Source organism: Arachis stenosperma, chromosome 2 (genome assembly GCF_014773155.1).
Source record: "Arachis stenosperma cultivar V10309 chromosome 2, arast.V10309.gnm1.PFL2, whole genome shotgun sequence".
In the NCBI taxonomy this organism is placed as follows: Eukaryota; Viridiplantae; Streptophyta; class Magnoliopsida; order Fabales; family Fabaceae; genus Arachis; species Arachis stenosperma.
In genome coordinates, this window is record NC_080378.1 from 84,106,111 (window position 1) to 84,178,199 (window position 72,089).

Consider the following 72,089-nt stretch of genomic DNA (forward strand, 5'->3'; position numbering starts at 1 on the left):
CATATATCCCGGAAACAAACAAAGGAAATCGAAACAACCACTTGACTAAAAACACACGTAAGTCAAACACTATCTTCCAGCCGTTACTAACAATAACGGAACTCATCATCCACCACTAATACCGGAACAACCAAGTAGTATACAACACCCCATTCATCTATAAAAACAGGCCACACAACCCATAATGACTCAAGGTTACATAATCCACTCTAGTTTATTATTCTTTATCTTTTCATAAACTCACACACTTACTTGAGCGTCGGAGTGCTTTGTGCAGGTGCTCCCGCCGTCGTGTTTCAGAGGACCAAGGTTTACTCTTGGCTTCGCCCCTGGACGACGTATAGCTCGACCAAAGACGAGTAATCTCTCAGAGGCCATACATCTCGGTTCACTCAGAACGGAACATTTGGCGCCCACCGTGGGGCCCGACAATTGATCTAACCCCACCTTTTCTACTTCGTATTACACTTGGTATTTTCTTTGTGCAGGGTTTCTTAACTCTCCAACATGGCCGATAATGGAGTTCATCAAATCACTCAGGCCGAACTCTTGGCCCAGATAGCAGAACTACAAGCTGAAGTCTGAAGACTCGCCGAGTTGTCCAACACCGGCAAACGCGAGGAGAATGGCCCCAAAGGCCCAGTCAAAGACAACACAGACCTACTGAGCGTCAACCCACCAAAGAAGAGTTAACCTTGGACAATCCGTTCTCCGAGAAAATTACCAACTATCAGATGCCGAAGAATTTTACACTGCCCTCTTCCCTTGAGCCGTATAAGGGGATTGGTGACCCCCCGGCTCATATTAAGAAGTTCCAATCTATGATGTTCTTTAATGACCCTAACAATGAACATGTGCTTTGCAGGGCTTTTCCCACATACCTTGATGGAGCCGCATTGCTTTGGTTTTCAAAATTACCTGAAGGATCAATCTCTTCATTTGAGGAGTTGGCGAAGTCCTTTATCGAGTACTTCACGGCGGTGCGGATATATGTACATGGATCAGACTACCTAGGAACCATCCGCCAAGATCCACAAGAAAGCCTAAAAGACTATATGACGAGATTCGCAGAGGCCACCATGGAGATACCAGACCTGGACCCTGCTGTCCACCTACACGCCCTCAAGGCCGGTCTCAAACCCGAAAAGTTCAGAGAAACGATCGCGGTAACAAAACCGAAAACATTGGAAGAATTTCGAGAAAGGGCGGCCAGACAAATGGAGATCGAGGAACTCCGTGAAGCCAAAAAAGTAGAAAGAAGGCAACCCAGAAGGGAGGAAAGCCGAACAATAAGGTCGGCCGACAACAAAGACTCCAGGAAACCATTTAAGCTCACCCCAAAGTTTGAAAATTACACCAGGTTCAACACGAAGAGGGAGAAGATAATTAAAGAAGTACTCAATGCCAAAATAATAAAACCTCCGACAAGAGCAGGAAACTATCAAGACCAACGATTCGTCGACAGAAGTAAACACTGCGCTTTCCATCAGAAGTACGGCCATACAACCGACAAGTGCGTCATAGCAAAAGATCTGCTAGAAAGATTAGCTCGACAAGGCCTTCTGAACAAATATATTGAAGGAAGAAAACATAAAAAAAATAGTCGAGACCGAGAAGAATGCCAACAGACCTCAGGAAGCAAGGAGGACAATAAATGGTCAAATAATACACCACCAAAAGGCATTATAAATTACATTTCCGGAGGGTTTGCCAGCGGAGGTGCAACAACCTCGGCAAGAAAAAGAAGCTACCGCGCAATGTTGGCAATCGAAGGAACAACGCCACAAAACAAAGACAAGTCCGACCTTCAAATCACCTTCAGTCAGACAGACATATGCTCGTTAGCACCAAACCTAGACGACCCAATGGTAATCTCTATCCAAACAGGCGAGTTATTGGTAAGAAAAGTCCTTTTGGACCCAGGTAGCAGTGCAGATGTACTTTTTTATTCCACTTTTCTAAAAATGAAATTATCTGAAAAACTTATACAACCCTCATCCGGAGAACTAGTAGGTTTCTCTAGAGAAAGGGTCCCCATCAAGGGATACATATGGCTAAAAACAATGATAGGAGAAGACTCATTATCAAAAACTATTGATTTACAATACCTGATAGTTGATTGCTCCAGTCCTTATAATATTATTCTCGGAAGACCTGCTCTGAACATGTTCAGGACAGTAGTGTCCACTTTTCATCTATGTGTTAAATTTCAGGCACAGGACTGAAGGATAGCAACGCTCCACTTGGATCACCAACAAGCTCGGCAGTGCTACAACGCAAGCCTAAAGAAGTCAGAGACAAAAGAAAAGCATCAGCAAGAAGTCAAAGCGATCCTCAGTCAAAACGAAGTCCTAACCCTGGCCAAGCTTGATCCCCGAGCAGACACTGAAGAAAGACCTCAACCAACGGATGAACTTCAGAAAGTTCCATTGACTGCCAAGCCAAAACAAGTAACATACATCGGTCAAGCTTTACAGGAACAAGAAAGGTCAGACCTCATCGAAGTGTTACAAGCCAACGCCGAAAAGCTCAAAAGAAAAGGAACCTCGGAGCAGAAAAATCAAAGGCAACCCTAGAAGAGACCGGAAAACTCCTTAAATCTAACTTCATCAAAGAAATTCGATTCACCACATGGCTATCAAACGTGGTAATGGTAAGGAAAAACTCAGGTAAATGGCGCATGTGCGTCGACTTTACAGATTTAAATAAGGCATGTCCTAAAGATGCTTATCCCTTACTATGCATTGATAAGCTTGTAGACAATGCATCAGGTTTCAAAAGCTTAAGCTTCATGGATGCATACTCTGGTTACAACCAGATCCTCATGCATCTGGAAGACCAAAGCAAGATAGCATTTATAATTGAACATGGAAATTTTTGTTATAGAGTGATGCCATTTGGCCTAAAGAATGCAGGTGCAACCTACCAACGACTGATGGACAAAGTATTCTGTCATCAAATAGGTCGAAACATGGAAATCTATGTGGATGATATGGTCGCCAAGACCACTCAAAAGAGGTCACACTGTGACGACCTCAAGGAGATATTCGGTCAGATCCAAGCATACAACATGAGACTCAACCCGGAGAAATGTGCCTTCAGAGTGCAAGGAGGCAAATTCCTTGGATTTATGCTAATCTCACGAGGGATTGAAGCAAACCCTGAAAAACGTGAGGCAATACTTAATATGGCAAGCCCTAAAACGATGAAAGAGGTACAACAACTAGCGGGAAGGGTAGCTGCACTATCTCGGTTCCTACCATCATCATCAAACCGATCATACCACTTTTTCCAAGCAATAAAAAAGAATAAAAAGTTTCAATGGACAGAGGAATGCAAAAAAGCGTTCGCCGAGCTCAAAACAATTTTGTCATCACCACCAGTGCTGCAGAGACCAGAAGTCGGTAAACCTTTATATTTGTATTTATCTATTTCTAACCATTCTATAAGCTCGGCTTTAGTTATTGAGATAGGAACAACACAACAGGAACAACACAACAACCGGTATACTTCGTCAGTAGAGTCATGCAATCGGTAGAACAAAGATATCCGAAAATAGAACAACTAGCTCTAACACTTGTGACAACACCAAGAAGACTCAGACACTACTTCCAGAGGCACACTTGTGACAACACCAAGAAGACTCAGCCCAAGCACACATCAAGTGGGCCTAGAAGTGGATTTTTATGTCATTTACTCATCTTTGTAAACCCTAAGCTACTAGTTCTCTACAAATAGGACCTTTTTGCTATTGTATTAGGGAATCTTTTGATCATGTTTTTATGATTGAACCCTCTTTGGGAGGCTAGCCATTCGGCCATGCCTAGACCTTGTTCTTATGTATTTTCAACGGTGGAGTTTCTACACACCATAGATTAAGCTGTGGAGCTCTGCTGTACCTCGAGTATTAATGCAATTACTATTGTTCTTCTATTCAATTCAGCTTATTCTTGTTCTAAAATATCCATTCGTACCCAAGAACATGATGAATGTGATGATTATGTGACGCTCATCATCATTCTCACTTATGAACGTGTGCTAGATAACCACTTCCGTTCTACAAGCAAACAAGGCTTGAATGTTTATCTCTTGGATTCCTTAATCAGAATCTTCGTGGTATAAGCTAGAATTGATGGCAGCATTCAAGAGAATTCGGAAGGTCTAAACCTTGTCTGTGGTATTCTGAGTAGGATTCAAGGATTGAATGACTGTGACGAACTTTAAACTCGCGATTGTGGGGCGTTAGTGACAGACGCAAAAGAATCACTGGATTCTATTCCGACATGATCGAGAACCGACAGATGAATAGCCGTGCTGTGACAGAGCGCGTTGAACATTTTCACTGAGAGGACGGGATTGTAGCCATTGACAATGGTTATGCCCAACATCCAGCTTGCCATGGAAAGGAGTAAGAAGGATTGGATGAAGACAGTAGTAAAGTAGAGAGACGGAAGGGACAAAGCATCTCCATAAGCTTATCTGAAGTTCTCACCAATGAATTACATAAGTATCTTTATCCTTATTTTATGTTTTATTTATCTTTTAATCATTAATCCTCCATAACCATTTGAATCCGCCTGACTGAGATTTACAAGATGACCATAGCTTGCTTCATACCAACAATCTCCGTGGGATCGACACTTACTCGCGTAAGGTTTATTACTTGGACGACCCAGTGCACTTGCTGGTTAGTTGTGTGAAGTTGTGATAAAGAGTTGAGATTGCAATTGAGCGTACCATGTTGATGGCGCCATTGATGATCACAATTTCGTGCACCAAGTTTTTGGCGCCGTAGCCGGGGATTGTTCGAGTTTGGACAACTGACGGTTCATCTTGTTGCTTAGATTAGGTATTTTTCTTCAGAATTTTTAAGAATGAATTCTAGAGTTTCAAGGTGATGTTTTTATCATCACCAATGCTGATTGATTCTCATCAATTTAGCTCCTGAATGTAATGTCCTGCTGAAACTTGGCTAGCCGTGTCTAATTTCTTTAGACTAAAGCTTTAGACTAACATTGCATGATTTCTGGAATTCTTATTACAAATTTTGAATCTCTTTATTTTCTTTTCCATATAATTTTCGAAAAAAATCCAAAAAAAAATTATAAAATCTTAAAACCAAAAAAATAATTTTATGTTTCTTGTTTGAGTCTAGTGTCTAATTTTAAGTTTGGTGTCAATTGCATGTCTTTATTCCTCTAATTTTCGAAAATTACATGCATTGTGTCTTCATTAATCTTCAAGTTGTTCTTGATTATTTCCTTGCTCTGATCTTTACATTTCTTATATTGAGTGTTTTGTTGTTTCTCATATGCATTCTCAAATTGTTAGTGTCAATAGTATACAAACTTCTAAGTTTGGTGTCTTGCATGCATTGTTTATTTGATTTTAGTTGCACTTTGATTATTCCTCATTATTAAAAATTCAAAATTTTTTTTAATTTGTGTCTTTTCAAGTCAATAATACAGAGAATTGAAGATTCAGAACATATAGCAGAGGAATTACACAGAAAAAGCTGGGCGTTCAAAACGCCCAGTGAAGAAGGAAAACTGGCGTTTAAACGCCAGCCAGGGTACCTGGATGGGCGTTTAACGCCCAAAAGGGTAGCATTTTGGGCGTTAAACGCCAGAATGTATACCATTCTGGGCGTTTAACGCCAGGATGGCACAAGAGGGAAGATTTTGTTTTTAATTCAAATTTTTTTTAAGTTTCCATAATTTTTCAAAATCAAATCTTTTTCAAATCATATCTTTTCAATCATATATTTTCAAAATCAATTTCTTTCCACTTTTCAAAAATACTTGCTAACAATTAATGAATTGATTCAATATTTCAAGTATGTTGCCTTTTCTGTTGAGAAAGGTTTAATGTCTGAATCATATCTTTTAAATTTCTTGTTAGCCAAGTCATTAATCTTAAAAAATCAAATATTTTTAAATTGTTTTTCCATCATATCTTTTCAATCATATCTTTTCAATCACATCTTTTTCAAAATTAATTTTTCAATCATATCTTTTTTATTTCTACTTTCAAAAAAATCTTTTTCAAAAATCACTTTATTTCTTTTCCAACTTTAGTTTTCGAAAATCATCAATCAAATTTTCAAAATTTCTTTTAATTATTTTAAATTCTTTTACTTTATTTTCGAAAATTCTTCCCCTCTTCTCACATCCTTCTATTTATGGACTAACACTCCTCCTCAATGCACAATTCGAACCCTATCTCTCTTGATAAGTTCGAATTCTTCTACCTCCTCCTTCTATTCTTCTTTTCCTCTGACATCTCAAGGAATCTCTATACTGTGACATAGAGGATTCCATATTTTCTTGTTCTCTTCTCTTTCATATGAGCAGGAGCAAAGACAAAAGCATTCTTGTTGAGGCTGACCCTGAACCTGAAAGCACCTTGAAGCGAAAGCTAAGAGAAGCTAAAGCACTACTTTCTGTAGAGGACCTAACAGAAATCTTCAAACAAGAAGAAGGCATGGCAGCCGATAACAACAACAATGCCAACAATGCAAGGAAGGTGTTGGGTGACTTTACTGCACCTACTCCCAACTTCTATGGGAGAAGCATATCTATCCTTGCCATTGGAGCAAACAACTTTGAGCTTAAGCCTCAATTAGTTTCTCTAATACAACAGAATTGCAAGTTTCATGGACTTCCATTGGAAGATCCTCATCAGTTTTTAGTTGAATTCTTGTAAATCTGTGACACTGTCAAGTCCAATGGGGTTGACCCTGAGGTCTATAGACTTATGCTATTCCCTTTTGCTGTAAGAGACAGAGCTAGGATATGGTTGGACTCACAACCTAAAAAAAGCCTGAACTCTTGGGAAAAGCTAGTCAATGCCTTCTTGGCAAAGTTCTTTCCACCTCAAAAATTGAGTAAGCTTAGAGTGGAAGTCCAAATCTTCAGACAGAAGGAAGGTGAATCCCTCTATGAAGCTTGGAAAAGATACAAACAATTGATCAAAAAGTGTCCTTCTGACATGCTTTCTGAATGGAGCATCATAGGTATCTTCTATGATGGTCTGTCTGAACTGTCCAAGATGTCATTGGACAGCTCTGCTAGAGGATCTCTTCATCTGAAGAAGACGCCTGCAGTAGCTCAAGAACTCATTGAAATGGTTGCAAATAACTAATTCATGTACACTTCTGAAAGGAATCCTGTGAACAATGGGAAGAATCAGAAGAAAGGAGTTCTTGAGATTGATACTCTGAATGCCATATTGGCTCAGAACAAAATATTGACTTAGCAAGTCAATATGATTTCTCAAAGTCTGTCTGGAATGCAAGCTGCATCAAGCAGTACTAAGGACGCTTCATCTTAAGAAGAAGCTTATGATCCTGAGAACCCATCAATGGAAGAGATGAATTACATGGGAGAACCCTATGGAAACACCTATAATCCTTCATGGAGAAATCATCCAAATCTCTCATGGAAGGATCAACAGAGACCTCAATAAGGTTTCAACAATAATAATGGTGGAAGAAACAGGTTTGGCAATGATAAGCCTTTTCCATCATCTTCTCAGCAACAGACAGAGAATTCTAAGTAGAGCCACTCTGACTTAGCAACCATGGTCTCTGATCTAATCAAAACCACTCAAAGTTTTATGACTGAAACAAGGTCCTCCATTAGAAACTTGAAGGCACAAGTGGGTCAGCTGAGTAAGAAAGTTACTGAACTCCCTCCTAGTACTCTTCCAAGCAATACAGAAGAGAATCCAAAAGGAGAGTGTAAGGCCATCAACATGGCCGAATTTGAAGAGGAGGAAGAGGCAGTGATCGCCACTGAGGAAGACCTCAATGGACGTCTACTGGCCTCCAATGAGTTCCCTAATAAGGAACCATGGGAATCTGAGGCTCACACTGAGACCATAGAGATTCCATTGGCTTTACTTCTGCCATTCATGAGCTCTGATGAGTATTCTTCCTCTGAAAAGGATGAAGATGTCACTAAAGAGCAATCATGAAGCTAAATGACAAGTTATTTGGTAATGAGACTTGGGAGGATGAACCCCCTTTACTCACCAAAGACTTGGATGACTTGACTAGGCAGAGATTACCTCAAAAGAGACAGGACCCTGGGAAGTTCTCAATACCTTGTACCATAGGCACCATGATCTTTGAGAAGGCTCTGTGTGACCTAGGGTCAAGCATAAACCTCATGCCTCTCTCTGTAATGGAGAAGCTAGGGATCTTTAAAGTACAAGCTGCAAGAATCTCACTAGAGATGGCAGACAATTCAAGAAAACAAGCTTATGGACTTGTAGAGGATGTTTTGGTAAAGATTGAAGACCATTACATCCCTGCTGATTTCATAGTCCTAGAGACTGGGAAGTGCATGGATGAATCCATCATCCTTGGCAGACCCTTCCTAGCCACAGCAAAGGCTGTGATTGATGTTGACAGAGGAGAATTGATCATTCAAGTGAATGAGGACTCCCTTGTGTTTAAGGCTCAAGGATATCTCCCTGTAACCATGGAGAGGAAGCATGAACAGCTTCTCTCAAAACAGAGTCAAACAGAGCCCCCACAGTCAAACTCTAAGTTTGGTGTTGGGAGGCCACAACCAAATTCTAAGTTTGGTGTTGAACCCCCACATTCAAACTCTAAGTTTGGTGTTGGGAGGTTCCCACATTGCTCTGAACATCTGTGAGGCTCCATGAGGGCCCACTGTCAAGCTACTGACATTAAAGAAGCGCTTGTTGGGAGGCAACCCAATGTTATATTTATCTATTTTCCATTGTTATTTTATGCTTTCTATAAGTTGATGATCATGTGAAGTCACAAAATCAATTGAAAAAGCAAAAAGCAGAATGAAAAACAAAAAGAAAAAAATAGCACACCCTAGAGGAAAATCTGCTGGCATTTAAACGCCAGTGAAGATAGCAAAATGGGCGTTTAACGCCTAGTCTAGCATCATTCTGGGCGTTTAATGCCAAAAAGGGGCACCAGACTGGCGTTTAACGCCAGTAATGGGCACCAAGCTGGCGTTAAACGCCAGAAATGGGCACCAGCTCGGCGTTTAACGCCAGGATTGGCAGAATGAGCATTTTTGCTCACCACTTGGTGCAGGGATGAATTATCCTTGACACCTCAGGATCTGTGGACCCCACAGAATCCCCACCTACCCTACCACTCTCTCTCTTCTTCACCCATTCACCAATCACCTCAACACCTCTTCCCCAAAAATTCCTCACCTATCAAATCCTACCATTCTCTTCACCACTCACATCCATCCTTCATAAAACCCCACCTACCTCACCATTCCACTTTCCCTCCCAAACCCACCCATAATGGCCGAACCTTACCCCTCTCTCCACCCCTATATAAGCCCATCTTCACTCCTTCATTTTCACACAACCTACACACTACTTCTCCCCCTTGGCCGAAAAACAAAGCCACCTCCATCTCCTCTATTTCTTCTTCTTCTACTCTCTTCTTTCTTCTTTTGCTCGAGGACGAGCAAACCTTCTAAGTTTGGTGTGGTAAAAGCATTGCTTTTTGTTTTTCCATAACCATTATGGCATCTAAGGCTGGAGAAACCTCTAGAAAGAGGAAAGGAAAGAAAAAAGCTTCCACTTCCGAGTCATGGGAGATGGAGAGATTCATCTCAAGGGTGCATCAAGACCACTTTCATGAAGTTGTGGCCATGAAGAAGGTGATCCCCGAGGTCCCTTTCAAACTCAAAAAGAGTGAATATCCGGAGATCTGACATGAGATCCAAAGAAGAGGTTGGGAAGTTCTTACCAACCCCATTCAACAAGTCAGAATCTTAATGGTTCAAGAGTTCTATGCCAATGTATGGATCACCAAGAACCATGATCAAAGTGTGAACCCAGACCCAAAGAATTGGCTTACAATGGTTTGGGGGAAATGCTTAGATTTTAGTCTGGAAAATGTAAGGTTGGCATTCAACTTGCCCATGATGCAAGGAGATGAACACCCTTACACTAGAAGGGTCAACTTTGATCAAAGGTTGGACCAAGTCCTCATAGACATTTGTGAAGAGGGCGCTCAATGGAAGAGAGATTCAAGAGGGAAGCCGGTTCAACTGAGAAGGCATGACCTCAAGCCCGTGGCTAGGGGATGGTTGGAGTTTATCCAACGCTCAATCATTCCCACTAGCAACCGGTCCGAAGTCACTATAGACCGGGCTATCATGATTCAGAGCATCATGATTGGAGAGGAAGTAGAAGTTCATGATGTTATATCCCAAGAACTTTATAAGGTGGCGGACAAGTCCTCTACCTTGGCAAGGTTAGCCTTCCCTCATCTCATTTGTCACCTCTGTAATTCAGTTGGAATTAACATAGAGGGAGACATCCTCATTGATGAGGACAAGCCCATCACTAAGAAAAGGATGGAGCAAACAAGAGATCCCACTCATGGACATGAGGAAATTCCTCATCATGAAATCCTGGAGATGCCTCAAGGGATGCACTTTCCTCCACAAAACTATTGGGAGCAAATCAACACTTCCCTAGGAGAATTGAGTTCCAACATGGGACAACTAAGGGTGGAGCACCAAGAACATTCCATCCTCCTCCATGAAATTAGAGAAGATCAAAGAATCATGAGAGATGAGCAACAAAGGCAAGGAAGAGACATTGAGAAGCTCAAGCACTCCATAAGATCTTCAAGAGGAATAACAAGCCACCATCACTAAGGTGGACCCGTTCTTTAATCTCCTTGTTCTTTGTTTTTCTGTTTTTTCGAATTTTTATGCTTATGTTTATCTATGTTTGTGTCTTATGATCATTAGTGTCTTAGTGTCTATGCCTTAAAGTTATGAATGTCCTATGAATCCATCACCTTTCTTAAATGAAAAATGTTCTTAACTAAAAAAGAGAAGAATTGCATGAATTTTGAATTTTATAACAGATTAATTATTTTGATGTGGTGGCAATACTTTGACTTCTGAATGTATGCTTGAACAGTGCATATGTCTTTTGAATTTGTTGTTCATGAATGTTGGCTCTTGAAAGAATGATGAAAAAAAGGAAACATGTTACTGAGGATCTGAAAAATCATAAAAATGATTCTTGAAGCAAGAAAAAGCAGTAAATACAAAAAAAAAGAGAAAGCAAGCAGAAAAAGCCAACAGCCCTTTAAACCAAAAGGCAAGGGTAAAAATAAAGTCGTGATCCAAGGCAAAAAAAGAGTGTGCTTAAGAACCCTGGACACCTCTAATTGGGGACTCTAGCAAAGCTGAGTCACAATCTGAAAAGGTTTATCCAGTTATGTGTCTGTGGCATGTATGTATCCGGTGGTAATACTGGAAGACAGAGTGCTTTGGGCCACGGCCAAGACTCATAAAGTAGCTGTGTTCAAGAATCATCATACTTAACTAGGAGAATCAATAACACTATCTGGATTCTGAGTTCCTATAGAAGCCAATCATTCTGAATTTCAAAGGATAGAGTGAGATGCCAAAACTGTTCAGAGGCAAAAAGCTAAAAGCCCCGCTCATCTAATTAAAACTGATCTTCATAGATATTTTTGGAATCATTGCATATTCTCTTCTTTTTATCTTATTTGATCTTCAGTTGTATATACGCTTTTTGGCATTGTTTTTAGTATGTTTTTAGTATGTTTTAGTTAGTTTTTATTATATTTTTATTAGTTTTTAGTTAAAATTCATTTTTCTGGACTTTACTATGAGTTTGTGTGTTTTTCTGTGATTTCAGGTATTTTCTGGCTGAAATTGAGAGACCTGAGCAAAAATCTGATTCAGAGGCTGAAAAGGACTGCAGATGCTGTTGGATTCTGACCTCCCTAAACTCGAAGTAGATTTTCTGGAGTTATAGAAGCCCAATTGGCACGCTCTTAATTAAGTTGGAAAGTAGACATCCTGGGCTTTCCAGCAATGTATAATAGTCCATACTTTGCCCGAGATTTGATGGCCCAAACAGGCGTTCCAAGTCAGCTCAAGAATTCTGGCGTTAAACGCCGGAACTGGCACAAGAATGGGAGTTAAACGCCCAAACTGGCACAAAAGCTGGCGTTTAACTCCAAGAAAAGTCTCTACACATGAAAGCTTCAATGCTCAGCCCAAGCACACACCAAGTGGGCCTGGAAATGGATTTTTATGTCATTTACTCATCTTTGTAAACCCTAAGCTACTAGTTCTCTACAAATAGGACCTTTTTGCTATTGTATTAGGGAATCTTTTGATCATGTTTTTATGATTGAACCCTCTTTGGGAGGCTGGCCATTCGGCCATGCCTAGACCTTGTTCTTATGTATTTTCAACGGTGGAGTTTCTACACACCAGAGATTAAGGTGTGGAGCTATGCTGTACCTCGAGTATTAATGCAATTACTATTGTTCTTCTATTCAATTCAGCTTATTCTTGTTCTAAGATATCCATTCGTACCCAAGAACATGATGAATGTGATGATTATGTGACGCTCATCATCATTCTCACTTATGAACGTGTGCCTGACAACCACTTCCGTTCTACAAGCAAACAAGGCTTGAATGTTTATCTCTTGGATTCCTTAATCAGAATCTTCGTGGTATAAGCTAGAATTGATGGCGGCATTCAAGAGAATCCGGAAGGTCTAAACCTTGTCTGTGGTATTCTGAGTAGGATTCAAGGATTGAATGACTGTGACGAACTTCAAACTCGCGATTGTGGGGCGTTAGTGACAGACGCAAAAGAATCACTGGATTCTATTCCGACATAATCGAGAACCGACAGATGAATAGCCGTGCTGTGACAGAGCGCGTTGAATATTTTCACTGAGAGGACGGGATTGTAGCCATTGACAACGGTGATGCCCAACATACAGCTTGCTATGGAAAGGAGTAAGAAGGATTGGATGAAGACAGTAGGAAAGCAGAGAGACGGAAGGGACAAAGCATCTCCATACGCTTATCTGAAGTTCTCACCAATGAATTTCATAAGTATCTCTATCCTTATTTTATGTTTTATTTATCTTTTAATCATTAATCCTCCATAACCATTTGAATCCGCCTGACTGAGATTTACAAGATGACCATAGCTTGCTTCATACCAACAATCTCCGTGGGATCGACACTTACTCGCGTAAGGTTTATTACTTGGACGACCCAGTGCACTTGCTGGTTAGTTGTACGAAGTTGTGATAAAGAGTTGAGATTGCAATTGAGCGTACCATGTTGATGGCGCCATTGATGATCACAATTTCGTGCACCAAGTTTTTGACGCCGTAGCCGGGGATTGTTCGAGTTTGGACAACTGACGGTTCATCTTGTTGCTTAGATTAGATATTTTTCTTCAGAATTTTTAAGAATGAATTCTAGAGTTTCAAGGTGATGTTTTTATCATCACCAAAGCTGATTGATTCTCATAAATTTAGCTCCTGAATGTAATGTCCTGCTGAAACTTGGCAAGCCATGTCTAATTTCTTTAGACTAAAGCTTTAGACTAACATTGCATGATTTCTGGAATTCTTATTACAAATTTTGAATCTCTTTATTTTCTTTTCCATATAATTTTCGAAAAAAAATCCAAAAAAAAATTATAAAATCTTAAAACCAAAAAAATAATTTTATATTTCTTGTTTGAGTTTAGTGTCTAATTTTAAGTTTGGTGTCAATTGCATGTCTTTATTCCTCTAATTTTCGAAAATTACATGCATTGTGTCTTCATTAATCTTCAAGTTGTTCTTGATGATTTCCTTGCTCTGATCTTTACATTCTCTTGTATTGAGTGTTTTGTTGTTTCTCATATGCATTCTCAAATTGTTAGTGTCAATAGTATACAAACTTCTAAGTTTGGTGTCTTGCATGCATTGTTTATTTGATTTTAGTTGCATTTTGATTATTCATTATTATTAAAAATTCAAAATTTTTTTTAATTTGTGTCTTTTCAAGTCAATAATAAAGAGAATTGAAGATTCAGAACATATAGCAGAGGAATTACACAGAAAAAGCTGGGCGTTCAAAACGCCCAGTGAAGAAGGAAAACTGGCGTTTAAACGCCAGCCAGGGTACATGGATGGGCGTTTAACGCCCAAAAGGGTAGCATTTTGGGCGTTAAACGCCAGAATGTATACCATTCTGGGCGTTTAACGCCAGGATGGCACAAGAGGGAAGATTTTGTTTTTAATTCAAATTTTTTTAAGTTTCCATAATTTTTCAAAATCAAATCTTTTTCAAATCATATATTTTCAATCATATATTTTCAAAATCAATTTCTTTCCACTTTTCAAAAATACTTGCTAACAATTAATGATTTGATTCAACATTTCAAGTATGTTGCCTTTTCTGTTGAGAAAGGTTTAATGTCTGAATCATATCTTTTAAATTTCTTGTTAGCCAAGTCATTAATCTTAAAAAATCAAATATTTTTAAATTTTTTTTCCATCATATCTTTACAATCATATCTTTTCAATCACATCTTTTTCAAAATTAATTTTCAATCATATCTTTTTGATTTCTACTTTCAAAAAAATCTTTTTCAAAAATCACTTTATTTCTTTTCCAACTTTAGTTTTCGAAAATCATCAATCAAATTTTCAAAATTTCTTTTAATTATTTTAAAATCTTTTACTTTATTTTCGAAAATTCTTCCCCTCTTCTCACATCCTTCTATTTATGGACTAACACTCCTCCTCAATGCACAATTCGAACCCTATCTCTCTTGATAAGTTCGAATTCTTCTACCTCCTCCTTCTATTCTTCTTTTCCTCTGACATCTCAAGGAATCTCTATACTGTGACATAGAGGATTCCATATTTTCTTGTTCTCTTCTCTTTCATATGAGCAGGAGCAAAGACAAAAGCATTCTTGTTGAGGCTGACCCTGAACCTGAAAGGACCTTGAAGCAAAAGCTAAGAGAAGCTAAAGCACTACTCTCTGTAGAGGACCTAACAGAAATCTTCAAAAAGAAAGAAGACATGGCAGCCGATAACAACAACAATGCCAACAATGCAAGGAAGGTGCTGAGTGACTTTACTGCACCTACTCCCGACTTCTATGGGAGAAGCATCTCTATCCCTGCCATTGGAGCAAACAACTTTGAGCTTAAGCCTCAATTAGTTTCTCTAATGCAACAGAATTGCAAGTTCCATGGACTTCCATTGGAAGATCCTCATCAGTTTTTAGCTGAATTTTTGCAAATCTGTGACACTATCAAGACCAATGGAGTTGACCCTGAGGTCTACAGATTTATGCTATTCCCTTTTGCTGTAAGAGACAGAGCTAGGATATGGTTGGACTCACAACCTAAAGAAAGCCTGAACTCTTGGGAAAAGCTAGTCAATGCCTTCTTGGCAAAGTTCTTTCCACCTCAAAAATTGAGTAAGCTTAGAGTAGAAGTCCAAACCTTCAGACAGAAGGAAGGTGAATCCCTCTATGAAGCTTGGAAAAGATACAAACAATTGATCAGAAAGTGTCCTTCTGACATGCTTTCTGAATGGAGCATCATAGGTATCTTCTATGATGGTCTGTCTGAACTGTCCAAGATGTCATTGGACAGTTCTGCTAGAGGATCTCTTCATCTGAAGAAGACGCCTGCAGTAGCTCAAGAACTCATTGAAATGGTTGCAAATAACCAATTCATGTACACTTCTGAAAGGAATCCTGTGAACAATGGGAAGAATCAGAAGAAATGAGTTCTTGAGATTGATACTCTGAATGCCATATTGACTCAGAACAAAATATTGACTTAGCAAGTCAATATGATTTCTCAAAGTCTGTCTGGAATGCAAGCTGCATCAGGCAGTACTAAGGACGCTTCATCTGAAGAAGAAGCTTATGATCCTGAGAACCCATCAATGGAAGAGGTGAATTACATGGGAGAACCCTATGGAAACACCTATAATCCTTCATGGAGAAATCATCCAAATCTCTCATGGAAGGATTAACAGAGACCTCAACAAGGTTTCAACAATAATAATGGTGGAAGAAACAGGTTTGGCAATGATAAGCTTTTCCATCATCTTCTCAGCAACAGACAGAGAATTCTAAGCAGAGCCACTCTGACTTAGCAACCATGGTCTCTGATCTAATCAAAACCACTCAAAGTTTCATGACTGAAACAAGGTCCTCCATTAGAAACTTGGAGGCACAAGTAGGTCAGCTGAGTAAGAAAGTTACTGAACTCCCTCCTAGTACTCTTCCAAGCAATACAGAAGAGAATCCAAAAGGAGAGTGTAAGGCCATCAACATGGCCGAAGTTGAAGAGGAGGAAGAGGCAGTGATTGCCACTGAGGAAGACCTCAATGGACGTCCACTGGCCTCCAATGAGTTCCATAATGAGGAACCATGGGAATCTGAGGCTCACACTGATACCATAGAGATTTCATTGGCTTTACTTCTGCCATTCATGTGCTCTGATGAGTATTCTTCCTCTGAAGAAGACGAAGATGTCACTGAAGAGCAAGTTGCTAAGTACCTTGGAGCAATCATGAAGCTAAATGACAAGTTATTTGGTAATGAGACTTGGGAGGATGAACCCCCTTTACTCACCAAAGACTTGGATGACTTGACTAGGCAGAGATTACCTCAAAAGAGACAGGACCCTGGGAAGTTCTCAATACCTTGTACCATAGGCACCATGATCTTTGAGAAGGCTCTGTGTGACCTAGGGTCAAGCATAAACCTCATGCCTCTCTCTGTAATGGAGAAGCTAGGGATCTTTAAAGTACAAGCTGCAAGAATCTCACTAGAGATGGCAGACAATTCAAGAAAACAAGCTTATGGACTTGTAGAGGATGTTCTGGTAAAGATTGAAGACCATTACATCCCTGCTGATTTCATAGTCCTAGAGACTGGGAAGTGCATGGATGAATCCATCATCCTTGGCAGACCCTTCCTAGCCACAGCAAAGGCTGTGATTGATGTTGACAGAGGAGAATTGATCATTCAAGTGAATGAGGACTCCCTTGTGTTTAAGGCTCAAGGATATCTCCCTGTAACCATGGAGAGGAAGCATGAACAGCTTCTCTCAAAACAGAGTCAAACAGAGCCCCCACAGTCAAACTCTAAGTTTGGTGTTGGGAGGCCACAACCAAATTCTAAGTTTGGTGTTGAAGCCCCACATTCAAACTCTAAGTTTGGTGTTGGGAGGTTCCCACATTGCTCTGAACATCTGTGAGGCTCCATGAGGGCCCACTGTCAAGCTACTGACATTAAAGAAGCGCTTGTTGGGAGGCAACCCAATGTTTTATTTATCTATTTTCCATTGTTATTTTATGCTTTCTATAGGTTGATGATCATGTAAAGTCACAAAATCAATTGAAAAAACAAAAACAGAATGAAAAACAGAAAGAAAAAAATAGCACACCCTGGAGGAAAATCTGCTGGCATTTAAACGCCAGTGAAGATAGCAAAATGGGCGTTTAACGCCCAGTCTAGCATTATTCTGGGCGTTTAACGCCAAAAGGGACACCAGATTGGCGTTTAACGCCAGGAATGGGCACCAAGCTGGCGTTAAACGCCAGAAATGGGCACCAGCTCGGCGTTTAACGCCAGGATTGGCAGAAGGAGCATTTTTGCTCGCCACTTGGTGCAGGGATGAATTATCCTTGACACCTCAGGATCTGTGGACCCCACAGAATCCCCACCTACCCCACCACTCTCTCTCTTCTTCACCCATTCACCAATCACCTCAACACCTCTTCCCCAAAAACCCCTTACCTATCAAATCCTACCATTCTCTTCACCACTCACATCCATCCTTCATAAAACCCCACCTACCTCACCATTCAAATTCAAACCACTTTCCCTCCCAAACCCACCCATAATGGCCGAACCTTACCCCTCTCTCCACCCCTATATAAACCCATCTTCACTCCTTCATTTTCACACAACCTACACACTACTTCTCCCCCTTGGCCGAAAAACAAAGCTACCTCCATCTCCTCTATTTCATCTTCTTCTACTCTCTTCTTTCTTCTTTTGCTCGAGGACGAGCAAACCTTCTAAGTTTGGTGTGGTAAAAGCATTGCTTTTTGTTTTTCCATAACCATTATGGCATCTAAGGCTGGAGAAACCTCTAGAAAGAGGAAAGGAAAGGCAAAAGCTTCCACTTCCGAGTCATGGGAGATGGAGAGATTCATCTCAAGGGTGCATCAAGACCACTTTCATGAAGTTGTGGCCATGAAGAAGGTGATCCCCGAGGTCCCTTTCAAACTCAAAAAGAGTGAATATCCGGAGATCTGACATGAGATCCGAAGAAGAGGTTGGGAAGTTCTTACCAACCCCATTCAACAAGTCAGAATCTTAATGGTTCAAGAGTTCTATGCCAATGCATGGATCACCAAGAACCATGATCAAAGTGTGAACCCAGACCCAAAGAATTGGCTTACAATGGTTCGGGGGAAATGCTTAGATTTTAGTCCAGAAAATGTAAGGTTGGCATTCAACTTGCCCATGATGCAAGGAGCTGAACACCCTTACACTAGAAGGGTCAACTTTGATCAAAGGTTGGACCAAGTCCTCATAGACATTTGTGAAGAGGGCGCTCAATGGAAGAGAGATTCAAGAGGGAAGCCAGTTCAACTGAGAATGCATGACCTCAAGCCCGTGGCTAGGGGATGGTTGGAGTTTATCCAACGCTCAATCATTCCCACTAACAACCGGTCCGAAGTCACTATAGACCGGGCTATCATGATTCAGAGCATCATGATTGGAGAGGAAGTAGAAGTTCATGATGTTATATCCCAAGAACTTTATAAGGTGGCGGACAAGTCCTCTACCTTGGCAAGGTTAGCCTTCCCTCATCTCATTTGTCACCTCTGTAATTCAGTTGGAATTAACATAGAGGGAGACATCCTCATTGATGAGGACAAGCCCATCACTAAGAAAAGGATGGAGCAAACAAGAGATCCCACTCATGGACATGAGGAAATTCCTCATCATGAAATCCCGGAGATGCCTCAAGGGATGCACTTTCCTCCACAAAACTATTGGGAGCAAATCAACACCTCCCTAGGAGAATTGAGTTCCAACATGGGACAACTAAGGGTGGAGCACCAAGAACATTCCATCCTCCTCCATGAAATTAGAGAAGATCAAAGAATCATGAGAGAGGAGCAACAAAGGCAAGGAAGAGACATTGAGAAGCTCAAGCACTCCATAAGATCTTCAAGAGGAAGAACAAGCCGCCATCACTAAGGTGGACCCGTTCTTTAATCTCCTTGTTCTTTGTTTTTCTGTTTTTTCGAATTTTTATGCTTATGTTTATCTATGTTTGTGTCTTATGATCATTAGTGTCTTAGTGTCTATGCCTTAAAGTTATGAATGTCCTATGAATCCATCACCTTTCTTAAATGAAAAATGTTCTTAATTAAAAAAGAGAAGAATTGCATGAATTTTGAATTTTATAACAGATTAATTATTTTGATGTGGTGGCAATACTTTGACTTCTGAATGAATGCTTGAACAGTGCATATGTCTTTTGAATTTGTTGTTCATGAATGTTGGCTCTTGAAAGAATGATGAAAAAAAGGAGACATGTTACTGAGGATCTGAAAAATCATAAAAATGATTCTTGAAGCAAGAAAAAGCAGTAAATACAAAAAAAAAAAGAGAAAGCAAGCAGAAAAAGCCAACAGCCCTTTAAACCAAAAGGCAAGGGTAAAAATAAAGTCGTGATCCAAGGCAAAAAAAGAGTGTGCTTAAGAACCCTGGACACCTCTAATTGGGGACTCTAGCAAAGCTGAGTCACAATCTGAAAAGGTTTATCCAGTTATGTGTCTGTGGCATGTATGTATCAGGTGGTAATACTGGAAGACAAAGTGCTTTGGGCCACGGCCAAGACTCATAAAGTAGCTGTGTTCAAGAATCATCATACTTAACTAGGAGAATCAATAACACTATCTGGATTCTGAGTTCCTATAGAAGCCAATCATTCTGAATTTCAAAGGATAGAGTGAGATGCCAAAACTGTTCAGAGGCAAAAAGCTAAAAGCCCCGCTCATCTAATTAAAACTGATCTTCATAGATGTTTTTGGAATCATTGCATATTCTCTTCTTTTTATCTTATTTGATCTTCAGTTGTATATACGCTTTTTGGCATTGTTTTTAGTATGTTTTTAGTATGTTTTAGTTAGTTTTTATTATATTTTTATTAGTTTTTAGTTAAAATTCATTTTTCTGGACTTTACTATGAGTTTGTGTGTTTTTCTATGATTTCAAGTATTTTCTGGCTGAAATTGAGGGACCTGAGCAAAAATCTGATTCAGAGGCTGAAAAGGACTGCAGATGCTGTTGGATTCTGACCTCCCTAAACTCGAAGTAGATTTTCTGGAGTTATAGAAGCCCAATTGGCACGCTCTTAATTAAGTTGGAAAGTAGACATCCTGGGCTTTCCAGCAATGTATAATAGTCCATACTTTGCCCGAGATTTGATGGCCCAAACAGGCGTTCCAAGTCAGCTCAAGAATTCTGGCGTTAAACGCCGGAACTGGCACAAGAATGGGAGTTAAACGCCCAAACTGGCACAAAAGCTGGCGTTTAACTCCAAGAAAAGTCTCTACACATGAAAGCTTCAATGCTCAGCCCAAGCACACACCAAGTGGGCCTGGAAATGGATTTTTATGTCATTTACTCATCTTTGTAAACCCTAAGCTACTAGTTCTCTACAAATAGGACCTTTTTGCTATTGTATTAGGGAATCTTTTGATCATGTTTTTATGATTGAACCCTCTTTGGGAGGCTGGCCATTCGGCCATGCCTAGACCTTGTTCTTATGTATTTTCAACGGTGGAGTTTCTACACACCAGAGATTAAGGTGTGGAGCTCTGCTGTACCTCGAGTATTAATGCAATTACTATTGTTCTTCTATTCAATTCAGCTTATTCTTGTTCTAAGATATCCATTCGTACCCAAGAACATGATGAATGTGATGATTATGTGACGCTCATCATCATTCTCACTTATGAACGTGTGCCTGACAACCACTTCCGTTCTACAAGCAAACAAGGCTTGAATGTTTATCTCTTGAATTCCTTAATTAGAATCTTCGTGGTATAAGCTAGAATTGATGGCGGCATTCAAGAGAATCCGGAAGGTCTAAACCTTGTCTGTGGTATTCTGAGTAGGATTCAAGGATTGAATGACTGTGACGAACTTCAAACTCGCGATTGTGGGGCGTTAGTGACAGACGCAAAAGAATCACTGGATTCTATTCCGACATGATCGAGAACCGACAGATGAATAGCCGTGCTGTGACAGAGCGCGTTGAACATTTTCACTGAGAGGACGGGATTGTAGCCATTGACAACGGTGATGCCCAACATACAGCTTGCCATGGAAAGGAGTAAGAAGGATTGGATGAAGACAGTAGGAAAGCAGAGAGACGGAAGGGACAAAGCATCTCCATACGCTTATCTGAAGTTCTCACAAATGAATTACATAAGTATCTCTATCCTTATTTTATGTTTTATTTATCTTTTAATCATTAATCCTCCATAACCATTTGAATCTGCCTGACTGAGATTTACAAGATGACCATAGCTTGCTTCATACCAACAATCTCCGTGGGATCGACCCTTACTCGCGTAAGGTTTATTACTTGGACGACCCAGTGCACTTGCTGGTTAGTTGTGCGAAGTTGTGATAAAGAGTTGAGATTGCAATTGAGCATACCATGTTGATGGCACCATTGATGATCACAATTTCGTGCACCAAACACAACAAATGCTGGGAACTACACGTCGACGGGGCGTCCAGCCGAAGAGGAAGCAGAGTTGGGATAATTCTGAAAGAAGGGGACAACGTAGTGGCTGAGCAATCCCTCCAGTTCCACTTCCCAGCAAGCAACAATCAGGCCAGTATGAGGCCCTCATAGCCAAACTCAAGCTCGCCCTCAACTTCCAGGTACAAAGCCTGACAGCACACTGTGATTCCCTCTTGGTGGTTCAGCAAGTCCGAGGAGAATATCAGGTAAAAGATCCCTTGCTAGAGCGATACTGGCTCATAGAAAAGGATCTCATTTCAAAGTTCAGTTCATTCATCATTCCACATGTACATAGAGAAAAGAATATTAGAGCCGACATATTGTCTAAACTTGTCGCCAGTAGGGCGGACACACAAACGTCGGCATTATTACAACTCACACTTAAAAAGCCCAGCATTGAATTACTATCTGTAACAAGCATTAACCACCTCCATGATTGGAGAACACCTTTCCTTGAATACATCAATACAGGTACTATACCCAAAGACGAACTCAACCCACAACACTTCAGACGAAAAGCAAGTCTCTATACAAACATAGCAGGAGAACTTTATAGACATGGCATCTCTCAACCATTGCTAAAATGCCTAAACAATGATGAGGCAAGGGAGGTAATGGATGAAGTACATGAGAGCGTATGTGAAAACCACATCGGAGGATGAGCCCTGGCCGCAAAAATTGTCCGAACAGGATATTTTTGGCCGACCATGAAAAGAGATTGCATAGCGAAAGTCAAGACATGTGACAAATGCCAAAAGCACGAAGCCGTCTCTACAAAGCCGGCCGAGGTATTACACAGCATGGAGGTAAGCTGGCCTTTCCACAGATGGGGACTTGATATCCTCGGCCCATTTCCAATAGCACCAAGTCAGGTAAAGTTCCTTTTAGTGTCAATAGACTACTTCTCAAAATGGATAGAAGCGCAACCTTTAGCAAAGATAACAGCCAAAAAGGTAAGATCTTTCATATGGAAAAACATAATATGTCAATTTGGAATACTAAAGGAAATAATATCAGACAATGGTAGGCAATTTACAGATAATAAGCTCGGCTCATTTCTAAAAAGTTTTAACATACAGCACCACTTTAGCTCGGTCCAACACCCACAAACCAATAGGCAGGCCGAAGCTGCTAACCGAGTTATATTGCAGGCAATAAGGAGAAAGCTCGACAATGCAAAAGGTGAATGGGCCGAGCTAATCCCAGAAATATTGTGGAGCTACAATATAATAATACAAACAACCACGGGAGAAACACCCTTCAAACTAGTATACGGGTCAGAAGCACTAATTCCAGTAGAGGTCGGGACTCCCACAATCAGAACCAAGCTATATGACAAACAACACAACACACATATAAGAAATTTCGAGCTTGACCTCGTAGAAGAAGGTAGAGACATCGCGGCAATCAAACAGAGAGCCATGAAGCAATTGACAGCAAGGAAACACAATAGAAAAGTCGTTCCAAGAACTTTCACTAAGGACGATTTAGTCCTCAGACGAACCGAAGACGCGAGACGACCTCCTTCGCACGGCAAGCTCGCCGCAAACTGGGAAGGACCCTTCCGAATAGCAAAAGTACTCAGAATGGGGGCTTATCAACTCCAAACATTACAAGGCAACCCAGTGTCAGGGAATTGGAATGTTTCATCATTGAAAATGTATAGATCGTAAGTTGTACAATTAGCAGATGAAAGTACTCTTTTTCCCCCTTTAGAGATTTTTTCCAAAAAGGGTTTTGCCTAATGAAGGGTTTTAATGAGGCCGGACACCCAATATATTCAAACCAACGCAAGTGATTTTATCAAACAAATCCAACTCTAACAAACAGAATGCGAAAAGCAAAAAAGCGCACGCTACAAAAATCACAACAAAGTGATACCATCAACTTGGCCTAGCCTCGGCCAAAACAAACACTATCCAAGTTCAAAATATCAACAAAACAAAGTAACCGAACTCCGGTTAATAAAACTAAACAGTCAAACAAAAGAGTTATCACTACATAAGTAAAAGCAAACTAAGAGGGGGGAGCATTCTCATCATGCTCCTCCACTGTGCCCTTTACAACCAATTTTCCATCAACCACTATTTTAGTCATATCCAGCCGATCACTGTCAAACTCTGGAGCCAATACAGCAATCTGACTCACAGCACGTTCAAAACCATAAGAAAACATCTCCATGCCATTTTTCTCCAACTCATGAACACGAGAAGTAAGCCGACCCTTAACCACATCATTCTCTTTAACCTCAGCCTGCAGCAGACGTATCTGATCTCTCAAGCGAGTCATTCCTCTTCAAACTCCTTTGCCTTAGCCTCAGCACTAACAACAGCATAATCTTTATCCTTAGCAGCCTTCTCCAATTCAGCAATCCTCACATTATACGACTTCTCCAAAACAGCGATTTTGTTCACAGCCTCCTGCTGTTCCGCGCCGATGAGCTCGGTGGTACAACCAACACACATTAGCCGAGAGACAACAATCTACACAAATTTCAAGTTGAAATAAAGACCAAAAAGAAAACAAAAACGTTTAAAGAGATCGGACTACAACAAAAATTACCTGAACAAATTTACCAAGAGCTTCCACACCAACCCGTCGAGTCATAAGCATATCACCAGGGTACCGAAACACCTTATCAGAAAGATCAGCAAAGTCAAATTGATCGCTCCATAGGAAATGCGAACCAAACCTTGGGATAAAACCATGGAGTTTCTTCTGCCGATCAAAAGCAAGTCCGCCACCTCCAGCAACCTCCCTAATTTCCTCAGAAATCACCTCCACAGACCTCTTGACATCATCCCTTTTTCCTCTTAAAAGAGGACACTGGCTGGGCAATAGATTGGGCAGCATCACCACCCCCTCATTCACGGCCACAGAAGCATCAGTAAGCTTTTCCTTTTTTTTTTTAAGAAAAGACTGAAGACGTAAAGGATCAAGGAGAGGAACCTTTCCGCCTGCATAAAAGAAAAAATTCAGGATACACAAAGTAAAGGAGAAATAAACACACAAACAATCAACAAATACCTAAATATGTTTTCAAACCATCCATATCCCCAGAATCATGATAGCAAAGAAGGTCAGGGATAGATAAACATTCCCCTCCAGCAAAACTCTCAACCAAAACGTCTATTAATCGCTCCTCCTCCTCACTACGTTCAACAGCTTCAAGAATTTGACAAGGTTCTGAACACCAATACAGGGAAAACCGTTCTATTAACTCGTCATCGAGGTAGAAGGGGTACTCGGACTCCACCGACCTCACTTTCACAAATAGAGACTTGAAGTTTTTGAAAGAAGACTTATAAAGAAGGAAAAGAGAACGACCAGGATAACTGCTCAAACACACCCATAACCCATTTCGAACCCCTTTTGCTTGAAACAAAGAAAAAAACATAGCAAGAGAACAAGGAACAGACAGAAAGCTCATTAAACACTGGAAGGCATGCAGAAACGCCCACGAATTAGGGTGTAACTATGAGGGCGCGCAATTTAGCTGAGTTAGAACATCACACTCAAATGAAGAAAACGGGAACCTAACATGAAGCTCAACAAGACAAGGCGTATAAAAGTAGAAATACTGCCAATCCCCCCTCCTCTCGCAAACCCTATCCTCACTAGAATAGGGAAGGAACTCAACAACAGCACCAGAACCCTCCTTCACAACATGCAAACCCCGAAGCTCACTCATGGAGTCAACACTAACAAACGAGGAAGAGCGAGTCATCACATCATCATGGACCCAGTAGTATGGATTAGCTTTATCCTCTTCTACAACTTTATCTTTTTCTTTATCTTTCGCCATCTCAGAAGAAAGAACAGAAAAACAAAAAAAAACTACAGAAAAAAGGACAAACCTTTAGAAGTCATGGCAAGGGTCAGCTAGTAGGAAGAATTTGAAATAGCAATGAAATTCTCAAAACAAAGAAAAATTATTACTAGCCCACTAACTTAATGGGTATCTTAACTCGCAACCGCTAACCAAGCATGGAAAACCCAAACGACAAATGAGCGCATTAAAAGCAGGCACGTTTTGCAAGAGAAGAAACAACAAAGCCATTTGAAATACCTTTGAACATTTTAGAAAAGCCCAAGACCAGAAAATACAACGAAAGTAAACTAATAAGCTCGTCTACCATTCAGAAACAATGCCAGCCGAACTTGGGGGCTGTGACGTGTACCCCGCTAAGCTCGGGATTAACATCAACACCAACAAACCGACCATATATTCCGGAAACAAACAAAGGAAATCGAAACAACCACTTGACCAAAAACACACGTAAGTCAAACACTATCTCCCAGCCGTTACTAACAATAACGGAACTCATCATCCACTCCACTAATACCAGAACAATCAAGTAGTATACAGCACCCCATTCATCTATAAAAACAGGCCACACAACCCATAATGACTCAGGTTACAGAATCCACTCTAGTTTATTATTTTTTATCTTTTCATAAACTCACACACTTACTTGAGCATCGGAGTGTTTTGTGCAGGTGTTCCGCCGCCGTGTTTCAGAGGACCAAGGTTTACTCTTGGCTTCGCCCCTGGACGACGTATAGCTCGACCAAAGACGAGTAATCTCTCAGAGGCCATACATCTCGGTTCACTCAGAACGGAACACGTTAGAAATAAGTAAGGTGAATAATGATGCTTTGAAATCTAACTTAAAATATTTTTTTTAATACAAATATTTTTTAAAATAGGATATTTTTTTATTATATTAAATATAAAAATATCAAATGATTTCAACTTTAAATTTCTTGTAGAATAATTTTTAATAATTTTATTATTATTATTATTATTATTATTATTATTATTATTATTATTATTATTGAGTGAATATATATATATAAGAATTTAATGAATAAATTTATCATTATTTTTGTCAAAAAATACAAAAATTTATAGTACAGTATTATTATACAATTAATAATAATTATTATTTTATTTTATTTTTTTTGAACGAAAAATTGTTATGTCTGTTAAAAAAAATATTAAAAATTAATTTATATATTAATCTTTTTAAAGATAAATGTCTATTTTTTAAAATTTTGGGACTGATGTGAGTAATTAGGCAAATAAAATCTTATTTAAGCGTAGTTTTTGTGGAGTTTATTATCTTGGTCGGTCTCATCAGTCATTCTTAAATCTCAAGTATATAGATGTTTTATTTTATTTTTGATATTCTTCATCAAACTATAACGAAAGAAACGTATGCTCCATTAAGAGACGGAGCTGCAAACGTACAAGACAGGGAAGAGGAAATTACCACCCCTACAATTTTTCCAATGAAATAAAAAATTGGTTACTTTTATGAGACATCTTTATGTAGAGATGATATTGTAAATGGTTAGATAATTTAGTTATACATATTGAACCAAATATATTAAATTTTCTAACAGTTTATAATATTATATTTGTACAAAGATGTTTTTGTAGAAGTAAATCACAAAAATATAAATAAAAAAAGTAATTATGGTTCATATTATTTACATTAATATGTATTTTTTATTTGTGTTTTTAAATTATATTATATAGTTATTAATAATAAAATGTTTTTGTTCTAAATTATAAAAAGAGTAATATAGCCAGAGACGGTTCTATGTGTAAGGGTGTGGGGTAAGTGCTTTCACTACAATTTAAAATTTTTTTGAGTAATATATGATAATAATATTTATTTGTCCCTATTAAATTATTAATTTTGATCCCACAATAATATTTTACTCAACTTTTGAAACTTGGTATTCAATTTGAGAATTTTATATTAGATGTGTTATAATAATCAATTCTCAAATTTAAATGAAATTAGCATTTTTTAAAAAAATCGACTTGAAATAATATTATTTATTCTTTGATATTTCTTTTTTTGAAGTTAGTTTTATTTTTTCCTGTGACAACTGTATTAACTAAAAGAATTTTTCAAACTATGAATATTATTAAGACCTAATTGTATGGAATGTGAATTTTTAAATAATCATTTAATGATATATGTAAAAAAATATTTTAATTGTATTATTTTAAAAAATATTATTCAATATTTTTAAAATATAAAACTTAAAAAAAATAAAATTTTAAATTATATGTTATTATTTAAAATAGTATTTTAATATTTTAATTTAACAATTAGACATTTTAAAGATTAATCATATTTTATAATAATAAAATATAATTAAAATAATAATAATAATAATAATAATAATAATAATAATAATAGTTATGCCACGTGCAGTGTATATAAAAAATAACTATTCGTAAGAATATATATTTAAATATAAAATATATATTAAAAATAAATTAAATAATACGTGTATTTATATATAAATATATAATAAATAATTTAGTAACTAATTTTTTATATATATATAATATTTTTTATAAAAATTATTATTATATTATATATATTCTGTCTTACTATCAAAATTTTTTGGATCCATCATTAAACATAGCCACAAAAATAACCTTTTAATCTTTTTAAAATTAATTCTTAAAGTGGTATTTAATCTTTTCAAAATTAATATTTGAGGGAAATTTTAGTTTTAGAATTAAGTAAAAGTGTAATTTAATCATTTTAAAATTAAATTTTTTATTTATAATATAATTAAATAAAATTAATTTTAAAAGTTATTATAGTCCTTTAAAAATTAGTTAAAAGGATAACTTTGTATTTTTAAAAATAAATAAAAAAGTTATCTTTTGAAAATTAAAACAGATATTTTAGTCATTTTAATAAATTTAGTCAAAAATGTATTTTAGTAATTTATAATTGATAATTGATGATAAGGGAATTTTAGTATAAATTATTATATAATATATTTTAGAAAAATAATGATACCGACATCATCTTAGGTACGCATTAATTAATGATCTTAGGCATGCATCAAATCAGCCAGTCAGCCACCAGCAGTTTTATAGAGCAATGCTAGCAATTCCTTCATAATCTTTCTCTATAGCTTGCATAGCTTGAACATGGCTTCCTCAACCTTAATGTTATTTCTTCTAGTCTTGTACTTTTCATTTCAATTCTCATCATCTTTAGATGCACTGAACAAAGGCTACTCCTCTCTCTCAGTGGAGAAAGCCGAACAAGATATCATTGTTTCAGAAAATGGCATGTTCTCTGCGGGCTTCTTTGAAGTTGGTGATAATGCCTTCTCCTTTGCAATATGGTTCACTACAAGGCCTGATTCCCAAAACATTACAACTCCTACTGTTGTTTGGATGGCAAATCGTGACCAACCTGTGAATGGAAAGCGCTCAAAGCTTTCTCTCTTGCACACCGGCAATCTTGCTTTGGTAGATGCAGGTCAGTTCCAAATATGGTCTTCTGAGACGGAGTCATATCTTCCAACAGAATTACGACTCGGAGATGATGGCAATCTTGTTCTACGAGAGTTGCAAGGAGGACGTATTCTGTGGCAGAGTTTTGATTTCCCAACGGACACTCTTCTTCCCGGACAACATCTCACCAGAAGTACACAGTTAGTTTCTTCAAGAACAGAGAGTAACCATTCCTCTGGTTTCTATAAGTTGTCCTTTGACAATAGAAACGTTCTTACCCTTCTTTACGATGGCCCTGACGTGTCGAGCACTTATTGGCCCGATCTTGTGCTCACAGTTTGGGAAGCTGGTAGGTTTACTTACAATAGTAGCAGAATTGCGGTGCTAAATCCTCTTGGACATTTCGATTCGTCAGATAATTATAGTGTAAGAACATCTGATTACGGTGTGATGCTGCCTAGAAGGTTGACAATCGATCATGATGGAAATCTTCGAGTGTACAGTCAAGATCTATCACAAAAATGGTACGTCTCAATGCAAGCCATTTCTAACAGTTGCAGCATTCATGGGATTTGTGGTGCAAATAGTGTTTGCAGATTTGATCCTAAAAAGGGAAGGAAATGTTCATGTGTTCCTGGGTACAAAGTAAAGAATCAAAGTGATTGGTCTTATGGGTGTGAATCCATTTTTTCTGCTACGTCTAATGAAAGTGACTTTACTTTCTTAGGATTGGACCGAGTTGAGTTCTATGGCTATGACTACAAATTCGAACCCAATTGTACCTACACTGATTGTGAAAGCCGGTGCTTGAAAAGTTCTCGGTGCAAAGGGTTTCAGTATTCATATGACAACGTTAAGGGCATCTTCAAGTGCTATAGAAAAAGAGAATTGCTCAACGGACATTTGCCAGGAGCTGCGAGAACTATAACCTACTTGAAAGTGCCCAAAGGGAACAGATTTCCCACCAGTTATAAAGACTCTGTCATCAGAAACAGTGATTGTTCTGTGAAAATTCATAGAGAATATTTGAAAAAACATGTAAGCCATTTTGTGAGCTTCCTTTTGTGGTTTGCCGCTGCAATTGGTGTTCTTGAAATGACTTGCATTTTTGTTGTTTTGTTCTTAATCAAGTGCCAGCACAATTCTAGCATGGATCCACATGGCCATCATCTTGCAGCGGTGGGATTCAGAAAATTTACCTATTCTGAGCTAAAAAAGGCGACAAAAGGATTCAGCCAAGAGATTGGAAGGGGTGCAGGAGGCACTGTATACAAAGCTCTATTGTTGGATCAAAGAATTGCTGCAGTAAAGAAACTCAATGATGCTAAGCAAGGAGAAGGTGAATTCCTTGCTGAAGCGAGCATCATTGGAAGGCTCAACCACATGAACTTGATTGAAATGTGGGGTTATTGCGCCGAGGGAAAGCATCGGCTATTGGTGTACGAGTACATGGAAAATGGTTCTTTGGCAGATAACCTCTCATCCAATACACTTGATTGGAGCAAGAGGTATAACATCGCTCTCGGAACAGCAAGAGGTTTGGCATATTTACATGAAGAATGCTTGGAATGGATTTTGCACTGTGATATAAAACCTCAAAATATTCTCTTGGATTCAAATTATCAACCCAAGGTTGCAGATTTCGGATTGTCCAAGTTATTGAACAGAGATGTTCTCACCAACAATCCAAATTTCTCAATGATAAGAGGAACCAGAGGGTATATGGCGCCTGAGTGGGTTTTCAACCTAGCAGTTACTTCCAAAGTGGATGTTTATAGCTATGGAATTGTTCTCTTGGAGATGATAACTGGAAAGAATCCGGCAGCAGATATTCAAGCAATTAATGGAGAAGAACCATACAATGGGAGGCTAGTAACATGGGTGAGAGAGAAAAGGAGAGAATGTGCATCTTGGGTGGAGCAAATCTTGGATTCTGCATTAGGGTCAAATTATGATGACAATAAGATGGAAATTCTGGCTAGAGTGGCTTTGGGTTGCATAGAAGAGGACAAAGAAGAGAGGCCTACCATGAGCCAAGTCGTTGAAATGCTTCAAAACCAAGATTGTGATCCTAATGGTGGAGTATACTATTAATCAAATTATGCTTTCAAACACTAGAAGTGGTACTTTCTGAGAGAACAAAGAAAATGAAATAACGCATTTCTTGCCGCTGGTTTTGTCTTGCAACTTGGATTATTATATGTAATATAGCATGTGCTATATTAATTATGTTATCAGTAGTTATGCATGTAAGTTTTTAATAAATTGGTTATAAATGTAGTTTTCAATTATCTATGTTAATAAAGATGTGGGGAAAAAATAGAACTGAAACTACTTCTCCAAATCTATGTTAAGATTTTGTCTATTAATGTGTTGGCGAGAAGTTATGTGCTTCATGAAATAAATCGTGTTGTTTGATTTGTGCAAAGGTTTATTTAGTTTGACAAGGTTCAATGTTTTATCATCTTGGATTGGGTCAGTCAGATTTGAGCTCATGGAATTCTGTTATGTGTTGCTTGTCTGACTTTTATCATCTTTATTCCAAATCGATCAGCTCAAGATTCTTGAAGTTTTTATCTTCTTTTTTTGGTGTTTGTTTATGCGGAAACTAAATATTAATATCCCAATATGCTTTTCTTTGTGAATATCTATAATCTGTAATATACCCATACGGTGTTGTATAGTTTGTGAGTTTTAAATGAAATATTGGTTTCATAACACAAACACAGCTTTGTTCTTAAAGCTTTAACTCAGCTTTTTCAGTTAGCATATCAAATTATGTACTCTGGGGCAATGTGAGAATTGAGGTGAACTGAGTTAAGACTAAGCATTAACTATATAATCTTGCCTTACTTTATTCAGGTGTATAAGAGCATATGGAACACCTTAATGATGTTCCCAACAGAGAGAAAGAAGAACATCTTAATCACCATGTGAGAAATTATTCCTTGCCTTTGCCCTTATCAGCAATAGCCACATGAAAACAATCTGAATCTTCAAGAACCTGCGGAAGTGAGAAGAAATCAAACTAACTCTGGCAAGGTAATGAATTTAAGTACTTCCTTCTTTCATTCCTTTTTTCTTTCTGCAACTTCATAGCTATAAAAGCATTTTTAATCTCACTCATGCCGAACTCGCTAAGTAAAAGAAATGACTGAGCGTTAAATAGTTAGAATGGTAGGCACCAAGCTGTCTCAATTTTTATTTGTGGTTCATAAAAATTTGATAGGAGGTTTGTTTTTTGGTGTACACTTTCTTTGAATGACGCATTGAATCTGAAGAGTAATTAGAGAGACTACAGGCTTAGTTCAGAGTGCATATTAAAATTGCAATGTCAATGTCTGAACAATACGTTTAATTTTTTTTTATCACATTTTTTGTACTAATATAAGCATCCATCGGTAATTCTTGTACTACCCAATACATCATCAAAAGGCCTGTTCTCTGCAATCAGTAAAGAAAGGTACTTTCTATATCAACTATATGTATCCAGCATGCTAATATTGATGATCTGTTGGGAAAAGTTCTCTAGAAGATAGAACTTCTGTGGAAAGCGGATGGAATGCTCCTCATTGTCAAATGCATCTTGCTGTTATGACTGCATCCTGTTATTCAGGTTTGGCATCTAAACTAAATTTAATTGTGTATAGAGGAATGAGATCATGCTTGGAAATCATTGTCCAGAAAAAATCCCATTTGTGATGAATAAAATAATTGTTTTTTAATTCAACTTGACAAAATAGCTTTCCTTTTCTTGTTTTATTTCAATATTTGATACGCGGACACCGGACACGATACGACACAGGACACGCTAACACGCGAATTTTAAAATCTTATAAGATATGGAGACATGCATACATATAAAATATAGTATCTTTTAGATAAATCCTAATGATATTTTGATATTTTATTGATATTAAAATATAAATTATTTTTTTAATTATTTTTAATGTCTTATTTTAATATAATCAAATATTTAAAATATTTTTTGTTTTAATAAATAATAATATATACTATATCTAAATTTATTTCAAGAATATATGTTAAGAATAAAACTGGATACGCTGACACGTAATGGTATTTAAGTGTGTCCAAGCGTGTCTGAAAAAGAATTTTTTATTTTTTATTGAGACACGGTTGGACACAACAGACACGCGTGTCGAACGAGTGTCTGTGAGTGTCGTGTCCAAAATGTGTGACACAATAACTCAGCAAAATTTCAATTAATGTTATGAATGCTTTATTTTCTTTGGATATTGTTGGTTTATATTTCTTGACGTTAGTTTTACGTTTATTGCAACTTTGGTAATCTTAGCTTTAAATTTTCGTTATTTGTAAGTTTATGTTTTATAATTGCACATTAAATGTTTGATGAATTGTGTAGTTTAGAAATAGAATAGTTTAGTTATTTGGCTTGGGAATATATATTGGATCGTCTTGAGTTGCTATCAACTACTAACTCCTAAATTAAACTCTTACAAAAATACTAAAGTCCAATGCATTAAATAGAAAATTCATTAACAAACAAGTAATGATAATTAACAAATATACTAAAATCTCTTAATACAAACCCTAAACCCAAATTTTATAGAATTTTTGTGTTGTTTTAGTAGAATTTTTATGTAACATTTAAAGAATTTCTATTTTGTTTTTAAAATCTTTTTTTTTTTCTCCACAGTACAAACTTTTTGTTTTGTTTTCATTGAGATTAGTTTAAGATTCTTAAAAAGAGGATAGAGGAGCGTCGCATAGAATCAAAATGAGAATTGTTAGAGCATGATTTATTATTTTTGCCTATTATTTTTAGTTATCAATATAATTTTTTTAGTTTAATAATCTAAATATCTTTTAGTCTATATTTTTAAATATTGATAGCTAATTAATGGTAAAAAATAATAAAAATTCTGATGATCCTATAACATTTCTCAATTAGAATAAATAATAACTTATTCATGATACATTTAGAATAAATCACTACGTCTAAACAAAATACTTAACCAAGTCTAACCAAGTTGTTATAACTGCTTTTTAAATCACACGACTTCTTCTTTGTTTCCTTCTCCTTCTCCTTCTCCATTTCCTCCTCCTCCTCCTCCTCCTCCCCCTCCTCCTTTTTCTTTCAAATTCGCGCACGCATATTCATCTGTCTTCTCCTCTTTCGTTATCGTCATCACCAACAACACAAACATTTTGCTAGTATCATTATTAGTTCTGATTTTTTTTGTGCTATCATTAAATAATTCTGGTTCACTTTTTAGTTTATTTCGATTCATTTATGTGTTAATTGAAGTTCACTTGATACTACTGATAAGTACTGACCTGATTTTTTATTCCTTAAGTAATTTCGGTTCATTTCTTAGTTTAATTGAGGTTCATTTGGATCCAGAAAAAAATTCGATGTGTGTTTTGTTGGTGATTGAGTCTTTTTTATTAATTGTTCAAAAATGAACCAATTTATGTTCGTTTTTGTATTAATTGAGGTCCATTTGATGCTGCTGATAAGTATTGACTAAATTTTTTAGCAAAGAATAATGAAATTATTAATTATCACTTTATTCAATTGCATTAGATTCCACTTCATTCCATTCAATTAGTTCAGTGACAAAAAGACTCAATCATCAACAAAAAACACATCGAATTCATTTCTGAATCCAAACGAACCTCAAATAAATTAAGAAATAAATCAAAATTACTCAAGGAATAAAAAAATTGGTCAATACTTAAAAGCAGCATCAAGTGAACCTCAATTAACACACAAATGAACTGAAACTAGTTCAGTTTTGAACAAATAGTAAAAAAGTCTAAATCATCAACAAAAACACATCCAATCTATTTCTAGATCCAAATGAACCTCAATTGAACTAAGAAATGAACCGAAATTACTTAAAGAATAAAAAATTTGGTTAATACTTTGCATTAGGTGAATTTCAATTAATATACAAATGAATCGAAATTAGTTCAGTTTTGAATAAGCAGTCAAAAAGACTCAATCATCAACAAAAACATATTGACTTCATTTCTGAATCCATATAAACCTCAATTAAACTAAGGAGGAGAAGAAAAAACGCAGCAAGAACAGCAGCAATAAAGAACAACGATTGAGAGGAAATATGCAAATAAGAAGAAGGAACGCGACGAAGAAGAAGGAGGAATGCGAAGAAGAAGAAGAAGGAGGAATAACACGAAGAAGAAGAAGGAGCGCGAAGACGAAGAATGATATGTTTGCGTTAGTGAAGCGCGTATGTACACGCTAGTGTAATGAAAGCGTGATTTTTGTTGAATTTTAACCTTGGTTGGACGTCAAAAAGACTTAGATGTATAATTAGACTGATATATTTATATTTTATTTTGTCACTAAAAATAGAATTGATTTAATTTCAAATTTAAAACTATATATTTAGATTCACTAAATAAGTAAGATATAAATTGAACTTTTTAAGTTCAATTTAAGTTTTTATTTAAATAAATATAAATTTATAAAATTAAAATTATAAAAAATGCTTAATCAATAAAAATTAAAGGTAAATTGACAAATATAACAGATAACATACATAAATAAAAGGGAGAAAACACAAACGAAAAGAATCGTATAGAATTTAATTTTGAGAGAGAAATTTATTAACTTTTAGGATTGATATTTTGTATGGTAAGTTGCTGCTAGTGAATTGATTATTGCACAATTCAAACTCCAAATTGGTTCCACTATTGTTAGAATAAAATACTTTAATTAAATTATCATTGAGAAAATAACCTAGCTAAAATTTTTCATTAAAAAATTATATAAATATTTTATTTTGTACTAATAAATAAATATATAATAATAGTTATACTTGCTTTTTTTAAAAAATACATTGTTATGTAAAATAATTTTTTTTACTTATGTCTATAATCATGTTCAAATGGGTTAATTGCTTTTTATTTAATAAAAATTACTTTTATAAATATTTTTAAATAAAAAATAGTTTTCTATTTCTATTTTTATTTCTTCTTTTAAAAATATCTCTTTTAACGGTACAAAGTACAAACGAACAAAAAAATATTTCTAGAGGCATTTGATGAGAGGATGAAGACCATAAAGAGTTTACTTTGACGAGTGGCTTAGGAGGACTGAAGTACGTCATTGCCTTTTATAGCTAGACAAGGTACTGAAGGTAGGAGTATAGACATAAATCAAAATTCACATATTCCACCAAAATTAAAATATTATTTAAGCGTAGTTTCTGTGCAGTTTACTATCTTCGATTCTTCGTCGTTCTCATCATCATTCTCCAATATATATAGATAATTTATTTCTGAGATTTCATTTCAAACAATAATGACAGAAACCATTGCTCTAATAAGAGGCAGGTGCAAACGTGCAAAACAGGGAAGAGGAAAATACCATAGTATCTTCAATTTTCGAATGAAATCAAAATATCTTCAATATTTCAGTGTGAATACTTCAGTCCGGTGGCTATAATCAGGGACCCAGTAGCAATAATGAGGGCCACTTGCCCGGTTGCCCCACTGTTTTTATTTTTTATTTTTTTTAATTTAGTTATATATAATATATTTTCACTTTAAATTTTAAATGTCTTTATTATAAATAAATTAAATTCAATTAAATAAAATTTTAAATTTATTTTTTTATTTTTTTATTATTTTAATTATTATTTAACCTAATTAAATTTAACTTTTGTGCTATCATTCCTTTATTTCCTTAAATCCTCTTCTTATTTTTGTATTTTCAATTTTTTTCTATTCATTGTCTAGTGGTTATTTCTTTATCAAAAAATAAATTTTAAATTTTTTATTTTTTTATATAGCTCTCTATAATTCTATATATATTCCAATTTTATTGTTTCTTTTTTTGATATTTATAATTACAAATTTTAATTCAAACAATTATAATTTAGATATTAATCTAATATTTTATTTTCTTCGTAACTTTATATATTTTATTTTATTCTCAATTTATTTATCTTTATTACTTATTTTTTATCTTTTGTTTTATTATATATACCTATATTGCATATAAAATTTTAAAATAAATTAATTAATTTACTAATTTAGCATATATTTTTTATTTTTAGAAATAATAATAAAAAATATTTTAATTATAATACCTAATTAAACATATACATAAAATCTTTTATCTAACATTATATCAAAATTAAATTAAAAAATATATAATAAATTTAATTATTTTAAAAAAAAAAGAAAGAAAAAATTGTAAATTATGTTTCTATTATTTTATATAAACATACTTTTCATATACAGATTTAATTTTTTTAGTATTTATATATAATTTTAGTTTCAAATTATAAGTACTAGTGTATCATTAGGCGCTAATGTATCAATTGATTTAGTCTTTTATTATTAAATGTGTATAAAAAAATTAGTTAGGATAGTAAGTTATCTATAATTTAATTAAAATATTTTTAAGTTCAAGTTTTAGAAATAAAAAAAAATATTTTTCTATAAATTATATATAATGAATAATATTTTAAAAATAAAAGTGTTCACTAACTCTTTTTAATTTTTATATCTTCATATAATTAATAATGTTTAACAAAATTTTATTTTAGTATATATATTTACTCCACTCCTAAAATTTTTTGGGTCACTGGCTATAATAATACCTATTAGTATTACAAAAAAATAAGAAAATAGAATATTTATTTATAATTTATTTTTTAAAATTATATTATATAGTAATTAATAATAAAATATAATTGTTTTTAATTATAAAATGATTAAAATAGCCATTTGATTCATTTTTAAATAAACAAATGTTTTTTAATTATTTCACAAAAAATTCTTTTAATCTATTTCATAAAACTTTAAAAATATTCTTTATCTACAGGTACGCATTAATTATAATTAGCCACCTTCACAAAACAAGCACCTATTTGACTATATATACACCACTAAATCATCCAGAGTCAGCAACCAATAGTTTTATTTATAGATGATATATCACCCGTCACTTATTAGCAAAGCAATTCCTTCATAAGCTTTCTCTATAGCTTACGCTTACACAGCAATGACATGGCTTCCTCAGCCTTAATGTTATTTATTCTAGTCTTGTATTTTTCATTTCAATTCTCATCTTCTTTAGATGCACTGAACAAAGGCTACTCCTCTCTCTCAGTGGAGAAAGCTGAACAAGATATCATTGTTTCAGAAAATGGCATGTTCTCCGCCGGCTTCTTTGAAGTGGGTGGTAATGCCTTCTCCTTCGCAATATGGTTCACTACAAGGCCTGATTCCCAAAACATTACAACTCCTACCGTTGTTTGGATGGCAAATCGCGACCAACCTGTGAATGGAAAGCGCTCAAAGCTTTCTCTCTTGCACACCGGCAATCTTGCTTTGGTAGATGCAGGTCAGTTCCAAGTATGGTCTACTGAGACGGAGTCAAATGTTCCAACCGAGTTACGTCTCGGAAATGATGGCAATCTTGTTCTACGAGAGCTGCCAGCAGGACATATTCTGTGGCAAAGTTTTGATTTCCCAACGGACACTCTTCTTCCCGGACAACATCTCACCAGAAGTACACAATTAGTTTCTTCAAGAACAGAGAGTAACCATTCCTCTGGTTTCTATAAGTTCTCCTTTGATGATGGAAACGTTCTCACCCTTGTTTATGATGGCCCTGATGTGTCAAGCACTTATTGGCCCTCTCCTGCGATCACAGTTTGGCAAGCTGGAAGGTTTACTTACAATAGTAGCAGAATTGCGGTGCTAAATCCTCTTGGAGGTTTTGATTCATCGGATAATTATAATAAAAGAACATCTGATTATGGCGCGGTGCTGCCTAGAAGGTTGACAATCGATCATGATGGAAATCTTCGAGTGTATAGCCAAGATCAATCACAAAAATGGTACGTCTCATTGCAAGCCATTTCTGACAGTTGCACCATTCATGGGATTTGTGGTGCTAATAGTGTTTGCAGATTTGATCTCAAAAAGGGAAGGAAGTGCTCATGTGTTCCTGGATACAAAGTAAAGAATCAAAGTGATTGGTCTTATGGGTGTGAATCCATATTTGCTGCTACATTTAATGAAAGTAAGGTAACTTTCTTGGAACTGGGCCAAGTTGAGTTCTATGGCTATGACGCCTCTTTCTTGCCCAATTCTACCTACGCTCGTTGTGAAAGTTTGTGCTTCAATAATTCTGATTGCAAAGGATTTCAGTATTCATACGACAACGGTGCGGGCGTGTTCAAGTGCTATACAAAAACACAATTGCTCAACGGACATTTTCCAGGAGGCGCAGGAACTATAACCTACTTGAAAGTGCCCAAAGGGAAGAGCTTTCCCCCCAGCTATGAAGACTCTGTCATCAGAAACACTGATTGTTCTGTGAAAATTCATAGAGAGTATTCAAAAAAGCATGTAAGCCGTTTTGTGAGCTTCCTTTTGTGGTTTGCCACAGCAATTGGAGTTCTTGAAATGGCTTGCGTCTTGGTTGTTTTGTTCTTAATCAAGAGCCAGCACAATTCTAGCATAGATCCACATGGCCATCATCTTGCAACAGTGGGATTTAGAAAATTTAGCTATTCTGAGCTAAAAAAGGCGACAAAAGGATTCAGCCAAGAGATTGGAAGGGGTGCAGGAGGCATTGTATACAAAGCTATTTTGTCGGATCAAAGAATTGCTGCTGTAAAGAAACTCAATGATGCTATGCAAGGAGAAGGTGAATTCCTTGCTGAAGTGAGCATCATTGGAAGGCTCAACCACATGAACTTGATTGAAATGTGGGGTTATTGTGCTGAGGGAAAGCATCGGCTTTTGGTGTACGAGTACATGGAAAATGGTTCTTTGGCAGATAACCTCTCATCCAATACACTTGATTGGAGCAAGAGGTATAACATCGCTCTCGGAACAGCAAGAGGTTTGGCATATTTACATGAAGAATGCTTGGAATGGATTTTGCATTGTGATATAAAACCTCAAAATATTCTCCTAGATTCAAATTATCAACCCAAGGTTGCAGATTTTGGATTGTCCAAGTTATTGAACAGAGATGTTCTCAACAACGATCGCAATTTCTCAATGATAAGAGGAACCAGAGGGTATATGGCGCCTGAGTGGGTTTTCAACCTAGCAGTTACTTCCAAAGTGGATGTTTATAGCTATGGAATTGTTCTCTTGGAGATGATAACCGGAAAGAATCCAGCAGCAGATATTCAAGCAATTAATGGAGACGAACCATACAATGGGAGGCTAGTAACATGGGTGAGAGAGAAAAAGAGAGAATGTGCATCTTGGGTGGAGCAAATCATGGATTCTGCATTAGGGTCAAATTATGATGAGAATAAGATGGAAATTTTGGCTAGAGTGGCATTGGATTGCATAGAAGAGGACAATGAACAAAGGCCTACCATGAGCCAAGTCGTTGAAATGCTTCAAAGCCAAGATTGTGATCCTAATGGTGAAGCATAATATTAATCAAATTATGCTCATCAAACACTAAAAGTTGGACTTTCTGAGAGGACAAAGAAAACGTAATAATTCGTTATTATATGTAATCTAGCATGTGTTATATTAATTATATTATCAGTAGTTGTGTATGTTATGTTTTTAATAAATAAGTTATAAAAGTGTAATCTAATAGTTCGTCGTTCCTTATTATTTTTTTTTTTTCCAATTATCTATCTTAATAAAGATGCGGGGAAAGATAGAATTGAAGCTGTTTCCCCAAAGCTACATAAAGATTCTTGACTACTAAGGTTATGCCTTCAAAAGCACATCAAAACTATAAAACTAACTAAAATTTGAATAATACTAATTTTGCCTTCAGCTCTAGCAAACCTCATCCAAACTACATGCCTTTAACTAAAACTCAATCGAAAATCATTATACTCAAACAACCTTTGTTCTTAAAGAGCTCTACTTCGCAACTTTTCTGTAGGATTTAACAATTTCAACAATGGGTTATACATTAACAACCAGCAACTACATGGAGATGTTTAATATGTAGTGTGTGTGTAATGTATAAAATGCATTTAAACCAAAAGTTTGTCTAATGGCTTGCCCTTAAAATAAAAACTGAAAAGAAAGGTGTTTTCTCTACTTCTCTCTGGCATTGAAAACAACGTATCGGAATGGTAGTTCCTCTTGTAGCAGTGATTTGTCCCACAAGGGAGATAAAAAAAGAGGAGGGAGGAAGGGCCGGGGGGGTGGGGGTCATGGCAATTTGGCATGAGAGTCCAAAAGAAAGGGAAGGGCAAATGAAAAGGTTGCACATGGGGCGTGCTTTAGAATATGGGGCCATGTAATTAATTTGAGGTGGTTTAATGGTTAACTTACCATTTTTTTTTTTTGTGACTAACTTACCATTTGGTTTAAATAAGTGTCAGCAATTTACTAGCTAATGATAAATCTTTTAATAGAGTTCAAATTTATGAAGGACAGAAGGAATAATCAGATTAATTTTAATATCCTTTTTTATCTCTCCTGTTGCCATCAAATTAAAAAGTTTTGAGAGCATTTAGAATTTGTATTGAGGAATAACACAATTGAAAATATGTTTGATGAAACATTCGTTTTTTTGTAGCACGCTCGGGGACCTTTAAGCAACAAATAAAGGTCATGTGTAGTGACTTACACAAGGCTTCACATGAGTGGTGGGGACATGGAGCTATAAAACTATCAAATAGCAATTCTTTAATTTTATTTATTAATTAATATTTCATATATTATTTAATTTTAAAATCTATCTTTATTTTATAGATTATTATTTTATTATTCATCATCTATGTTATCTTTATAACTCTATCACTAATAATTTAATGTTCTATCAGTATTTATCTTTAATTACTTTCTCAATTTTACTTTGAGTTTAAAACTCTAATCTTACCTTTTTTTAATTCTAAGATTAATAATTTCATAATCTATCATCAATATCTTTTTCAATTGTCCAATTCTATAATTATAATTGTTTTTGACTCATTGTGATTATCGATTTATTGCAAAGACCCTGATCATTGTTTATCAATTACTAGGTATGCGTTCTTAATAGTAAGAGAAATCGCAATTTGCGAAAACACAATCAATTTTTCCATTCAAGTAATCGATTGGTTAGAGAATATAATGGAAATTCTTTCTCTGTTACAACTTGCAAAAAATAATTGATTTTTCCAATTAAGTAATCAATCGGCTAGTGAATGAAAATATTTCCTTTTACATCAATCGATTGTTTACAAACTGTTCTTGAGCTCGTTGAACCGGTTGATGAGGGGTCGTTAGGAGTGAAGTCCGGGACCTGAATGCGAGTCCTGAGGTGGGCGACTATTCGAGCGAGTCGTCGGATGGTTAGCGGGTAGAGCCACCTGCAAGGATACTCCGATACGTAAGTTAGCGTCCATATGACTAGGCGGCTAGGTTAGGGTATGGTGACGTACTTGGGGAGAGGGGTAAGTCCCTCTCGTTTATCCCTATCCGTTCGGGTGGGCCTTCCTGCTCAGGCTCAGCTCCTTAGAAGCTTTCACCAGCTATTCAAATCTCCTTTGATGAGATCGTGTCACGTGATGCACATCTTGTCGTACGACCCGGTCATGGGTCTGTTTGATGGACCTCCGGTTCTCGTTGGGTTGGGCCAGAACAGTACCTCCAATGCGTCAAGGTGCGAAACTCACGACTAGCGCATTAGCTTGGCCCGTGTTCTCGTGAGAAGCAGTCTTAGCCCAACACAGTCTCGTCGTTGGGGCTCACGCCTCCAGCGCTTTCCTCGCATGTGGAAGTTGCCGCCAACCGTTACCCTAAGGTGTCGATTCGATTACCATGGCCAAAGCATTAAATGCACTTTAAGCGATTGGAAAGATCACGAAAAATTCCATTATACCTATGTCTTTCTGCGCTTCATCTTCCTTAGTAGCAGTTACCACCCCTACTTCATATCATCAATTTCATTTTCTTCTTTCCTTATTCCTGTAACTGCTTACCATCCTTCATTTTCCAAAACTGCCGTCACCGTTTGCGTCCTTGTCTTTTTCTGCGATTATCCTCTCTATCCTCTCTCGTGGATTTCTCTTTACACCCGCAATCACCACTGTCTGCTTCCTGCAACCTTTTGCATTCATCTTTGCTGGTCAATGGCCACTTGTTTGTATTATTTTGCTTTATTTTCTGCCATTATCATGTTAGTCCGTTGGAGTCCAGGGGAAGAGGTTTCCGTTAGCTCAGATGGCTTTGATCAGAGGTCCTTTCAGTTCATAGGGTAGGTTGCGATTCACAAATATGAATTTGTCTTTTGTCTCCCTTACCCAGAATTTTTCTAGGTCATCCTAGGGTTCGGGCCTTGGGTGCTCGTTGATCCTTGCATCCAAGTTTGCCAAGAACATGCCAGCTACTTCCTTGGACCTCTTTCATAGGGACAAGCTGGCGTTACACAAGCGACGACCATCTCCATATCTCCTCGGATCATCCCTACTGACCTATCGTCCGCGACACACTTCATTGTTAAGAATTTCGTGCAAATGACCGCTAGCAGGTCGATGATGGTTCTTCTCCCAAGGATGACGTTGTACGCCGTGGAATCCTTTAGGACTACGAACTCAACCATTGCAGACTTCCTACTTGCATTGAAACCAATGCAGATCGGCAGGACGACGGAGCCGTCCGGCTTGATGTAGTTATCGCCTAACCCCACGATGCTGTGGCGGTGGTCCTTGAGGTCGCTTTCCTTTAATCCCAAGACGTCAAACACGTTTCGGAACATGATGTTCGAGTTTGCCCCTGCGTCAACAAAGATTCACTTGACCAAACCCGTCCCAATTCTCGCCGTAACCACCAATGGCGGATCCTCCATGAGGTCATTGCACCACTGGTCTCCGAAGCCAAATGAAATTTCGGCGAGCTCTTTGGGGGAAAGACTCTCCCTCATTGCAACGGCAAGTATCTTGGCATATTTTCTTGTCGCGGACTTCGACTTTGGTGGGGCATTCCTGCCGACAACCATATTCATTACTACTATTGGGGTTGTGTTCGGGTTCTCCAGAGAGTCTTTCTTCGGCTTGACAGCCCGACCAGGGTCCTCTTCGGAATGCTCCCTTTCTTTTCTTCTTGGTTCTCGGATGAACCGCAAAAATTCATTCAATTTTTCTTCTTAGATAGGTTTTTCTAGTGCATCCTTTAGGTCAAAGCAATTTGTGTCTCGTGTTCGAAGCCCTTGTAGTAGTCACAATAAAGGTTCCTATTTTCTCGGTCTGGCCTTTCAATTGCCTCGGTTTGGGCAGAATGCCTTTATACGTGATATGCTAAAATACTTCCACTATTGGGGTGGTTAGGGGAGTATAATTTCTAAACTTCCCTATCCAGGGAAAGGGTTTAAATGGCCTCCCAGACGTCATCTCTCTTGACGCGTCCGTTGACCTTTCCAGGTTGCCGGCCTGATGGGAAGTGGGACGGCTAGCTGCCGTTTGTTGCCGGCTACCACATGGCTGACCTCTTCGTCATTTATGTACCCTCTTGCAATGAATTGTATCTCTTGCATTGTCCAAACAGGCTTGATGGTTAAGTGTTTCTAGAAGTATTCGTTTACTAGGCCGTTAGTGAGGCACAAGCTGGCCACGAAGCCTGTGAAGCCATCAATCTTTAAACATTCATCATTAAAGCGGTCTAGATACTTTCTCATGGGCTTGCCAACCCGTTGTGTTATCCCCAAGAGGTTGATCGGGTGCTTTTCCTTTGCAATCCAGGTGGTGAATTAGGCCAGAAATTTTTGAGAGATGTTTGCGAAATCGGTTATAGAACCTTGCGGGAGGGAATTGAACCAACGGATCGCTGGCCCTGCCAGGGTCACGGGGACACGCGGCACCTTACCGCGTTCCCCACACCCTTCAGATTTATTTTGGCCTCAAAGGTCATGATGTGCTATTTTGGGTCTTTGGTACCATCATACCTCATGTTCGTCAGCTTGTCGAAGTTAGCCGGACTTTGAGGATAGAGGAGTGGAAAGGGGTGGTGCTAATCATCATAGGGTCTTGGTGTTTCCTTTTTTGCTTTTTCCTATGTTCTCAGCTTCTCGACTTGTCTCGTGAGTGAAGAAACTGGATGCGACCGTTAAGGTGAATGAGATGGTCGGTAGGTCGGGTGATTTAATTCCTTCCCCGACTTGATAAACCTCCTTAAGGTGCCTTTTCTGGGAAGACTTTGACATCCTTCCTCTAGCAAATCCTCCATTGCTCATGTGTACATGTCACTCTGGGGTCTAGGGTGGGTGCTCTTGTCGTCCTTCCACTTCGTCCCTCATTCTCTTTCTTGGATCATCTGGCCTGTTAGCTAGGTATTTGTCTAACTGGCCTTCTCTTACCAGCTTTTGTATGACAGTGTTTAAGTCGTATCATTCATTGATGGGGTGTCCATAGAGCTTGTGGTATTCGCAGTACTCTGTCCAACTCCCTCCCTTTGTGTTTGATTGGACGCAGAGGTGGAAGCTTCTCCACGTGGCATACCTCTCGATAAACATCTACTAGGGAAACTCTAAGGGGGGGTGTAATTGTTGTATTTCCGGGGGCTTCTTTGTGCTCTGCTCTTCTTTCCTCTTAGTTTCTTTGGGAGGATAGGTTTGGTCAGACTAGAGGTTTCCTAAGTCAGGAATTCTCCTCCATGTTAATGTACTTCTCTGCTCTTTCTTGAATTTCGTTCAGAGAACCTAGATGTTGCTTGAAAATTGATTAGGAGAACGGGCCTTCTTTGATACTGTTGACTATCCCATAATTACTACTTCAGTGGGCAGGCTTGGGATTTCTAAGCATGCCTTGTTGAATTTTTCCAGTTGCGGAGAGTTTTCTCGACCTCTTGTTTGATTCTTAACAAGCTCGACATGTGTTTGGGTTTGTCTTTTTGAATGGAGAACCTGGTCAGAAACTTTCAGGAATTTGGGGGTAAGGTGTCGAACCATTTCATGGCCGCCTTGGTCAGAGTGGTCGGGAACGCTTTACAACGGGTGGCGTTCGAGGCACCTGCTAGGTACATTCTGCTCTTAAAGTTCCTGAGATGGTGCCTGGGATCAGTCGTCCCGTCATAGAAGATCATGTCGAAGGTTTTGAAGTTTCTTGGGACTCTAGCTCCCTTCATTGCTTTACCTCTCTCCGCAGCTCTCATTCAGCCTCTCGTTGCCTCTTTGCCTGGTACTCAAGTTGCTCTAGTCGGTCTCACTGACCTCAAACGAGGCCCAGTATTTTGGCCGTTTGAGGGGGTTCTTCTTCCTCATGGTAACGAACTTCCAAACGCACGATTGGCCGCTGGTTCTTCTCCCTGCGGGCCCTGTAGTTGAGGGGGTGGTAGTGGTAGTATAATAGCGTTGTCCTCAGGTTGGGGCTCACCTTCAGATTCGGATGTCGTATGGCCATCCTCATGCTAATTGTCCACCATCGTTGTGGGATGAATTCCAGGTCCCCGGCAATGGCACCAATGTTATGGATGTTACCTTAAACATCGACTTGGGCCTAAACGTAAGGTCCATATCCCTTTGTATGGCAGCGTCGAAGCTCTTTGGTATCGAGGTGCCGCTTGTCCATGTTCCTCGTGAGGAGGTTGGGGGTGGTACCTGCAAGAGACTCCGATGCTTAAGTTAGCAAGGGCTTTGAGCAGGTTTTTAGTAGATTAGAACGTGAGTTATACCTAGGAGGTACCAGTGTTTTTATAGTCAAGTTTTGATGGCCTCCCTGGTGGTGGTTGTCCAATCTTATCTTACATCTTGAGAGTTTATTGGAGTCTATCTTTTAGGTAGAGATAGAGATTTAGTCACTGCTTTCTATAAGTAATGATCTTGCCGTGTCGGATAAGGGGAGCTGGACTCTCTAGCTGGTGTCCGACGTCTTCAAAGAGGTCAGGTAGTGGATGGGAGGTCACCTTTTACAGTTGGTCCTTATTGGGCCTGGTCTTATGTTTGGGCTAGGATATGAACGAAAACTTTTAGAAACTTTTTCAATTTATGATAGATTTTATTCTTAAATATATTATTATTATTGTTGTTGTTGTTGTTGTTGTATCTTTCTACTTTCTTATTTTTTATAAATTGATCTTTTTTTAAATTTTTTTTATTATAACTTAATTCTTTACAAATGTAATAGTGTAAAAGGTTCATTAATATTTGAAGGTAGAATAGATAAAAAATAATTCACTGAACTTATTTTATGGTAATTTTGTATTTAACAAATGTAATCGTAGAAAGGTTTACTTATTTATAATTTTTATTACTTAATTTGCTTACTAAATTTTTAATTAATTTATATTTTTATATACTTTAAAGTGACTCCATCCATACAGAAATACTATTTTAAAATATAAAACTTTGGTCATAAAGTGTTCTTAATATTTTAAGTGTTCTTATTTTTTTTATGTATAACGGGACCAAGGCCCAAGACAATAAAGGATCACAGAGTAACGTTTCTAGAGAATTTCATTCTACTCCTATCAGCAAGCACTTGATGTGCGACCATGGCAGGGGGAAACTTAAAGCAATGGACTCCAGCTTCTTGTTCTTGCCCTGCCTTAGCAAGAGCATCTGCGCAGAAATTTGCCTCCCGGTAGATATGACGGATAACGGCGCTCTCCAAGCCAACTAGGAGCTCTTTAATAGCTCGAATCAGAGTAGATTGAGGATGCTTCTCCACTGATGTCTTTTTAGCTCCACGTCACATCTAGAGTCAGATTCAACCACAAGTTTGGAGATTCTCATCTCCATTGTTAGTTTAATGCTGACATAAAAGCCCCAGATCTCTGCCGTAGTGATGGTACACTTTCCAATCTTCATGCTAAAACCTGCTACCACGCAGCCCTCCCAGTTCCGGATAATGCCGCCACACACTCCTCTACTTCCAGGTTGGAGCACCGAGCCGTCCACGTTCAGTTTAAGCCATCCCTGTTTCGGCGGTTTCCATCCGATTGATTCCTTTCTGATATGTCTTAAGATTTTGGTACTGACCTCTGTGAGGTTTAGAGCAAAGTGATACTAATCTGCAAGGTTAACTGCAATGCAACTAAATTGGGTGTTTGGTAAACTTTCTTCACTGAAAATAAGCTCGTTTCTACTTTTCTAGGCTAAGTTACAAGTGGTGGTGAAAGTTATGGGCCAAGGTGTCCCATTAACAGAAGGAGAGGCTTCCAGAAGATTTTTCCTCAACCAGTCATGGAAGGATTGAGAGAAAAAGGGGTCCTGGTAATCTCTGGGAATGATACTGGTCCACACTTTGCGAATAAAAGGGCAATCTCGCAAAACGTGGAGTATCGTCTCTTCAACATCATGGCATCTGGGGTAGGTACTATCTTCAGTTAATCTTCTGCTTTTTCTTTTGCTATTTGTTAAAAGAGCTTCATGAGTTAAAAGCAAATTGAAAGACTTCAATCTTTGAGAAATCTTTAATTTCTAAATTTGCTTATAAATGTTACTGTTCTCACTATTATCCTTATAAATGTTACTTAAATATGATAGAAAACGTTCAACGTCAAATCTAGAAAGATATCTAGGAGTCCCCTCATAGAAAATTTTCTATGGTTATATATTTTATCTTAATCTACATGTAAATGATATGATATTTTATAATTTAATATGCTAACTTTATATTTTTTACTTAATCAATATTTGAAAAAATATGTTTGGAAACTACCTGAAACTTTTTTCAATTTATGGTAGATTTAATTCTTATTATTATTATTATTATTATTATTATTATAAATTTATTATTTATTGAATTTTTTACTATAAATTTGTTTTTTACAAATGTAATAGAGTAAAAAGTTTCTTAATATTTGAGAGTAGTACAAATAAAAAATATTCACTGAATTTATTTATAATTTTTCTTACTCAAGTTGTTTATTAAGTTTTTAATTAACTTGCATTTTTATATAACTTAAAGTGGCTCCATCTATAGAAAGATACTATTTTAAAATATAGTTAACTATTAATTTGGTATTCAAAAATTTCAGCCGTTGATAAAAAGATTTCTAAAAAATTTTATCGACAAAATATTTTTTGAATAATTTAAAAATTCGACAAAATAATCAATCATTATTATATTTTTTGTAAGTGAGAAAAAAATTCTATATTTAACAAATGACTTATTTATTTGATCAAAGTTTTTGTGACAATATTTGAATAAATATTTAGAACGAAGTTGCAAAAAAGATTCGGAGCAAAATTTGACTTCAAGATTTTTTTTTATTTTTCCAAAAAAAATAGTCATTCACAATAAGAAAAACTTTTTTGGAAAAATTAACTTGACATAAAAATTATCAAATTTTTAAGATAAAAAATTTTATTTTTCTAATAACGATTGTAAAAATTTACATCAAAATTTGATATCTAAATTCTTTTTTACCAATTTATATTTAATATCTAGTTCTTTTTGTTGCGTTTTTAAATCTTTTGAAGCCTTATTTGTCATTAGCATCTTTTGAGATTCTTTTTGTCAGCAACATAACCTTATGGATACTATTTTAGTAGTTTACTCTTTAAAATATAAAACTTTAGTCATGAAGTGTTCTTAATATTTTAAAGTAGATTGCATAAAAATAATGTAAATAATCTATTTTATTTTTATTAGGTTTAATTATTCTATAGGTCTCTATAGTTTTATCAAATTTTCAGTTAGGTCTTTATACTTTTATTCTTTTTAATTGAGTTTCTATACCATTTAATTTTTTTCAATTAAGTCCCTATTGACATTAAATGTCTAAAAAACGTTGGTAAAGTGTGAATTTACTTATTTACCCATACCTTACATTTATAATTTTCACCCTTACTGCCCTCCACCACTCCACCACTCCCCCATCTCGTCCACCATCTCTTCACCCTCCTCCTCCGTCACCACCCTCCTTCTACCAACAAGCTTCCTTTCTACATAGTAGAAGGGATGGGGATCGTGCTTTCAAGTGAATTTCGCTGTCGATGGTGCAGTGAAGCTGAAAGAGAGTATGAAGGAAAAGCTTAAGGAGTTCACGGGGGAGTACAACATGTACAACACAGTTCCACCTAATAATAACAAAGTCAAAAACCAACATCAGCACAAAAGAAATTAGTATGCATTAGAACCTATAACATGCATTCAATTAGATGAAGATAACTGAATTCGATCCTTGGCATGATGAAGATAACCAACCAATACCAACAGATGACCTTCGAAAGGTAAGCCTTACCAAGGACGAATCCCAGTACACTAACATAGGTTATGCTTTAATGGCAGGGGAAATACAAAACTCATCGCATTGCTTCAAGAAAATGCTGACCTATTTGCATGGACCCATGTGGATATGTCTGGGATTGATCCAAACATCATGTGCCATAAACTCGCTTTAGACCTGAGAGCTCGTCCTGTACGATAAAAGAAGCGTAATCTCGGCAACAAAAGAAAAGAAGCGGCCATTAAGGAAACTCAACAGCTACTCAGTGCAGGTTTCATACAGGAGATCCGGTTTACATCGTGGCCAACTAATATGGTCATGCTAAAGAAGAATTAAGGCAAATGATGAATGTGTATGGACTTTACGAATTTGAATAAGGCTTGCTCGAAGGATTCATACCCATTGTCATGCATCAATAAATTGGTCGATAACACCTCAGGTTTTAAAGTTTTAAGTTTTATGCATGCTTATTCAGGATATAATCAGATACTAATGCACCCTGCAGACCAAGATAAGACTGCATTTATAGCTGACCAAGGTAATTTTTATTACAAAGTGATGCTTTTCGGCCTTAAGAATACAGATGCCACGTACTAGAGGCTGATGGACAAGGTGTTTCAAAATCAAATCAGCAAAATATGGAAGTATATATGGATGATATGGTTGTCAAGTCAGAATCCGCAACCGTTTATCAGGTCGATCTATTAGAAATCTTTCAGTAGCTCAGAAAATACAACATGTGCTTGAATCTTGAAAAATGTGCATTTGGGGTTCAAGGAGTTAGATTACTAGGATTCATACTGACACAATGAGGAATTGAAGCAAATCCCGAGAAATGCCAAACTATAATACAAATGAAATCACCTACAACAATCAAAGAAGTACAACAATTGACCGGATGGCTAGCAGCATTATCAAGGTTTATGCCGACAGCGGCGGCCAAATCATACCACTTTTTCAATAGCCCACGGAAGAACAAGAACTTCACATGGATAAATGAGTATGAACAAGCGTTCACCAACTTTAAGAACATTCTGGCTTTTCCACCCATACTGTATAAACCCACAAATGGTAAACCGCTTTATTTATATCTTTCCATTTCTATTTATGCTATTAGTTCCGTGCTTGTAACAGAAACAAACAAGGAACAACATCCAGTATATTTCGTCAGCAAAATACTACAAAATGCAAAAACTCGGTATCCAACCATTGAAAAGTTGCATTCACGCTCATAATCACATCTTGGCGCCTCTATCATTACTTCCAGATTCATGAGATCATAGTACGAACAAACCAACCACTACAATAAGTACTTACACCGCCTGACCTTACCGGACGGCTAATCAAGTGATTGGTGGAACTTCGGAATATGACATTTCGTACCAACCGAGAGGATCATTAAAGTCCCAAATCCTCGCCAATTTCATTGTCGAGTTCACCACAAGCAAAGAAATATTCTCCACATGGGAGCTATACATTGACAGAGCCTTCAACGAGGGCGGCTGTGAGGCCAGCCTTATCCTCAAAGACATGACAGGAGTCTCCGCCGAACAATCAAAAAAATTTCTATTCGACGCAAGCAATAATCAATCCGAATATGAGGCTTTGTTAGCAGGACTACGCCTCACCAAAGAAGCTAACATTCATCACCTTAAGGTTCACTATGACTCATTACTGGTTGTCCAGCTGGTAAATAGTAACTTCCAGGTAAGGGACCCTCTCTTAGAACAATATTTATCTACAGTAAAAGATTTAATATAGCATTTCCAACATTTTGAAATCACGCAATACCTAAAGAAGAAAACAGTAGAGCAGGTGTACTATCTAAATTGGCCACCTCTAGGACAGATATAACACTGGAATTACCACAACTAACCCTTGAAAAACCAAGTATATATAGCATACATGTTTTAAATCTGTCATAACAAGGAGATTTGAGGACACCATATATAAACTATCTGACAACCAGACAAGTACCAGCATCAGAGGAAAATCTGAGATTGTTTAAAAAGAGAGTGAGCTACTTCACCCTCATTGGAGATGACCTATACAAAAAATTAATAGAAGCTAAGGGTCAATGAGCCGAGCTAATCCTTGAGATCCTATGGAGCTATAACACAACACCACACTCCACAACAAAAGAAACGCCATTCTGATTATTTTGTGGCACAGAATCAATGATCCTGGTAGAAAATTCTCAAAGGTCACTGCGAACCGACTTTCTAGATCAAGAAAGTAATGCACAAGCACGGTCTGCCAAGCCAGATACATTAGATGAGGAATGAGACTCAGCCAAACTCAGACAACAAGCTATACAACTTAATATAAGCCAAAAATATAAGAGGGTGAGGCCGAGAATATGCCGAAAATACAAGAGAAGGGTGAGGCCGAGAACATTACAACAATAGGACCTCGTTCTGTGCAAGCTGAAGGATGTACAAATACCACAAGGACAAGGAAAGCTAGCCGTAACATGGGAGGGATGATGAGCGGATAATTTATACGCTTTTTGGCATTGTTTGTAGGTAGTTTTTAGTAGGATCTAGCTACTTTTTAGTATATTTTTATTAGTTTTTAAGCAAAATTCACATTTTTGGACTTTACTAGGAGTTTGTGTGTTTTTCTGTGATTTCAGGTATTTTCTGGCTGAAATTGTGGGACCTGAGCAAAAATATGATTCAGAGGCTGGAAAAGGACTGCAGATGCTGTTAGATTCTGACCTCCCTGCACTCGAAATTGATTTTCTGGAGCTACAGAAGCCCAATTGGCGCGCTCTCAATTGCATTGGAAAGTAGACATCCTGGGCTTTTCAGCAATATATATAGTCTATACTTTACCTGAGTTTTGACAATGCAAACTGGCGTTCAAACGCCAACTTCCTGCTCTATTCTGGCGTTAAACGCCAGAAACAGGATAAAAGCTGGAGTTAAATGCCCAAACTGGCATAAAAGCTGGCGTTTAACTCCAAGAAAAGTCTCTACACATGAAAGCTTCAATGCTCAGCCCAAGCACACACCAAGTGGGTCCGGAAGTGGATTTCTGCATCATTTACTTATTTCTGTAACCCTAGTAACTAGTTTAGTATAAATAGGACTTTTTACTATTGTACTCACATCTTTCGGATCATCTGTGATCTTTTGATCTCTTGATCACATTTTGGGGGCTGGCCATTCGGCCATGCCTGGACCTTCATCACTTATGTATTTTCAATGGTGGAGTTTCTACACACCATAGATTAAGGTGTGGAGCTCTACTGTTCCTCGAGTATTAATGCAAAGTACTATTGTTCTTTTATTCAATTCAAGCTTATTCTTATTCCAAGATATTCATTTGCACATAAGAACATGATGAATGTGATGATCAAGTGACACTCATCACCATTCTCACTTATGAACGCGTGCCTGACAAACACTTCTGTTCTACATGAAAACAAGCTTGAATGCATATCTCTTGGGTCTCTAATGAACGATTCACATCGTTTCCCTTCTAACAATGAGGCATCTAAATCCGAGATTAGAATCTTCGTGGTATAGGCTAGAAACAATTGGCAGCATTCCTGAGATCTGAAAAGTCTAAATCTTGTCTGTGGTATTTCGAGTAGGATCTGAGAAGGGATGACTGTAACGAGCTTTAAATTCGCAACTGTGGGGCGCAGTGACAGCGCGCAAAAGGATCATTGGATCTTATTCCGACACGATCGAGAACCAACAGCTGATTAGCCCTGCGGTAGCTGTGCCTGGTATTTTTCATCCGACAGTTGATTAGCCGTACAGAAACCGTAGAGGACCATTTTCACTGAGAGGACGGGAGGTAGCCATTGACAACAGTGATCCCCAACATACAGCTTGCCATGGAAAGGAATATGAATGATTGAATGAAGACAGTAGGAAAGCAGAGATTCAGAAGGAATAACGCATCTCCATACGCTTATCTGAAATTCCCACCAATGAATTACATAAGTATCTCTATCTTTATTTTATGTTTATTTATCTTTTAATTATCAAAGCTCCATAACCATTTGAATCCGCCTGACTAAGATCTAGAAGATGACCATAGCTTGCTTCAAGCCGACAATCTCCGTGGGATCGACCCTTACTCACGTAAGGTATTACTTAGACGACCCAGTGCACTTGCTGGTCAACTATGCGAAGTTGTGAAGAGACGTGTGAATCATGGTATTGTGCACCAAGTTTTTGGAGCCATGCCTGGTGATAACAATTTCATGTACCAAGTTTTTGGCGCCGTTGCCGGGGATTGTTCGAGTTTGGACAACTGACGGTTCATCTTGTTGCTTAGATTAGGTAATTTTCTTTTTGTTTCAACCTTTATTTTATTTTCAAAAAGTTTTCAAAAATCTTTCAAAAATTTTTTTCTTCTTTTCATTTTTCCAAAATAATTTTCGAAAAAAATCCAAAAAAAATAATAAAATCATAAAAACCAAAAATTTTGTGTTTCTTGTTTGAGTATAGTGTCAAATTTTAAGTTTGGTGTCAATTGCATGCTTTTATTTTCCTAAAATTTTTGAAAAATTCATGCATGGTGTTCTTCATGATCTTCAAGTTGTTCTTGACAAGTCTCCTTGTTTGATCTTTAAATTTTCTTGTTTAGTTTCTTTTCTTGTTTTTCATATGCATTTTTGAATTATTAGTCTTTAAAGTTTAAAAATCTTTAAGTTTGGTGTCTTTCATGTTTTTCTTTTCTTAAAAAATTTTCAAAAATAAGTTCTTGATGTTCATCATGATCTTTAAAGCGTTCTTGGTGTTCATCTTGACATTCATAGTGTTCTTGCATATAATTTTGTTTTGATCTTAAACTTTTATGTGTTGAGTCATTTTGTGATTTTTCTCTTTCCTCATTATATTCAAAAACATAAAAAATATCTTTTTCTTATTTCACTCGTAAATTTCGAAATCTTTGGGTTGACTTAGTCAAAATTTTTTGAAATAAGTTGTTTCTTGTTAGTCAAGTCAAAATTTCAATTTAAAAAAATCCTATCTTTTCAAACTTTTTCAAAAATCAAATCTTTTTCATTTTTTCTTAAAATTTTTGAAAATTATAAAAATTGATTTTCAAAATCTTTTTCTTACTTTTATTCCATATTTTTGAAATTAATGCTAGCATTTAATGTTTTGATTCAAAAATTTCAAGTTGTTACTTGCCTATTAAGAAAAATTTAATCTTTAAACTCTAAGAATCATATCTTTTAGTTTCTTGTTAGTCAAGTAATCAACTTTAATTTTAAAAACCAAATATTTTTAATTTCCTTTTCAAATCTTTTTCAAAATAAATTTCAATCATATCTTTTTCAATCAAATCTTTTTCAATCATATCTTTTTAAATTTTGATTTAAAAAAAAATCTTTTCTAACTTCTTATCTTTTCAAATCTTTTTCAATTAACTACTTAACTTTTTGTTTGATTTTAAAATTCTTATCTTTTTCAAAACCATCTAACTACTTTCCTCTATCTCTAATTTTCGAAAATCATTAACTTCTTTTTTAAAATTCTTTTTAATTAACTAATTATTTTAAATTTTAATTTTATTTTACCTCTTCTCTTAATTTTCGAATTTTAACTAATAATTAAAATAAAAACAAAAATATTTTTCTTTTCTCTTAATTAAAATTCAAATTTTCTTCTCTCTCTCATCTCTTTCTATTTATTTATTCATTTACTAACACTTCTCTTCATCTTAAAATTCGAACCCTCTCTTCCTATCTGTGTTAAAATTTTTCTCTTCTCCTTCTTCTATTCTTCTCGTTTTTTACTCACATAAAGGAATCTCTATACTGTGACATAGATGATTCTTCTTCTTTTCTATTCTTTTCTTTTTCATATGAGCAGGAGCAAGGGCAAGAACATTCTTGTTGAAGCAGACCCTGAACCCGAAAGGACTTTAAAGAAGAAGTTAAGAGAAGCTAAAGCACAACTCTCTGGAGAGGACCTGACAGAAATTTTCAAAAAAGAAGAAGACATGGCAACCGAAAATAACATCAATGCCAACAATGCAAGGAAGGTGCTTGGTGACTTTACTGCACCAACTTCCAACTTCCATGGAAGAAGCATCTCAATCCCTGCCATTGGAGCAAACAATTTTGAGCTAAAACCTCAATTAGTTTCTCTGATGCAACAGAATTGCAAGTTTTATGGACTTCCATCAGAAGATCCTTATCAGTTCTTAACTGAATTCTTGCAGATCTGTGATACTGTTAAGACCAATGGAGTTGATCCCGAGGTCTACAAGCTTATGCTTTTCCCTTTTGCTGTAAGAGACAAAGCTAGAATATGGTTGGACTCTTAACCTAGAGATAGCCTGAACTCTTGGGATAAGCTGGTCACGGCTTTCTTAGCCAAATTTTTTTTCTCCTCAAAAGCTGAGCAAGCTTAGAGTGGATGTTCAAACCTTCAGGAAAAAAGATGGTGAATCCCTCTATAAAGCTTGGGAAAGATACAAGCAACTGACCAAAAAGTGTCCTTCTGACATGCTCTCAGAATGGACCATGCTGGATATATTCTATAATGGTCTGTCTGAATTGTCTAAGATGTCATTGGACCATTCTGCAGGTGGATCTATTCACTTGAAGAAAATGCCTGAAGAAGCTCAGGAACTCATTGAAATGGTTGCAAATAACCAATTCATGTACACCTCTGAAAGGAATCCTGTGAATAATGGGACGCCTCAGAGGAAGGGAGTTTTTGAAATTGATGCTCTGAATGCCATATTGGCTCAGAACAAAATGTTGACTCAGCAAGTCAATATGATTTCTCAGAGTGGCTCAGAACAAAATGTTGACTCAGCAAATCAATATGATTTCTCAGAGTCTGAATGGATTGCAAGCTGCATCCAACAGTACTAAAGAAACATCTTCTGAAGAAGAAGCTTACGATCCTGAGAACCCTGCAATGGCAGAGGTGAATTACATGGGTGAAGCCTATGGAAACACCTATAATCTCTCATGGAGAAATTATCTAAATCTCTCATGGAAGGATCAACAAAAGCCTCAAACAGGCTTTAATAATGGTGGAAGAAACAGGTTTAGCAATAGCAAGTCTTTTCCATCATCCTCTCAGCAACAAACAGAGAATTCTGAGTGGAGCCCCTCTAGCTTAGCAAATATAGTCTCTAATCTATCTAAGGCCACTCTCAGTTTTATGAATGAAACAAGGTCCTCCATTAGAAATTTAAAGGCATAAGTGGGCCATCTGAGTAAAAGAGTCACTGAAACTCCTCCTATTACTCTCCCAAGCAACACAGAAGAGAATCCAAAAAGAGAGTACAAGGCCATAACCTTACTTGGTGTGGCTGAACCTAGAGAGGAGGAGGAGGACGTGAATCCCAGTGAAGAAGACCTCATGGGACGTCCTCCGGACAAAAAAGAGTTCCCATTTGAGGAACCTAAGGAATCTGAGGCTCATCTAGAGACCATAGAGATTCCATTGAACCTACTTTTGCCATTCATGAGCTCTGATGAGTATTCCTCCTCTGAAGAGGATGATGATATTACTAAAGAGCAAGTTGCTAAGTACCTTGGAGCAATCATGAAGCTGAATGCCAAGTTATTTGGTAATGAGACTTGGGAGGATAAACCCCCTTGCTCACCAATGAACTGAATAACTTGATTAGACAGACATTACCTCAAAAGAAAGCGGATCCCGGAAGGTTCTTAATACCTTGTACCATAGGCACCATGACCTTTGAGAAGGCTCTGTGTGACCTGGGGTAAGGCATAAACCTCATGCCACTCTCTGTCATGGAGAAACTGGGAATCTTTGAGGTTCAAGCTGCAAGAATCTCACTAGAAATGGCCGACAAATCCATGAAAAAGGCTTATGGACTTGTAGAGGATGTCTTAGTAAAGGTTGAAGGCCTCTACATCCCTGCTGACTTCATAATCCTAGACACTGGAAAGGATGAGGATAAATCCATCATCCTTGGCAGACCTTTCCTAGCCACAGCAAAAGCTGTGATTGATGTTGACAGAGGAGAGTTGGTCCTTCAACTGAATGAGGACTACATTGTATTCAAGACTCAAGGTTCTCCTTCTGTACAATGGAGAAGAAGCATGAAAAGCTTCTCTCAATACAGAGTCAAACAAAGCCCCCACATTCAAACTCTAAGTTTGGTGTTGGGAGGCCACAACCAAACTCTAAGTTTGGTGTTAAGAGGCTACAACCAAACTCTAAGTTTGGTGTTGAGAGGCCACAACCATGCTCTGATTATCTGTGAGGTTTCATGAGAGCCCACTGTCAAGCTATTAACATTAAAGAAGCGTTTATTGGGAAGCAACCCAATTTTTATTTATCTATGTTAACATTCCATTTTCCATTTTTTATGTTTTCTTTAGGTTGATGATCATGTGGAGTCACAAAAACAACTGCAAAAATAAAAGCAAAATAAAAAATAGCATTAAAAATAGCACACCCTGGAGGATGAACTTACTGGTGTTTAAACGCCAGTAAGAGTAGAAGAATGGGCGTTAAACGCCCAGTCTGGCACCATTCTGGGCCATTCTGGGCGTTTAACGCCAGAAAGAAGCACCAGAGTGGCGTTTAACGCCAGAAACAGGCTACAGCTTGGCGTTAAACGCCAGGAAATGTATAAAAGCTGGCGTTCAACGCCAGAAACAGGCAGCAGTCTGGCATTAAATGCCAATATTGCATATAGAGGGCGTTTACACGTTTAAATGGTGCAGGGATGAGAAATCCTTGACACCTCAGAATCTGTGGACCCCACAGGATCCCCACCTACCTCACCTCTCTCTCTTTCCCTTACACATCTATATAACACTCTACCCAAAACACTACTCACCTATCAAATCCTATCCTCTTCCCTATATTCTCTTCACCAATCAACTTCATCCCTCTTCCCCAAAAACCCCACCTACCTCACTTTTCACATTCAAACAATTTTCCCTCCCAAACCCACCCAATTCCATTCGGCCACTCTCCCTCTCTTTCCCTATAAATACCCCTCTTCACTCCTTCATTTTCACACATCACACACACTCTCCTACCCCATTGGCCGAACCTATCTCTCTCTCCATCTCCTCTATTTTCTTCCTCTTCCCCTTCTTTCTTTCTTCTTTTGCTCGAGGACGAGCAAACTTTTTAAGTTTGGTGTGGTAAAAGCATTGCTTTTTATTTTTCTATAACCATTTATGGCATCTAAGGCCAGAGAAACCTCTAGAAAGAGGAAAAGGAAGGCAAAAGCTTCCACCTCCGAGTCATGGGAGATGGAGAGATTCATCTCAAAGGTCCATCAAGACCACTTCTATGAAGTTGTAGCCAAGAAGAATGTGATCCCTGAGGTCCCTTTCATGCTCAAAAGGAATGAGTATCCAGAGATCTGACATAAGATCCGAAGAAGAGGTTGGAAAGTTCTCACCAATCCCATTCAACAAGTCGAAATCTGAATGGTTCAAGAGTTCTATGCAAACGCATGAATCACTATGAACCATGATTAAAGTATGAACCTGAATCCAAAGAATTGGCTTGCAATGGTTTGGGGAAAATACTTAGATTTAAGTCCGGAAAATGTAAGGTTGGCGTTCAACTTGCCAATGATGCAAGAAAACGCACGCCCCTACACTAGAAAGGTCAACTTTGATCAAAGATTGGACCAAGTCCTCATGGACATATGTGTGGAAGGAGCTCAATGGAAAAAAGATTCAAGAGGCAAGTGATAAACCACTATTTTATGGTTTATATTGTGTTTAATTGCATGGTTTTATCATGATCCTTACCCACTTATTCATTAATTTAGCATGCATTTATATTTCCTTCCTGAAATTATTACATGGTTGAAAACTGCTTCCTAGAGACTTTTTAATTATGCATTTTAGTTCTCCTTTATCCCATTCGATGCCGTAATCTGTGTTAAGTGTTTCAGGCTTTATAGGGCATGGATGAGTTGGAGAGTGGAAAGGAAGCTAGCAAAAAATGAAAGGAACACAAGAAATTGAGGAGACAACCAGCGAGAAGTGACGCGACCGCATGGCTCACGCGTTCGCGCGAAAGAGGAGAAATCACAGTGACACGGCCGCATGGCTCACGCGACCGCGCGGAATGGAAAAGCACAAGTGACGCGGAGGCGTGGACGACGTGAACGCGTGGCAAGGAAAAACGCGAATGACGCGTCCGCATAGATGATGCGATCGCGTGACGTGCACGATCTGCAAAATTCGCTGGGGGCAATTCCGGGCCCTATTTTGACCCAGTTTTTGGCCCAGAACAGCAGACTAGAGCTAGAGAACATGAAGAAACCAGGGACAACAATTCATTCTACATAGTTTTAGTTTTAGATATAGTTTTTTACTCCTCCTCTAGGTTTTTCTCTCTACATTCATATTCTTTAGAATTTTTATTTTTCTATCACTTTTTGCATTGGGATACTGAGAAGAGTTATTACCTCATCAAGACTTCGTCATTCTAGTTCGTTTTCTTTACTTGGCTTTACTCTTCCATGTCCTTTGCTTTGTTAATTTTACCATTGGAATATTTTTAGGATTATTTAATACAAGGATTACTTTCATTTTTAATTGATTATTTTGGTTTTTATTTACAATGTCTTTCTTTAATTCCTTTTCACATGTTATGAATTTTACATTCTCAATGAGCGAGTAGTTCCCTAACTTGATGGGGAGTTGATTGAAAGGAACCCTTGAGTTGGAAGGCTTAAAAGAAAGATTGTAATTGGGTTTAGTGTTGGATTGCCCTCTAGTCACTAACACCAATCCCTTTTTATTAAGTGGGTTGCAACTTGTGAACGGACATAGCATTCCAACTTGTTTGACTTTCCCTTACCTAGTAAGAGATAACTAAACAGGATAACCTTTAATTATCAATTAATCTAGAGAGTTCCCCAACATTAATGGGGCTTCCAACTAATCAACTCCCAGTCAAGGCTTTTATTTACATTATTCAAATTCTCCAATTTAATTCCCTGTTTACTCAACTCAAACCTTTTTGAAAACATCTGATTAATAAAATAGCACACTTTTCTGCAACTCGTTGGGAGACGACTTGGGATTCATACTCCTAGTATTTTAAATTTAAATTTATGTGACACCTTTCTAAATTGATAAGTGGATTTCTGGTGAGTTAAGAACTATACTTGCAATGTATATATTTTAATAATTTTTAATTCACCAATTTCTGCCGCATCAATTTTTGGCGTCGTTGTCGGAGAGTTGCAATAGAGTGCTAAAGTTATTAATTAGAATTTATTTAATTGCATTTTATTTTATTTTTGTCACTATGAACTGTACGTTTCTTTCGTTAAATGACGCGTTCACTTCCTGATCCAAGCTTGCCAGCATTTGACCCTGAGATTGAAAGAACTCTTTCACATATAAGGTAAGCTCGACGTAGGTGACTCCTCTTTGAGGACGAACCTGAACCGTCATCTAAGGAAGAAACATGCCCCCTCTCTACTAATCCAGTTCATTTACGTGCAGGTGACATGGCAGCGCCCAGAAGAGTCACTATCCAGGAGGAAGGAGCCCCTGATTTTACGCTCTAACCATTCCAGGTGCACCACCCAGCAGTAGCTGTAGATTTTGAAATAAAGTCTTCACTACTCAACTTGATGCCCAAATTTCATGGCTTACCTGCTCAAGAGCCTATCAAGCATCTTAGGGATTTCCAGACCGCTTGTTCTACTGTTAAGCGTGATGGCACTAATGAAATCTCTATTCTATTGAAAGCCTTTCTGTTTTCTCTGGAGGAAAAGGCAAGAGAGTGGTACTACACTCAACCCAGAGCAATTGTTTCCAACTGGGATGCACTTAGGAGAGAGTTTCTGGATAAATTCTTTCCAGCTGAAGTTGCCGATAAACTGAGAAAAGACATGTCTATGATCGTTCAAGATGAATCTGAGACCCTCTATGAATACTTGGAACGCTTCAATACTCTTCGAGACGCATGTCCCCATCATATGATTGACAAGATAGTTTTGCTCGGTTACTTTACACAGGGTTTGAAATCTCAAGATAGGACCACACTGGAAGGTGCTTGCAATGGTTCTATGAAAAAGTACAAGACTACGGATGAAGCATGGCAATTGATCAGAGACTTAGCTGACTCTACTAGGAATCATAGGCAGAGACAAAGTCGGTCAAAAGCTGTTGCGGAGGTATCCACTAGTAAAGAGAATGCTGCTATAGCTCAGAGCTTATGTGAAATGACTAACTTGCTGAAGCAGATGCAACTGAATCAACAACAACCTCAGCAAGTTCAGCCTTCTCCACCACAGCACAGCCAGCAGTTAGTTCCATAAAGAGTGTGCGGAATCTGTGCAGATTACAGTCATTATACCGATGAGTGTCCGCAGCTCTAACCAGAAGACAACACTGTAGCAGCCACTCATAACTTCCATGACCGCCCCAATCAAGGGTATAATCAAGGTGGCAACTATAACCAAGGATGGCAGGATAACTCTAACCAAGGTTGGAGAGACAATTCTAACCAAGGTTGGAGGGACAATTATAACAGAGGAGGCAGAGATAACAATGGAAATCAGAGGTAGAACAACAGTAACAACTTCAGGCAGCAGAATCAGGATCAGGCCTACAAAGCACCTCATCTCAGACAGCCTCAAAATTCTCAGCAAACCTCTCAGATCACCTATCCCTCGTCATCCCCTAATGATGAATTACTACAAGCCATTGATCGGAGGCAACAAGCCATGGAAAATAACCTTACTTCTACTATGAATGTTTTGACTTCTACTTTACAAACCCTTGTCTCACAGATTGGATCAATGAACAACTCCAACAACCAGTCCTCAAGCTCTGGTAGACTCCCCTCTCAACCATTACCCAACCCAAAGGGTGGCATTAATGCCATCATCCTAAGGTCTAGAACCACATTGCAGGAGAGGAATCAGGAGGAGCCAAGCCCACCAGAACACACCTCAGCTGAAGAGGTAGTAGAAATAGAAGATGTTGAAGAGGAAGAGGACATACAGGACATAGCTGAAGAAGAAGAAGCTCAACCACAGGAGGAAGCACCAAAAGGCGCAGACATTGCAGAAAACACCACTCCCATTCCATTTCCACAACTTGCAAGGAAGCCCAGGAAGCAGTTGGAACCTGATCCCAAAATGGTAGAAATCTTCAAAAAGGTTGAGGTAACTATTCCCCTTTTTGATGTTATTCAACAGGTACCTAAATATGCAAAGTTTCTAAAAGATTTATGTATACATAAAGACAAAATTAATGAATTAGAAACTATCCCTTTAGGTAGTTCCATATCTGCTTTAATGGGAGGATTACCTGAAAAGTGTAGTGACCCAGGTCCCTGTATAGTTAGTTGTACTATTGGTGGTGTAGTAATTTATGATTGCATGTGTGATTTGGGAGCATGTTTTAGTATAATTCCTTTATCTGTATATGATTTTTTAAGGCTCCCTCCCTTAAAAAGGTCGGCAGCTCATTTTGTGTTGGCAGATAAAAGCATTATTACAGTAGCTGGAGTTGCTGAAGATGTTTTGGTGAACATTAAAGGGCTCACTTTCCCAACCAATTTCTATATCTTGGAGATGCCCAATAATGACTCAGATAAGCCATCATCAATCCTACTTGGCAGACCATTCCTGAAGACATCAAAATTCAAATTAGATGCTTTTTCAGGAACATATTCTTTTGAAATAGATGGCCGAATGGTAATCTTCAATTTGAATGGAGTCACAAACAACCCTCCAGAAGATCATTCTATCTTCCAGTGTAATATCATAGATGAAACTGTAGCTGAAATCCACCAGGAAGAGTTGGAAGAACAGTACACAGAACAAGGTCCAAGTGTGAGGACTCTCTTAACTGACAATAAGGGCACTTCGGCATTTTCACAAGCTCCAGACAATCCAGAGCCTGCCCATGACCAGAAGATAGAGTTGAAACCTCTCCCTCCATATCTCAAATACGCTTATCTTGAAGATGGGCAGAAGTTTCCAGTTATTATTGCACAGGACCTCACTCCTGAACAGGAAGAGCAGTTACTTAGTGTGCTGAGAAAGCACAAGAAAGCAATTGAGTGGAGTTTGGCAGACATAGTAGAAATCAACCCTCAAGTATGTGAGCACAGAATATTTTTAGAGGAAGGAGCAAGACCTGTCTGCCAACCCCAAAGAAGACTGAATCCCACTATTTTGGAAGATGTCAAAAAAGAAGTGACCAGACTATTGGAAGCAGGTATCATTTACCCCATTTCAGACAGTGAATGGGTTAGCCCAGTACAAGTGGTGCCCAAGAAGTCTGGAGTCACTACAGTAAAGAATGAGCATGGAGAGCTCATAGCAACCAGAGTACAGAACGCTTGGAGAGTCTGCATTGATTACAGGTGTCTCAACCAAGCCACCCGTAAGGATCACTACCCACTTCCATTGATTGATCAAATGCTGGATCGCCTGTCAGGTAAATCACATTATTGCTTTTTAGATGGCTACACAGGTTATTTCCAGATTCATATAGCTCCTAAGGATCAGGAAAAGACTACCTTTACATGTCTTTTTGGGACTTATGCTTACAAGAGAATGCCCTTTGGCCTGTGCAATGCACCAACCACTTTCCAAAGGTGCATGATGAGTCTTTTCTCTGATCTGATTGAGGACTGTATGGAAGTTTTCATGGATGATTTTAGCGTTTATGGTGATTCTTTTAGCCTTTGCTTAGATGGATTATCTAGAGTATTAGATAGATGTGTCAGTACAAACTTTGTATTAAATTTCGAAAAATGTCACTTTATGGTAAAACAAGGGATTGTACTAGGGCATGTTGTATCTAATACTGGCATTTCTGTAGACCCAGCAAAGGTGAATGTTATTTCTAGTTTACCTTACCCCTCTTCTGTGAGGGAAGTCCGTTCGTTCCTTGGCCATGCAGGTTTTTACAGGAGATTTATTAAGGACTTCAGTAAGGTAGCACTTCCCTTATCCAGATTACTGCAGAAGGATAGTGAGTTCGAGTTCAGTGAGGATTGCAAACAAGCGTTTGATAAGCTGAAGACCGACCTGACTCAAGCTCTAATTGTGCGAGGACCAGACTGGAGCCAGCCGTTTGAAATCATGTGCGATGCTTCCAACCATGCAGTAGGAGCAGCGTTGGCTCAGCGTGAAGGTAAGGATCCTTTTGTTATTGCTTATGCGTCTAAGACTTTAGACGCTGCCCAATCCAATTATACTACTACTGAGAAAGAGCTTCTTGCTATTGTTTTTGCTCTGGATAAATTCCGAGCTTATTTACTTGGTACTAGAGTAGTAGTGTATTCCGACCATGCAGCTTTAAAGTATCTATTATCCAAAAAGGAGTCCAAACCAAGGCTCATACGTTGGATACTGCTATTACAAGAATTTGATTTAGAAATAAAGGATAGGAGTGGTAACCAGAATCTAGTGGCAGACCACTTGAGTCGCCTTGAGCACATTAAGGATGATTCTACTCCTATAGATGATAATTTTCCATTTGACAACATGCAAGCAGTATTTAAAGTAGTCCCTTGGTACGCACCTGTAGCTAATTATCTAGTTAGTCGCAGATTTCCTCCACACTTTTCTAAGCATAAAAGGGACAAGCTGAAAAGCGAGTCTAAATATTATATATGGGATGACCCATATTTATGGAGATGTGGCGCTGATCAGGTAATTAGACGTTGTGTGCCTCACTCAAAATTCCAGTCCATTTTATAGGCCTGCCACTCATCTGAGAGTGGAGGACATTTTGGCCCTCAAAGAACAGCTAGAAAGATCTTAGACTGTGGATTCTGGTGGCCTACTCTTTTTAGAGATGCTGCTGAGTTTTGTAAATCTTGTCTCTCATGCCAAAAATTTGGTAATATATCCAGGAGGGATGAGATGCCTCAACAAATTATGCTTTTCTGTGAAATTTTTTTATGTTTGGGGCATTGACTTCATGGGTCCGTTTCCAAATTCTAATGGTTATTTTTATATCTTGTTAGTTGTGGATTACGTTTCCAAATAGATGGAAGCAATTCCTACCCGCACTGATGATGCTAACACCGTTGTTTCCTTTGTGAGAAACCATATTATTTGCCGCTTTGGATCACCACGAGCAATCGTGAGCGATCAAGGCACCCATTTTTGTAACAGGAGACTAACAAGATTAATGAAGATGCATGGGATTGTTCATAAGGTTGCAACAGCATATCATCCTCAGACCAATGGGCAAGCCGAGGTGTCAAACAGAGAGATAAAGCGTATCTTGCAGAAGATAGTCAAACCTCATAGAAAAGACTGGAGCACCAGGCTACAAGATGCACTATGGGCATATAGGACAGCATATAAAACACCCATTGGGATGAGTCCTTTTCACTTAGTTTATGGAAAAGCTTGTCATCTCCCGGTTGAAGTAGAGCATAGAGCCTTTTGGGCAGTCAAGGAGTGCAACATGGAAATTGAGCAAGCTGGAGCTGAAAAGAAGTTGCAACTGCAAGAACTGGAGAGCCTTCGCCTAGAAGCTTATGAGAACTCAAGAATATACAAGGAGAAGATGAAGGCTGTACATGATCAGCACATCAAGAGAAAAGAGTTCCAACCTGGGGATTTAGTCCTTCTTTACAAATCTCGACTGAGGCTCATGCCAGGCAAGTTGAGATCAAGATGAGAAGGTCCATACAGAGTAGAGAAAGCCGAACCATATGGAGTTTATCACCTAAGCCATCCTTCAAGCTCTGAACTTATCAAAGTTAATGGACAACGTCTGAAGCTTTACCATGGAGAGAAGATGCAAAAAAACAAAGAGCTTGAGATCTTCCTCTTGGAAGATCCCCACATAGTAGAAGTTTGAGCTAGTGGAGCGTCCAACTTACGGACGTTAAAGCAAAGTGCTAGGTGGGAGACAACCCACCATGGTATGATCGTTCTTTTCTTTTTATTTTTAGTTTTTCCTAGTCAATAACTCTTCTCTTTATCAGTACCTTCATGCATCTGCATTTGTAAACTTTTATATATATATAAAAAAATGGAGGTCACGCGACGCGACCGCATCAGTGACGCGTCCGCGTTGACAGGAGAGGTGAGAAAATAAAAAAAAATGAACAGAGAGTTTTGCTGGAGCATGGCTGGAGGCGTGCTAGTGGCACAAATCGTCCCACGCGACCGCGTCGTTGACGCGTCCGCGTCACATGAGATCATGGCCTCCCACGCGACCGCGTGCCCCACGCGGTCGCGTGCCCTGATTTTCGACGTAAAAAGGGGTGCACAACGAAATATTGTGCGAGAGTGGTGCTGGATTAGTGCTGGACGCATCATCCCTATCACGCGATCGTGTCGCTGACACGGCCGCGTCATCCCTTCTGAAGCCCACTCACGCGATCGCATGCCCCACGCGATCGCGTCACCCCAAATTTGGCAAAAATATCAATTTGAACAGAGAGTTGTGTAGGCGCGAGGCTGTATTCGCGCCAGAAGCACAATATGGGTCACGCAACCGTGTGACCGACACGACCGCGTCCACTGAACTAAAGCGCAATCACGTGAACGCGTGCCCCACGCAGCCGCGTCGCTTCTGCCGCACAGCTCAACCAAAACTGCCAAAATATCTTATCTTTCTCTCCTCCAAATCCTAATTTTTCTTTTCCCTCCTTATTTCTTCCTTCTCCCTTCTTCCTTCTATCTCCCCTTTCTCTCTCTCTCTCTCTCACCTCCATTAACAAGGTTTTATTTTCTTTTTCCCTCCTTCATTTTCTATCATTCTTCTTATTTTATATGTTATTTTCTTTTCTTTTCTTTTTCTTTTCATTATCCTTATTTTCTTTCTTCTTCTTTCCTTTTTACATGGTGTTAGAAATTTATTTGAGTCATTATTCCTCATTATATGCTTGTGGATTGTTGCATATTATTTGGCAATTATATATTATTTTCTTTAAAGGGTTGCTTGCATGTTTGCTTAAATACTTTCTATACCTTATTTCAGATGCATGCTATGTGTTTGTGAAAAAGCCCATATGGCATTATGCACTTCTCTATTATACTTCCTACTATTCAAAGCATGTTTTTCACAAATTTTCTTTACTATTTTATTAATTAAATTTAATTGCCAGTACAAACATGTTAGTTTGTTACGAAGTGATGCTTGATCTATGCTACTCATGCCCTTGCCGGCATGCCAATAATCATCTTGCATCTACTCACCCTTTCGTGCACTTGTCCTATTTTCTTTCCTGATCTTTTCACATGTTGTCATGACCATGTGTTTATTTCATTCCTCTTTACCGTGCACTGTTTATCACTTATCACTCACTCCATCCCTTTCCTTGCTTTAATTCTTTGGATTTAACTTACTTTCTCTTCCCTTTTTCAGAATGGCCACCAAGAAAGGCAAAGAGAAAGCTACCCCTAAACCCACAGCAAGGAAAGAAACGAAGAGAGCATTAGCGGCAGAGCCTTCTTCAACTGCAGTCAAACCCTCAACAAAAAGAATTAAAAGGATTATCAAGGTTGATGAAAAAGAGAGAGCCTTCCCAGCCAAGGACACTGCACGATTCCCAAATCACTACTGTGAGCAAATGTTTCCTATTCTGGCAGCTCGAAATTACAATAATGAACACCTTCTTATCCTTCCGCCTCGTATTGATGAATTTGTTGAGCCACAAATTGCACAAAGACATTGGGGATTCTTACAGAGACCGCCACGACAGGTAAATCTTTCTTGGGTTGTTGAGTTCTACTCCAACTTCCACCTGCCAACTCTGCAGTCCGTCTATTTACGCCAGAAGCAAGTCCCCATTACAGAAGAGGCCATACAGCAAGCCCTAGATCTCCCACCTGCTCCAGAAGGATTGGACGCCTTTCAGAAAGCCGCAATCAAGCGCCAGGCATACACCTTTGATTGGGATGCTGTTCTCAGAATTATCGCTCGACCTGGCAGCAAATGGATCTTCGGATACCATCGTTCCCGTCCTAAGGGAATCTCGGCTTCCACACTTACCTTAGAGACTCACGTATGGGCACAGGTTATGTTCCATTACGTCTTCCCGAGTACTCATGAGTCCTCCTTCACGGCAGACATGGCCGTTCTACTATGGTGCATCCTCACAGACCAGCCCCTCAATTTACCAAGACATATCCGGAATGCTATGGAACATGTGCAGATCGCGGGCAACCTACCTTTCCCCGCATTGGTCTCTGATCTTATCTCAACAGCCAGAGTATCCTACAGAGCTGGAGACACCAAAGCCGTTCTTCCACGGGATGATCAGTATGTCCCTAACGGGAGATATCTCAGGCCACAGCTTGCCACTATCAGCCAGTACACAGAGGATGCTGCAGCTCCTCCACCATCTACTAGTCAACTGTTGCATCAAATACTGAAGCGGTTGGACCAACATGAAAAGAAAGCAAAGCTCCGAGAGCACCGCAACCAACGCCGATTCAAACACCTCAGGGAGCTGCTTAGAGGAGATTGCAGAGACTCAGACACCCTGGACTCCACTTTCTTCACCAGCACAGGGAGCCATGACGGTCCCGACTGTGGAGACACTGCCACCAGCCCACCATTGTTCCTGACAGATGGCACCGAGGACGGTGCAAAGCCTTAAGTGTGGGGAGGTCGGTCAGTACCTGACTTCCGGAGGTAATTTCTCTTCCCTAGCACCAATAAATTAGGATATTTTAGTTAAATTTTCTTTCTTTTATAGAATATGATAAATTGCATAGTAATAGGTTAGTTGCATGCATGTTCTACTTGGTTGAAAAGACAATAAGTTTCTTCTAAAAAGATATCTTTGGAACAAAATTTCACTAATTTTAATCAAAACTTTTATGATAAATTTGCTTGAAGCTGTATTTGGAACATGATTTTTGAGCTAAAGAACACACAACCTGTGAAGATTTGAGCCTTTATGCATGGTTACATTATTTAACCATAATTATTTTATTCTTGTGTGTTTACTTCTCTATGATTGTAATCTATATTTTGTTTCATCCTATATGTCCAATATTTATTATGTTCATATGCTTGCATGTGATTGAGGCCATTATTTGTTTAAACTCACCTATCCAAATTAAGCCTACCCTTTTTAATTACCTTTGTTAACCACTTTGAGCCTTTAAATCCCATTTGTTCTATATTTTACCACATTACTAGCCTTAAGCGAAAAAAAAACAATTGTATATCCCAATTTGAATCTTTGGTTAGCTTAAGATAGAATTGTGTATGCTAGTTAAGTATGGGAATTTGTGGGAACAAAAGTTATTAAGGGAATGTGTCATGATAATATAATGGGAATTTGGATACCTACTGGTGGACGAAATTGTGATCACTATTCTTTTCAAGTTGTTTGTCTTTGTATGAAATCATTATTATGGCACTGGTTGAATTCACAACTCCGTTCAACTAACCAGCAAGTGTACTGGGTCGTCCAAGTAATAAACCTTACGTGAGTAAGGGTCGAATCCACAGAGATTGTTGGTATGAAGCAAGCTATGGTCACCTTGTAGATCTCAGTCAGGCGGATTGTAATTGGCTTTTAATAAGTTCGAAAATTAATAGTAAAAAGAAATAATAAAAGGGATAGAAAAACTTATGTAGATTCATTGGTGAGAATTTCAGATAAGTGTATGGAGGTGCTGTATGACTCACGGACGTCTGCCTTCCCACTGCTTCTACTCAATCCTTCTTACTCCTTTCCATGGCAAGCTGTGTATAGGGGTTCACCATCAGCGGTGGCTACTTTCAATCCTCTCGGGAAAATATCCTATGCGGCTGTCACTCGCACAGCTAATCATATGGAGGCATCACCCATGGTTGATGGCTACATCCCATCCTCGCAGTGAAAACTAATGCTCACGCACTCTGTCACAGTACGGCTAATCACTGGTTGGTTCCCGTGCCTGCTGGAATAGAATCCCTTGATTCTTTTGCGTCTGTCACTAACGCCCAGCACTTGCAAGTTTGAAGCACGTCACAGTCATTCATTACCGGAATCCTACTCGGAATACCACAGACAAGGTTAGACTTTCCGGATTCCCAGGATCCTACTCGGAATACCACAGACAAGGTGAGACTTTCCGGATCCTCATAAATGCCGCCATCTATCTAGCTTATACCACAAAGATTCTGTTGGGGAATCTAAGAGATACACATTCAAGCTCGGTTGCATGTAGAACGGAAGTGGTTGTCAATCACGCGCGTTCATAAGTGAGAATGATAATGAGGGTTATTTACTCATCACCTTCATCATGTTCTTGAGTGCGAATGAATATCTTGGAATAAGAATAAAAGAGAATTGAATAAAAGAAAGTAGAACTTCATTAATACTTGAGGTACAGCAGAGCTCCACACCCTTAATCTATGGTGTGCAGAAACTCCACTGTTGAAAATACATAAGCAAGAGGTCAAGGCATGGCCGAATGGCCAGCCCCCCCTAAACGTGATCAATAGTCTCTTAGGATGAAGAATAAAACAAAACTGAGACCAAAGATGTCTAATACATTAATAAATCATCCTATTTATAATAAACTGGCTCCTAGGGTTTACATGAGTAAGTAATTGATGCATAAATCCACTTCCGGGGCCCACTTGGTGTATGTTTGGGCTGAGCTTGATCAATCCACGAGCTGAGGCTTCTCTTGGAGTTGAACTCCGAGTTATGACGTGTTTTGGGCGTTCAACTCCGGATCATGACGTTTTCTGGCGTTTAACTCCAGACAGCAGCATGTACTTGGCGTTCAACGCCAAGTTACGTCGTCATTCTTCGAATAAAGTATGGACTATTATATATTGCTGGAAAGCCCTGGATGTCTAATTTCCAACGCCGTTGAGAGCGCGCCATTTGGAGTTCTGTAGCTCCAGAAAATCCATTTCGAGTGCAGGGAGGTCAGAATCCAACAGCATCAGCAGTCCTTTTGTCAGCCTTCTTTAGAGTTTTGCTCAAATCCCTCAATTTCAGTCAGAATTTACCTGAAATCACAGAAAAACACACAAACTCATAGTAAAGTCCAGAAATGTGAATTTAACATAAAAACTAATGAAAACATCCCTAAAAGTAGCTCAA

The 72,089-nt window shown here is 38.0% G+C and overlaps 3 protein-coding genes and 1 non-coding gene across 4 annotated transcripts; 3 read left to right on the plus strand and 1 right to left on the minus strand.

Annotated features, from left to right (window-relative positions):
- The first annotated feature begins 734 nt into the window (after positions 1 to 734).
- On the plus strand, positions 735 to 2,371 carry LOC130963076 (uncharacterized). Its single transcript, XM_057889225.1, has 2 exons — positions 735 to 1,923; positions 2,214 to 2,371. The coding sequence occupies exons 1-2, from the start codon at positions 735 to 737 to the stop codon at positions 2,369 to 2,371; spliced, it is 1,347 nt and encodes a 448-aa protein (XP_057745208.1).
- A 4,517-nt stretch (positions 2,372 to 6,888) lies between these two features.
- Positions 6,889 to 6,996, minus strand: LOC130964114 (small nucleolar RNA R71). The gene has a single exon (XR_009080222.1). It is a non-coding gene; the product is annotated as a small nucleolar RNA R71 (small nucleolar RNA).
- Positions 6,997 to 28,599: 21,603 nt separating this feature from the next.
- LOC130961977 (putative receptor protein kinase ZmPK1) lies at positions 28,600 to 31,976 on the plus strand. Its single transcript, XM_057888033.1, has 2 exons — positions 28,600 to 31,045; positions 31,831 to 31,976. The coding sequence occupies exons 1-2, from the start codon at positions 28,657 to 28,659 to the stop codon at positions 31,836 to 31,838; spliced, it is 2,397 nt and encodes a 798-aa protein (XP_057744016.1). The 5' UTR covers positions 28,600 to 28,656; the 3' UTR covers positions 31,839 to 31,976.
- A 5,935-nt stretch (positions 31,977 to 37,911) lies between these two features.
- LOC130960251 (putative receptor protein kinase ZmPK1) lies at positions 37,912 to 40,635 on the plus strand. Its single transcript, XM_057885609.1, has one exon. It carries the CDS (start codon positions 37,999 to 38,001, stop codon positions 40,396 to 40,398), a length of 2,400 nt encoding a protein of 799 aa, XP_057741592.1. The 5' UTR covers positions 37,912 to 37,998; the 3' UTR covers positions 40,399 to 40,635.
- The last annotated feature ends 31,454 nt before the right edge of the window (positions 40,636 to 72,089 follow it).

Coding starts and splice junctions, on each gene's coding strand:
- LOC130963076 (XM_057889225.1), top strand. CDS start 735: ATGCCGAAGAATTTTACACTGCCCTCTTCCCTTGAGCCGTATAAGGGG. Junction 1,924..2,213: donor AAAAGTCCTTTTGGACCCAG/GTAGCAGTGCAG, acceptor GTTAAATTTCAG/GCACAGGACTGAAGGATAGC.
- LOC130961977 (XM_057888033.1), top strand. CDS start 28,657: ATGGCTTCCTCAACCTTAATGTTATTTCTTCTAGTCTTGTACTTTTCA.
- LOC130960251 (XM_057885609.1), top strand. CDS start 37,999: ATGGCTTCCTCAGCCTTAATGTTATTTATTCTAGTCTTGTATTTTTCA.